Below are 72,089 nucleotides of genomic sequence, written 5' to 3'. Positions count from 1 at the left end.
GGTGCGTGACGATCATCTGCGCAGTCGCGGAGGCATCATCAACAGGCAGTTGTTGATACACCTGCGCTAAATCTAATTTGGCAAAAATCTTACCCTTGCCTAGGGCATGTAAAACATGTTGGACTACAGGCACCAGATAGGGGTGGGCTTGCAGGGCCTTGTTGACGGTGGACTTAAAATCTCCTCAGATCCTAATGGATCCATTGGATTTCAAGGGGACCACAATGGGGGTCTCCCAGGGGGCAAAGTCCACCGGCTCCAGAATGCCCTGCGCCAGAAGCTTATCAAGCTCCGCATCAACCTTAGCCTTCAACGCGAGGGGCAGGCGCCTCGCCTTCAGGTGAATGGGGGCGACCGCTGGGTCTAGGCTCAGAGAGATAGGGGTTCCTATATAGCAGCCTAAAGAGGGGGAGAAAACATCTGCGAATTCAGAAAGGAGAGAGGAGAGGTGAACCCCTAGGGGCGGAGAGAAGCAGGTAGAGTGGACCCCAGCAATAGACAGCCCAAGAGCCTGGAACCAATCCAACCCCAGAAGAGAGGCTAAGGGACTTTTTTCAATAAGGAGGGGAAGGTGGGCCTGGAAATCGCCATAGGAAACCAGGAAATGGCCGCAGCCTAATAATGAAATTGGGTTCCCTTGGTAGTCACGTAAACGGCAGTTAGTGGGAACCAGCTGGCGCTTCTTGTAGTGGGGCAAAAGAGAGCGTAGGGAGTCCCAGGACGTAACGGACCTAGCAGAACCAGTGTCCAACTCCATAGAACAGGGCCGGCCTTCCAGTAGGAGGCGGAGATGGAGCTTACCCTGACCCCCCCAGAGAGGAGGAAGAGGCTGAATCAACCAGCCACTCGGGGTACGCGTCGGCCGTGTCCCCGCCGGAGAGACAATTTTGGCGGCGGGCAGTAGGAGGGGCCGGAGGGTGATAGGCAGCAGCAGGCAGGCTTGACTGGCATTGATCAGGCAGGGTGGACTTGCAGATGGATGCTAAGTGTTCCTTCTTGCTGCACTTTCGGCAGATGGAGGCGCGGAAGCGGCAAGTAGATTGGGCATGCCGTAGCTGAGGCAGGAACAGCCATCTTTAGGCGAGAGAGACTGCAGGCTGTCAATAGCCAGGTCCAGCTTGGACTGGAACACGTCTGAGGCCTGCTGGCGGTAGGTAGAGGAGGCAGGAACCTGAGGAGCAGCAGGTTGAGGGAAATGGCGGAGATCGGGAGTGGACCGGTCAGCCATTGCGTAGGCACAGGCATTGTCAACAGCTATCTTAAGTGTCAACTCAGAGCGGGAGAGAATCCGGCGATGCAAATGGACGTCCCTGAGGCTGTAAATAAACTGTTATAGGAGGGCCTCGTCCAGGTCAGCGAATTCATAGTTAATGGCCGTAGCCCGTAAGGTAGCCATGTATTGGCTGATAGATTGCCCTTCTTTCTGCACACAGCAGCGGAAGAAAGGCGCGGGCTCATAGTGGGTGTTCATTCTTGAAAGGAGCAGGTCCGATGACACAGAGTAGACCGGAGTGGGAGCAGAGAGAGCTCGAGGTGTAGCGAACATCTCCGGTCCACAGTAATGGAAGAAAATGCCGTGCTTTCTGTCAATAGACAGATCGGTTAAGTCATGGGCCAGGAGGAAGCATTCAAAGCGTTCCATGAACGCGTCCCATGCCTCAGACTCCGTCTGGAACGGCGAAAAAACAGTAGCGGCAGCCATGGGAGGACCACAGTAAGGATCCGGTTCTCCAGCCCTCGTCGCCAGTTTTACGTTCTGAGGGACACAGACTGAGGAGACCAGTTAACTGTAACAGGAACCTTTTATTCAACACTAGAACAGGCAAGACCAGAAAACCCCCGTCTGACAGCTATTTATACCAGGAGCTGTCAGACGGGGAACCAATGAAAAACCCCGGTTTCTCCCGCCAGCTGGCAGGCGCGTCCTGGCCAATCAGAGGCGCTTTGCACAGCGCCATCTGCTGGCCAGGACACAACACCAAGGATTTCCACACTGTCTTTTTTGTGGAGAAGAAGGAGCCCAACAGTGCACCTTCTCTATGGAGATTCTCAGTCATCTAGGTCATGGTTGTCCCAAGGTGCTTTTTCAAAAGGCAAGTGGATTTTTGTTGTTTCTCCTTGAAGATGTTTTGCTTCTCATCCAAGGAGCTTCTTTACTTCTGAGAACTGAAGATGCTGTTGGAAGAGAAGCGCAACCTCTTCAAGGAAAAACAAAGTCCAGTTGCCTTTTTGAAAAAAAAACACCTTGGGGCTTTTTCAAGGGCTATCTTCAATCTTTTGGAACACTTTCCTTCCGAGAAGGGAATGTCCCCAACTTCTTAGTCTTCACAGAAACACTGAAGAGATTATATTTGTCCAGAGATGTGGACACTGATGTTTTTCAGAGATCTTGGGGGAAGTTGAGAGCAAGATGATCTCGGAAATAGCAATTCAGGCCAGGTACTGAGAAATCTGGGGGGAAAGCACTTCAAAGAGACTAGTTGATCCACTAATTGAAATTTCACCAAATGAGATCTACAAATATCATATGCTTTTGATGATCTTGTAAAAGAACGCTGAAATCCTGCAGAATTGCAGATAATTTTCGACTATTTATTTTAGTGTTGTTTGTGATTATGGAAAGGGTCCATAAGGGCCTGGTCCAGAAAATGTCTGTCAGTGCCTGCCTAGGGAAGGTTATTTTCTGAAGATTTAATTCAGTTTTAATTTGGGCTTTTACTTTATGTAAGTCAGATAAATTTGAAGATTAATTTTGGGTTTAAAAATTTATAAACTTCTCAGAACCACTGGGCTCTGTGAGTTGATCCAGAGGTTGCCCAGTTCCTGAGACTCTTAAAATGACAGCTTGCCACCTTTGGAGGTATATACAGTAGCTTTCATATCCAGGACTTGAATGGAAAAATTGATAGGAAATAGTCCCTCATCAACTGATTCTATTGATTCTTCCCACCCAGCAGTAGCTACATACTAGAGTGCAAACTCTGGGTGTAGACCATGGACATTTCTGAAACTCTTGCCAACCTGTAGTACTTTAATGTGGCAGAAGGGTGGAGTTATGATATACAACAGGAAAATAATCATTTTAGCTGTATCTTAATTAGAGGAAAACAAATCAAATTAAGCTAATATCCAAGCCCCACCTGCTATTTTTCAGAGTGCATATCTTAGCACACTTCTAAAAGGTACTTCTGCCCAGAAAATGTACAAATTCTAAATAGAATCTCTGTTTAGAGGTCAATGTCAGGTTGGACGTTTGAAATCTTTTGCATGCAGTAACTTATCATTTTGGATTTTCACCTTGCCTCTTTGCCCTCTGGAATTCAACACCTCCCTCTTGAGAATCCCAACTACACACACACACACACACACACACACACACACACACACACACACACCTTGTATGAAATGTTTTACCATACCCAGTAAGTGTGAAAATAATCAGATGATCAGGTCTTTTATTCAAGTCTATCCAGAGCTGCCCAAACAGCATTGGTTACCTGCCATTGTCAGGGTATGTCTGTGTCATTTGAAAGGATGCAAATGCATGTAGATAGATAGGTACCACTTTGGTGGGATGGTAACAGTGCTCTGTAATGTTATGCTGGCACATGACTGAGAATTATTCTGTGGGCACATCTGGAATACCTGCAATAAATCAGGGTTCCCTGGTCTTTCCTAAGGAGATAGTCAAGGGGCAAAGGTTTTCACTGGAATGGTGCCTCAAGAACATGGGTTTTGAAGTCCTAGCTGCCTGCATCCAGCTGGTTACAGTGGCAATGAAGGTGTTTATTCAGCACTTTTGCCAAAATGGCTAAAGCAGTGTTGTACATTGCAGTGCAAGCTCCACCCTGTTTCTACCAAGGTTGAATGAAACGTAATTCCTCCATCTCATAATTTTAAATAGGGATAGTTTAATTAATGCAATGGGATGCAATGAGTGTTGGTGTTGTGACCTGTATTTACTTTGCTATCTAATCACCACTGTTTGCTATGCACTTCTGACAACAATGGATAAACTTCTTTTTAAAAGAATTTACTGAAAGATCCCTATTTAAACTAACGTTGAAAATGTGAGGGCATTGCTGTTCTTCTAGGCAACACTTACATTATTTGTAACAGTAGGAACAACAAACATTCCTTAGTAGGCCAGCTACTAATACCCTTTCGTGATCTTAGCATGTATGTTAAAGTCTTCCCTTGGAAAGTTTGGCTGCCATCCTTTTCTGGCTAACACACAAGGTAAAGAGTGAAAAGTGGGCTAGCTGGATGTATTAACTATTTTTCTGTTATGCTAACATGCATACAATAAAAAAGGTCAGCTAGTGAGTTACTATTATTTCCATTGTGCTTAAAATTGGCAGCCCAGCATATTTTTTGTCCTCAAATGTGTTCACATCAACTCTAGACCTTAATTAATTGCCAGAGGCCTATGGTTCCCCATAGAGAGCAATGTTGGAATTATGATAAGAAACATGGCTCTCCCTGGTTTAGCCAGGATATGCAAGGCTGTGAAAGATGTTTATTCTATGAACATTAAATAAGCAGATTCACTTTATAAAACCAGCAGAGTCACTTAGTGATTCCTTCTATCTTGTGTACACTAAAATTGAGCAAAACTCTCTTTAAATGCTCTTTGTATAAGCCATCATAAAGAAAATAAATGCATCTCTACTATTTCACTACCATTATTATTTTTTCTATCTGTAAGGATCTTGACAATGTGTAGAGAGGCAAGTATTCAAGATCCAATTCTTCTTCCCATATCTTACATTCCTGATGTTGTGTAGTTCAAGAGATTGGATGGAAAAAGAGATACATATTGGGCATAATATCTGTGCTAACATAAATAAAATTAAATTAAAGAAAAGAAAACTTCTTTCAAATGAGGACTATAAATGCATATTTTATAAAAAATAATTCCAAACAGGTCAGTGTTAAAATTTTAGTTCAGAAGTTGAAATTCTATCTCCTGATATTTTGAATAAAATTCAGATATAATTTAAAATAAGTCTGAGAGTGTTTCATGCTGGGGGTAAACCTTAAATCTTCAAATTATATTATCACTGTATTTCAGAAACCTGCAATGATTCATTTCAGCATCAGCTTCTTCGACTTAGCTGAAACGATAGTTTTACTTCTTTTGACCATGAAATTGTGTGTCCTGCACCCCTTATTGATTAGCCAACAGTATTTTAGGAGGAACTTCCATTGTGAGGTGGCTACCTTCAGATGTCTTGGAAGTATATGGAATTATATGTTATTATAATATCAGTATCATTTCAAGCAAACTTCTAGAAATATTTAAAGAGCTGAAACGGGACTGATTATGGGCAGCCTCTCCCCATTTTGGATCCACTAGAAGTGTTTCGGATACAATTCCCAAATTCCTATGTAGGAAATCCACCTAATAACATGTGTATCAACAGGTGATAGTACTATACTGAGCTTGTCTGAACTAAAAAGTAAGCAGAATTATTGGTTATTATTAAGAAAGATTATGGCAGTGTTCTATATTGGAGATCAAAACAATGTTCTAGAACTCACTGCCAAACCATTTCTATTAATGCTGGCACAAAAATTATATGGATATGTCCAGTGGTGTGAGTCATTTTTTTTTTACTACTGGTTCTGTGGGCGTGGCAGGGGAGGCATATTGTAAAATCTCCATTCCCACCCCACTCCAGGGAAAGGTTACTGAAAAATCCCCATTTCCTGATCAGCTGGGACTTGGGAGGCAGAGAATAGATGGGGGTGGGGCCAGTCAGAGGTGGTATTTCCCAGTTCTCCCAACTACTCAAAATTTCTGCTACTGGTTCTCCAGAACTGGTCAGAACCTGCTGAATGCCACCTCTGGATATATCCCCCAAGTCATCAGCAAAGAGCCCAGTTTAATTTAAAGGAGGGGACAGACGCAGCCCTCATTGTTAAACAAGCTTCTAATAAAGAAGACATTCTTTTTATTTCTTGGTATACTTCAACTGGGCAAAGAAATCAATCTGTCATAAACAAAATACAGAGTATTTATTGATAGAAGGAGGGTGCCAGGCTCCAAAAACCAAGAAAGACATGTAGTGATTCTTACAAGAAAATTTCTTTATTGTTCCACACTTATACACAGAATCTTGCCAAACTGAAGCATATTAGTATCTATATGAACCATATGAAGGTATGTTGGGTATATTTGCCACCTTATTTGTAAAAATAATAATGGCGGGATACAAAAAAACATTCAGTGAACTATTAGGGAGGAACAGACTTCACCTCTTTCTCTCACACAAATTATCAGAACTAAGCTGTCTCTTACTCCTCTGGAAGACAGAACCTCTCCCTCCCAGGAATCTGGCCCACAACAATGAATTGCAGAAGACTTGTTAAAGAGAATAAATCTTCCAATCATGTTGCATGCCCAATCAAGGAATTTTGCTAAATCTTGAACTTTGTCGTACATATTTGATAATATTAAAGCAATGAAATAAAATCTGGAAAGATCCTTGGACTCGATAGGATTCCTACCAAGGGATAAAAAATCAACAAAGTAAGGAAAGCCTAGCTCCGGTAAAGATACATAACAAATCTTTTGAAAAAAGCTATTTCTCTTATCATATTCTGAGCTTTACATAATAGTGGCTTTCGAAAGGAAAAGGACTCCACAAATTATGCATGTTATAATCTGATAGCTTTGATAAATGCAGTTGCCAAGATTTTGACAGCTTCTTTGGCATGGAGCTTATCACAATATGGCTTTCCATAATTTAGCCAGCACAGTCTGGTTTTAATTAAAGGATATGAAGCTTCTGACAGGATTACATTATTGGTAAACATGTTGGCAGAATATTCTGGTAGTAATGAAACAACTCGAACTGCTTTGTTAGATGTCCTTGATGTGGGGCCAATTAAGTTTTTAGAACAATCTATGAAAAAAGGAACTTTGAATCTCCATCACATTTTCTTTCATGGATAAACATTTATTATGCTACTCCTGCTTGCATAAATACTGGTGGAAATATTTTCATTATAATTAAGATGTGACATGGAACTTGTCAAGGATGTCTTTTATCTTCCTTCAAACTGATCCTGAGAATTTGGAAAGTGAAAACAGTGCTAATGTGGAAATGCCTATAAATAGTAGTAACACTCAATAGTAGTAACTGTGAGAGTGATCTTGGAGTCCTAGTGGACAACGATTTAAATATGAGCCAGCAGTGTGCAGCAGCTGCCAAAAAAGCCAACACAGTTCTAGGCTGCATAAACAAAAGGGCAGAATCAAGATCAAGTAAAGTGTTAATACTTTACAATGCCTTGGTAATTCCACACTTGGAATATTGCTTCCAGTGGTCGTGTCAGCTTCTGCCTTGCTGTTGCTTCAGCTGCCATGAAACGGGGAGGGAGGACTGGTATTTGGGAGGGGTTAATTGATGTGCTGGAGGAGTCTTCTAGGATGTTCGAGATGCTCGGATGGCGCATGCGTGAGAGCTTCCCGCGTAGATTAACGGCCTCGACATTCCATCTTCGTGATGCCTGTTTGAAGTTATCTCACACCTGACACTTGAAGGACTTATGATTGGCCTGGAGCTATGATCCTAAGGGGTGGGGAATGGGCTATTCTATATATCAATCGCTTTCGCGCCTAATTAAGTAGACTTTGCTTCGCAACTGCTTGCTTACCATTTGTAATTAGTAAAAGTACTTTGGATTTCCAATCCATGGAGTCTCTTAGTTTTCTTTCCTAATTATGTAATGGAGTGACGCTGACAGGTCGCCACATTGTAAAAAAGATGTTGAGACTCTGGAAAGAGTGCAGAGAAGAGCAACAAAGATGATTAAGGGACTGGAGGCTAAAACATATGAAGAACAGTTGCCGGAACTGGGTATATGTAGTTTAATGAAAAGAAGGACTTATTTGATAGAAAATACAGAAGCATCTAAAATACATATTTTTTAAAAAGTGATGCTGAAGATTTAATGGGTCGAAACCATTGGATCTTAAAGTTAATGGAGCTGGCAAAGAGCTTAAATTATGGGAAACAAACATATAACTTAAAAGTAACTTCTTTCAAAATGAAATGCCAAAATTTGGAGAGTTTCTAAAGAGATTGAACTAAGATACTAGGAAGATATATTAATCACAATCTTTGCATATCGTTTAAAAGGAAAGTTTCCTGTGTTCAGTGGAATTTGATTCCCTGAAATCAGTCTGCATGAGATTGCAACCTTAACCCAATATTTATTTTTTTCATTAACACCAGTGAGTGTTGCTGAACTATACTAAGGAAATGTTAGCTACACTCTGTCCATTATTTATACACATTTATTACATTGTGTAAGGGTCATGGTGGCTCAGTGGCTAAGATGCTGAGCTTGTCAATCAATAAGGTCAGCAGTTCAGCAGTTCAAATCCCTAGTGCCATGTAACACAGTGAGCTCCCGTTACTTGTCCCAGCTTCTGCCAACCTAGCAGTTCAAAAGCATGTGAAAATGCAAGTAGAAAAATAGGGACCACCTTTGGTGGGAAGGTAACAGTGTTCTGTGCGCCTTTGGCATTTAGTCATGCCGGCCACATGACCACGGAGATGTCTTCGGGCAGTGCTGGCTCTTCAGCTTTGAAACGGAGATGACCCCCCCCCCCCCGTAGAGTTGGGAACGACTAGCACATATGTGTGAGAGGAATCTTTACCTTTACCTATTACATTGTAGGAGTTGAAAATGCCTCACAAAAGTATGCTTGATCTGATTGGGCATTTATAGTTTCATCAGGAAGACAAGAAACTTAATCTTGAAAGAATGATGCTTGTTCAGAGAACCTTGAGTTATTTATAAAAAAATAATAAAAGTGGGATAAAAATAAAATACATTTTTGTTCATCAAGGAAAGTATAAAGAATTTAGTACAAAGTTTTCCTGGGGCTACTTTTGTAATATGTATTTTACGTATAATTTATAATATTTTATGGTATTTCATATATATTGGCTGCTACTGATCACAGTTCAAAAAGCAAAAGCCGTTTAGGAAGAACAACTAGGTGAAGTAATTGGAGTCCCTCTTGACTTTTCCTCAAAGAAACACTCAGGAGGTTTCCCAGAACAAGATTGCAGATCAAGCTCTCTTTATCAGCAGGAGTAAAAGTAGGAGGATGGCTTGCTTACAAACAAACAGTTTCCTTTCAGCTGCAATCCCAAGATGCCATTCCAAAATATTCTGGCTCTCTTCCACTAGCCCCGGAAATAAGGGGTCTTTTTCAATTGCATGCTTTGCATGTCCAACTCTGAGCTATCTGTCTTGGTCTGGAAAAAAGGAAGAACTTTCTCCCCTCCAGAATTTAGAAGCAAATCCATTCCAGCTTTTGATGGGAAACATTGTCATGTATTACTCCACAACTGTATTCCCATTCTTAGCCTTTCCTATAAGACTCAGTGAACAAGGAGACGATAATGTTTAAGCTCACATATGATAGGTTTGTCATCATAGGTACGTGCAGGTCCATCCAAAATTAATTCATTGGTAAAGCTTAAGCTTCCTCAAAGGAAGAGGACATATAATGCCTTCCAAATTATAGGGAACACTTGGAAGGTGATTAATGCAAAGGAGTTTTGCAATGGAAGAATAAGAGCAATGCTCATCAGGAATACTATCCGAGAATGAAATACAGATGTTTGGCTAAGCTAACTGAGGCAGATTTAAAGGGAATGTATGAAGTTCCAAAAACTAAAAAACAAGCTGTGTGTTATGTAACAGATGATTTTAAGTGAATAATGCAGTTTATCCAGCATTAGTTGGTAAGGCTCAGAATTCAGCACATGTATGAAACTGGCTGTTTTTTCTTCCTAAAAAATAAATTATCTTTTCTACTGAATGTGCTTTTTAAACAGACCCCTTTGCAAAAAACAACAACAAAAAACCTTAATGTATTAGAACAAAAATAAGTGACAATATTCAATAATATTATTTCTAATTGCTTGCTATATTTCTTTCTTGTTGGAGCTCACTCCTAATTGTTTTATCTATTAATTGCTCCTTTTTAATGACTACCATATCCACAACAGATTATAATGTTGGAGGATTTAGAAGTTTTACTGTAATGTTGGAAAATTTAGGAGTGTTACTGAATGATTAGAAGTCCGACTTCAAATTAATAGTAGCGGATGTGACAAAACAGCTGTGCTTTATTTCTGCTCACTTATCTCCTGCAGTTTATGAACATTTATAAAATTCCACCTTAGGCATGAAACCAGCTGAGTGATTTGGGGCTATTTTCTCTCAGCCCTAAACAGAAGGCAATGGCAAACCACACTTCCAAAAAACGTATCCAGAAAAATGTCTAATAGTAATAATAATAATAATAATAATAATAATAATAATAATAATAATAACAACAACAACAACAACAACAACAACAGTATGCATCTACTTCAGGAGTCTCAAACTCACGATAGTCACAATCGCTATATAAACATTATTTTATTTAATTATGGGTGGCAATGCTGAAGTCTTTTCTAACATTGGAAAAGTCTCTAGTAAGTCAAAAATTAAGAAAATGAAGAATGTCCTAATACACCTTTATATCACAGTATTTTACCCTTATCAGAAAACAAATTTGTTTCTTTACTGGGGTAGATTTTTCCCAACCAAAATCAGCAACTTACAAAATACTGTCAAAGGCTGTAGAAAAGTTTAGTTTAGAGCAGTGGTGGTGAACCGATGACATGTGTGTCAAAGATGACATGCCACGATCTGGAATTCAAAATATATTGGAAGTATTTGGGAGATTTGAGAAGAAGTTGGATAGACTATTGTTTCTCATAGCAAAAGATGATGGGGTTGGAGCCCCAAAAATTAAAGAAGAGAATGAAAATATAGAAGATAAAGACAAGACAATAGATGAACTTATTAATGGAGCAAACATGGGCGAAAGTGGAAAGAAGGGAAGATGGAAAAGTGAATTTGACAATTTGGAGCTTTATCCCAGATTTCAAGATACAGGAGAAAAATAAAGGTGATAATGATGGAGAGAAGTTTATAAAAACTTTATAGAGTTAAAAAGAGAATTGACGCAACAACTGGCAAGAGAGATAAGACTGTTTTGCCACTGGAAAGATACAGGTTGATAATAAAAGTTGATGATTAATAAGTAGGATTTTTAGTATTTTGTAGATTGTTTTAGATTGTTATTAAATGTTTATTCATTAACATATAATTAACTATGATAACAATAATGAAATGATAACCTTAACTAGTAAAAGTAACAGATATAAATTGTAAATTGGGACTTGGGGAAAAGACCTATACATTTTATTAATACATTTTTGTTTAGATCTTATTATAAAGATGTAATTTCTTTTGGGTCTGATGAGAGGAGATGTGATATAAATAGTAAATAATTTTTAACTAACTACAATAATAACGAGGAAATGTTAATAGATAATGTTTAATGATATATACATGTGTTGTATTGGTAAAAGCAAATTGGATATAAGTTTTAAATAGTGAGTTGGAGGGGGGAGGGGGGGAATGCTTAGATATCTTATCAATTGATTTTTTTCCAGAATATGTTATAAAGGTGTAATGTTATTGGAGGTTTATTGAAATTGTGAATGCCAGTAGCTGGTTGTGTCTTTAAATTCAAATGATTTCAGATAAAAGCACGTTTAAATAATTGTAGTTAAATGAGAATTGTGGTACATTGATAGTAAAATACATAAAGATTTTTGTTTTAAAACGTACAATTCAATATGAATGAAGTATAAGTAATGATTGTGGAAGAAACGCATGAAATATATTTGTAACCAATCGACACACTTTCTACAAGATGTAATGAAGGATGATTCTTTTTTTGTGTTTTTATTCAATTAAAACAATAAAAAAACTTTTCAAAAAAAAAAGAAAGATGACATGCCACGATGTTTGGGATAACATGCCAGCAGTTCACCAACACCTGGCGACAACTATTCTTGAAAGTGTTCTCTGGTCTCCTGAGAATTGTGCGAGAACAGGATGTATTTTTCCAGATTTCAGAAGCCACAGAAGCACATACTCAGAAGCTGCTTCAAGAATGAGAGTCTTGTGTGACCTACCTGCAGCAGGTAGGCCACAGGGCCTGTTGGGGAACATCGCCTGCAGGTAAGAGAGCTGTGGTACCACCAGGCTGTGAGGCAATGGCACCATTCTTCAAGACTTGTACACCTTGGGGAACCACACAAAACTGCCTTTTTAAGTGGCAGCAGTTGAGACCTTCAGGCCACAGTGGCCTGAATTGGGAGGAGGGAATTGCTTCTCTTTTGTTGAGGGTTTACAGCCCAGCGGAGTCCATTTTCTGAATTTTTGACAAAGGCTTTGCCATCACTGTTCTAATGGTTAAAGGCAACCAGGCTAGCCACATCTAACATCGACTCACCACTGCATTCTGTTTTAGAATGGTACAAGTAATGATAAATTATATAAAATGATGACAGTAACAGTTCCAAAGTGAGCTGAAAAAATACCTGCAGGTGCTTCAGGGGTCTATGTGGTGAAGCAGGATCTCCCTCACTTTGTCACATCAGTCGTAACCCAGACTGTCAGCTGCTTCTCAGGCTGGCTGATAGAAGCGGGCAGGTCAACCTGTTTCTCCTGCTACAGGCCCTCCCTCACTGCCTCTCCAGCATCAATCTTGGCAGCCTGTGAAGAATATCAGGAGACTCTACAGCGGGAGTGTCCAACATTTGGCAACTTTAAGACTTGTGGACTTCAATTCCCAGAATTCACCAGACGGACAGACTTTTTTCCCCACAGGTCTTAAAAGTTGCCAAGTATGGACACCTCAAATTTATAGGGTGGCTGGGGGCTTCCCAACCCCTACTTAAATAGGGAGCATCTCCTGTTCAGCTGATGAGCCCTATCTATCCCACAAGCAAGAAGCATGGGGCCCTTCCAGGTAAGCCAGGAAATGCACTTTCCACCTGCCATATAATAACTTTGGGAAAATAGAGGAAAAATTTCCTAGTAGTTTGAATCTTGATTCTTTCAATATATATTAAAAAGCCTATGTACAAGAAGCAATCTTTCAGCCATGACTTACTAACTTGCCGGCAGTATTTTCTGAAAGATCTTTCAATGTGAGTCTGGTTTATATAGCAAGATGGATGCCAGTAAATATATGGATTCCTTCCTAGGAAAGGAAAGATCAGATTTTGCACATGCAAGTTTCCAAAGTTATCAGCTCCAAAGTAAAAATAAAAATAAAAATCAACGGATGCTGCCAAACACTTACCTGTTATGGGTTCCAGTCTGTATGAAGATGCCATGTCCTCATACCTGAAATTCTACTGTTTTTAGGTAGCAAATTCAATAGCCACAAAAATTGAATGGACTCAATATGTTAATCGATACTGCAGGAACCAATTGATATATTATGGAAACTGGGATATCAAGTCACCTTATCAAGCATGAACATTAAAGTGCATTTAAATAATTGCATTTTCAATATGAAACAGCCTTCTGCTTTTGTGGAGTAAAAATGGGTAAGGTAAACATGGGATGTATATTATTTAGAAACAAGAATGACACTTTTATTTTGTAGATACATGTCATCAGGAACCTTGCACCATAATTACAATAAATACTATCAGTGATCTATTGCCACAACATATGTGAGATCCCACATCATGCATTTTTATTTTGAAGGCATAGATATCGCAATATGCAAACTGTAGTACTCAGGATATGCTTCACCCTAGTAAAGAATTTCATTCACTAAATGTAATCAAATTGATGAGTTGATTTTTCTTTTTAAACCCACTCACCGATCAATGGGAAATAAATTTCCATGTGAGTATTTTTCAGCATCCCAACTGACCGCATTTCCTTTTAAAGAAGTGCTTTGAAAGGTGGAAATTATGAACCATTGCTTTCATGTTTCCCTTGGGTGAACTTTTATTTTAGCTTGTCAAGCAACCGCTCACATTAGGATTGCATTTCATTCTTCAATTAGAACCAGTCGGAATCTTATCAAGCCAAAGAACAAAGGGATATATGGGAATTCCAGCTAAAGAGAATGCAGCCCCTTCTGCTTCCCAGGCTGAAACGCTTTCTACTGGCTGGATGTTATTTCAAGAGCTGTGCATCCCACCCATAGGCTTCTGTGAATCCAGAAGCTGATGGGCTCTGACGCCTTGCAAGCATCAAACTTATTCATGTTCAGGAATGGGAGGGTCAGGGCCATTGACACACACCAGTATCCTGCTGCCTATTATTTCCTGCCAATTCTGGCAGCTTTCCAAGCTCTGACATGACAGGTGGATGAAGTTCACAAGGAAATCATGTCATGAGCCAGTTTTCCAGGAAAGCTGTTAATTCAATTCACAAAGTGAGCTCTTGAGACAGAATGGGAATCTAAGTGGGAATGCTCATCTCTGATTTTTTTTTAGGAGAAGAGAGGAAATCTTTCTGATAACCCAGCTTTATCCAATGCAGGGAGATTCTATTTTAGAATATTTGATTCCTGAATGGAAGTATGGTGGACTTTTCTTCATAGTATATGGCTCTGTCCATTTTGTGAATCATGTACTGGACCAGAGAGAACCTAGTGGAATTGATATGAAAACAAGTTAATATCATTTGGTATACATGGAGACCAGACATGAAATTTTTGCTACCGATTCATTCCTTCGCTCACAAGCAGCGCTTCTGCATATGCACAGAGCGTCCATGACAACGTTTGGGTGGGTGGGCGGAGCCTCTCGCCACCTCCACTACCGGTTCATCCGAATTGGGGCGAACCAGCAGAATACCACCTCTGATGGAGATGTAGACATACAAATTAATAATTGAGCAAGGATGAATAATGAGCATAATTTGGGGATACATTTACAAGATTATTGGTGTTATTCCCTCTTCCAGCTTGTTTTGAGAGCACTCCTGTGATAGCCACATTGAGATGGGTAGTTAGAATATTTGCAGACTGACAGCTCTAGTTCAATCAATTAAAAGACATATCATGTAGTTATTTTTGCCCTTTCCTGATTAAAACATTATGTTTCCATCAAGTTAAAATCAAAAGATATGATAGAGGATAAAATAGTTAAATTGGAAGGTGCCATTATTTGGACTCCCTTTAAATCTGTGAATCAGGCAGGGCCATTATTAGATGTAAATATGACTGAGGAGCATCTTGAGCTGGGGAAATTTCAGAGGGCAACTGAAGGGGACTAGGTAATACCTTTGGGTGTATTATTTCTTTCAATGGGGCCAACAAAGAAGGGAACATGCACAAAGAATTAAAGAACATATGAAAAAGAAATCCCCTCCCATTTGCTCTTCCTGAGAAAGCCCACCAGTGCATAGGAAGCTATTTCATTTCCAGCAATCATCCCTCCCTAATTCATTTTTGCCAGAATTATGCTTTTTACACTCATTTTGCCTAAATAAATGGTCAATAAGACATCATTTTGCTTAAGATCATTAAAAATATTAGGGGATGTCCTCTTGCAATATAAAGTTGTGGCACAGAGCAACAATTAGAAAAGCATACATGTTGCAAAAGAGCTACTGTCCGTCACACATATCTGCTTAAGGGTTCTTGTTAAATCACCTCTGACCCACCATGACATTCAGGAGTTTGAAACCTGATCCAAACCTGAAAAGGCTTGAATGATATTGAGCTGAATGTTTGGGTTAAAAAAAAGGCTCATTCTCTCATATCATCCTTGGGAGAAGTATTTCTGTTTTCTATACTCACGTGCCATTCAAATGGTTGGCTGGTGGTTTCAGTGCACCTGAATTTTACAATACACACAGTCAAACTGCTGGGCTAAACAAAATTCCAGCAGGGGAAAAAAAGCATATTACAGCCAGAACATGCTATCTTTATTTCTCTAGTTGAAGCTTGATCAGGATTATTGCTTTAGTATGGGAGTGACCCCCTTTGCCTTGCAGATGATAACCACTGCCCTTATTCTGAATTAGAGTGGGTTTTTAAATCCTCTGTCCACTGATTTAGCAATGCTGTATGTCCTGCTAATTGTCACTCTGTGCCACAGCTTTATATTGTAAGAGAACACCCCCTAATATTTTTAATGACCTTAAGCAAAGTGATTGACATAAGATACCCGTGTCAGATGTTCTAGTGACGCAATATGTTCCCCCAGTAGCAGGAAAGCTTCCTGCCGTGATTAAGTTCGAGCTATGAAAAGTGCTAAAATGTGTGGTCAGCTTTCCTCTGATGCAAGTGATTTTATTATAGTGTCTGGTAACTGTGGAGTGTAGCAACACAAATACGGAGTCTAAACATCCCCTCCCATATGTATAGCTACTGCTCTATTTAAATCACAGCTTGCACTTTAGAAGGCTAGGGTCTCAGTTGTGAGCACTGTTTCCATGTGCACATTTTTAACAAAAGGGTTGGGGTTATTCATGCAATGATGTTATCTCCACCGTTCCTTCATTAGGAGAAAACCAGTAGCAGTCTGAGAGGAAATTTATGGGGTTTGATTTTACATCTCTCTAGACACAGACCATTACAGTACTTGCAATTTAAAAGTTGCAATCCTATTCACATTTACTTACAAGCAAATTCTATTGGACAAAAAATAGGACATTTCAGTTGTATGCACAACTGAGCCACAGGTTTACATCCATAGGAGAGAAGATTCTTAATCAACCATATAGCTCTATCTTTAAACTGTAGGACTACAATGGCCAATTTCACAAACACCTTGAATCTTTTTTCTATTACATTCTTACAGTGCAGGATGTCATGACCCAAGTCACATCCTTTAGTTTGGAAACTTTCAGTCTATTCCCAGATGAATCTTACACACTGAGGAAGGAATGACACTTTGAACATGATCGGATAGACTCTGTTGTTACTACTTAACATGCTAACATGCCACAGAACTGAGTCTTAACACTGGAAATAGGCTGAGATGCTTTTGCTCAAGTCCTGGACATACCCCAAATTACAGCTTCTTTGGCATGTAGAGAGATAGAAGAAACAGAATTCCGAGACCAATTTTGTCTCCCTCTTCAAGTGTTGTTTTGGAGTACAAGAACTTATATGTATCTGAGGTTCATGCTTTTTTTTTTGAAGGGGGGGATATTTTTTTTGACCAAGAAACACATCTCTGCAAGCATAGTCTGGTTGGGAGTCAGATTACATCAGTGAAGTTCAATGGCAAAGCAACAGTGAGTGAAGCAGGGCCATCAAGTTTCTGGCATCATTTTCAGTCTCTCTATTGCCCTTTTGCTCTTTTACTCCTAGAAGGGAGGCTGCCGGGGAAAATTGAAATCACTTACCCAAAGTCTGAATTTTGTTCCTGCAAGAGGCTGTTGAAGGTGTACACAATTAGGCAAATTCACTAGTCACCTCCAGCCAACAGCTTCTCCTATGCCAACTGATAGCCAAATTTTAAGGCATTTCCTGAAGGCCAGGAGAGGGGGGATAGATCTCACCTCCAGTGGCAAGATGTTCCAAAAGGCAGGGACAGAAAAGACTTTTCTCCTGTACCCCCTAGCTGCAATTCCTTGCCTGATGGGGTCCGCAATAGGATATTTTTACTAGCCTGTGGAGAATGGCCCAATCCCATTGAGGAAATATGGCTCCTCAGATATCATGGACCTACGCCATAAAGGGTTTTAAAGTTAGTTAATTCAACACCTTGAATGAGCTGAAAGCAGATCAGCAGCCAGTGCCATGTGATGTCACATGTGCTACCCTAAGAGCCTCAAAACTGTCCATACTGTTGCATTCTAGAACAATTGTAGCTTCCAAATACTCTTCAAGGGTAGCTCCATGTAGCGTGCATGATCCAAATGGCAGATGACCAGAACATGAGTCACTGAGCACATGGCCTCACAGTCCAGACAAGGGTACAGTTGGCACACAATCCCAAATTGTGGAAAGGTTCTTCTAAACATGACTGCCACCTGTTCTTTGAGCAGGAGTCACGAGTCTAGGAAAATCCCCAAGTTGCACGTCTATCTGGAGTAGAGCCACTCCATCCAGAACTAACGATAATAAACCTCTGGATCCAAAGATTCCACAATTACTCCATCTTACCAGAGTTCAATAACAGCCTATTGTCCCCCACCCAGACCCCTACAGCATCTAGGTGCTGTGAAAGCAGACAACATCATTTGGCTTACAAGTGAAAAATGGCTAGCATCCACTTTGAATTAAATTCAGTGATCTGCTAGAATAATTTTATTTGCATTTAAGGCATTTAATGTTACTATTTCAATTTGTGTTTGATTTCAGCTTTCTGAAATGTTACTGCTTTAGGCTTGGTTCATAGGATCTTTTATTGTATTTTCAGTTTTAACATAGATTTTGCATATACTGCCCCATACATTTCTTAAATAAAGATGCAGAAGAGAAAGCTCAACATTAGCAGAATTTTAGAGATTCAACTGCACTTAATAAACCACAATTGTAAAAGCTTTCAGGGACTGGATCAAAGTTCCATCTGCAAAGTTAAATGTTCTTCCTCTCTAGTTTCACATGTTCCTTAGAATTTCAGTAGGGCAGGGATGAACAAAATACATTGAAGCCATCTCTGGCTGTGCATTTGTATATCCATATTGGTCTTCTGGGATGGATCAGTACAGGTAGTCCTCAACTTACAACAGTTTATTTAGAGACCATTTGAAGTTAACGGCACTGAAAAAGTGACTTATGACCATTTTTCATACTTATGACCACTGCAGCATCCCCATGGTCATGTGATTGATATTTGGATGTTTGACATTTGACTCACATTTATGATGGTTGCAGGATCCCAGGTCACGTAATCACATTTTGCAACCTTCTGACAAGCAAAGTCAATGGGACAACCATATTCACTTAACAATTTGGGTTACTAATTTAACAACTATAGTGATTCAGTTAACAAATGTGTCAAGAAAAATCATAGCATGGGGCAAAACTCCCTTAAAAAATTTCTCACTTAGTAACATAAATTTTGTGATCAATTATGGTTGTAAACTGAGGATTACCTGTACCAGATCAGAATGGAAATAACTAAACTTTGTGAAGCTCTAGCAGCAGAAATTCTTTATTATTTTTAAAATGAAGGGTTCATTAGAAAAATATCAAAACCACCCCAAAGTGCTAAGTATGAGAGCTTTATAATAATAAAATTTATAGAAAAAATCACTTTTAGCTATACAGATATTTTGTTTACTTTGGGCTAATAGGCATCGAGATTAACTTATGTGTAAGTATTAATCCCCCGCCCATGAGTACCCAAAATTTTTGAAAAAGTACCATAAATTTCTTAGGAACAAAACAAGAGCAGAGAAGTGATCTGAGAATTCACTAATGCAGTTACTGTAGGCCTTAAAAAAATAAGTTGATGAAATATGTATATGAACTTTTCATCTATTGAAAACCTAATGCCACAAAATTGGAGGAGATAGCCGTGAGCAGGCTTTTGGCATTTTTAGGTGTTTTCTGATCGCCTTCTCAATTTTCTTGACATTTCCTGTTTCTAACATTATCCAAGCATTCAGAATACAGGTGAAACTCAAAAAATTAGAATATCATTCAAAAGTTCATTTATTTCAGTAATTCAACTTAAAAGGTGAAACTAATATATGAGATAGACTCATTACATGCAAAGCAAGATAGTTCAAGCTGTCATTTGTCATAATTGTGATGATTATGGCTTACAGCTCATGAAAACCCCAAATCCACAATCTCAGAAAATTAGAATATTGTGAAAATATTCTAGGCTCAAAGTGTCCCACTCTAATCAGCTAATTAAGCCATAACACCTGCAAAGGGTTCCTGAGTCTTTAAATGGTCTCTCAGTCTGGTTCAGTAGGAATCACAATCATGGGAAAGACTGCTGACCTGACAGTTGTGCAGAAAACCATCATTGACACTCTCCATAAGGAGGGAAAGCCTCAAAAGGTAATTGCAAAAGAAGTTGGATATTCCCAAAGTACTGTATCAAAGCACTTTAATAGAAAGTTATGTGGAAGGGAAAAGTGTGGAAGAAAAAGGTGCACAAGCAGCAGGGATGGCTGCAGCCTGGAGAGGATTGAAAGGAAAAGGCCATTCAAAAGTGTTGGGGACTTTCACAAGGAGTGGACTGAGGCTGGAGTCAGTGCATCAAGAGCCACCACACACAGATGGATCCTGGACATGGGCTTCAAATGTTGTATTTCTCTTGTCAAGCCGCTCCTGAACAACAAACAATGTCAGAAGCGTCTTACCTGGGCTAAAGAAAAACAGACCTGTTCTGTTGCTCAGTGGTCCAAAGTCCTTTTTTCTGATGAGAGCAACTTTTGCATCTCATTTGGAAACCAAGGACCCAGAGTATGGAGGAAGAATGGAGAGGCACACACTGCAAGATGTTTGAAGTCCAGTGTGAAGTTTCCACAGTCTGTGTTGATTTGGGGAGCCATGTCATCTGCTGGTGTTGGTCCACTATGCTTCATTAAGTCTAGGGTCAACACAGCCATTTACCAGGAGATTTTGGAGCACTTCATGCTTCCTTCTGCAGATGAGCTTTATGGGGATGCTGACTTCATTTTCCAGCAGGACATGGCACCTGCCTACACTGCCAAAAGCACCAAAACCTTGTTCAATGACCGTGGGATTACTGTGCTTGATTGGCCAGCAAACTTGCCTGACCTAAACCCCATAATCTATGGGGCATTGCCAAGAGAAAGATGAGAGACATGAGACCGAACAATGCAGAAGAGCTGAAGGCCGCTAATGAAGCATCTTGGTTTTCCATAACACCTCATCAGTGCCACAGGCTGATAGCTTCCTTCCCACGCTGCATTGAGGCAGTAATTGCTGCAAAAGGGGCCCAAACCAAGTACTGAGTACATATGCATGCTTATACTTTTCAGAGATCCGATATTGTTCTATGTACAATCCTTGTTTTATTGATTGCATGTAATATTCTAATTTTCTGAGATTGTGGATTTGGGATTTTCATGAGCTGTAAACCATAATCATCACAATTATGACAAATCACAGCTTGAACTATCTTGCTTTGCATGTAATAAGTCTTATCTCATATATTAGTTTCACCTTTTAAGTTGCATTAATGAAATAAATGAATTTTTGCATGATATTTTAATTTTTCGAGTTTCACCTGTAGCTTGGACAACAAAAATCTTTGGTGCAGAAGACAGAGTTGAGGAGGAGGGCAATAAGCAGAGGCAATGCATAAGGACGGGGAAGCAAATAACATTCAAGATGGGTTTGCCAAATGGTTGTAGAAATAAAAAGGGAATTGCTTTATTTGCAGCCCTTTGTAAACCAAGCAAACATGCTAATCGATGAAGCATGCAATGAAAATGCTATTTTCATTTGGGGGATTGTACTGAGGCAGGCTCTATTTGTTCCATACAAAGGTAAACAACAGGTAGAAGCAGATTTTTTTCAAGGGAAATCTGGAGTAGAAAAACAGCTAAAGTTTAGGTGCTTCCCTGCCTTTCGTAGAACAGAAAAATATAGAATTATTTACCACTATAGTGACACAGATTTATTTGCAACTATTAGTCATAATAGAATTGTTCACAGGCTCCTCTTCCCAATCGCTTTCAAAAGTTGCTTCTCAGAAAAGTAATTCAAGGTAAGCTCTTGTTACATATATATATATACTTGAAACAAATAATTCTATGAAAAGTGATAGCTGTTAACAAAGAATTACCTTGTTCTTATGGGCATATATACATTATCAATTGCTTACTGCTATCTTTGACTATAATAGGTTTTTTTCACCTTAGCTAGCTTGTCTTGCTTTTAAGTTTATAATATAAATGGAGAGAAGGGTAAATGCCGATAGGAGACTAAATGGAAGGAAGAAACTACTAAGCCTAATTCACCTTGAAATATGTTTATGATAAAATGGATTCCAATTATTCCTGATTTTGCAAGAACTGTTTACTTAACATTGATAAATCCAAACAGTTATTAATAAAAGACATCCTGTAGCCCAAATGAAAATAAATAGATGTGCATTCTGTGACCGATTGCATTCTCTCTGTCTTTTTTAAAGTGTTTTTTAAGTGTAGTTCTTAAGCAAACAGGTTCCTCTGGTTAGCCACTAGAACTGTCTGGCTTTCACGCCTCTTGGTCTTCTTGTGGTGCTGGCGGATTTTCCAGCATAATGCACTTGACACCAGCAAAAAGAGTCCAGATGACAAGAGAACCAAACCAAGCACGGAGATGATGGATCCATGGGAGTTGAAGCTATATGCCACCGCAGTGACCACCACCCCAGCAATGAGAATCACCACCCCAAATGGGATTGTACAGCGGTAGCAGGAGAGTTCAGCTCCCCCTGTAGCAGCCGTCAGTTGGCATTCACTCACCAAAGGGACAGCTATTACCCTGTAGTCATTGTTGTTGCTTTTCTCCTGTGTTGCACACTGAGGACACTTGGAGCTTCCCAAGATCTCTTTAATAGGCTCGTCTGTCATCTTGCAATGTTTGACTAGCTTCTCTTGCATCAATGCTGAGGCTTGGGTGTTGTTTGAAAGGTTTCAGCTGTGAAAAGGAAATGGATTTGAATGCATGAATATTTCTGGACTATCTCTAGAAACAGGATGGACAATCTGCAGCCCCACATCTCTTTAACTCCCAGAGTCCTTTCTAACCCAGAGTCCATGGAATTTTGAATTGAGAAAGCAAATTGCATTATAAAAGTCTTAAAATAACATGAAACTACTTGCAGCATCCCAACAAATCCAAGAATAACCTGGACTCATTTATTTGCTACAACTCTTCCTATGGTACCCCTTATTCTTTCCTGGATAATGTTAAGACCATAGTCTACTTCAGGGGTGAAATTTAGCAGGGTCTGACAGGTTCTAGAGAACCGGTAGCGGAAATTTTGAGTAGATCGGAAAACCGGCAAATTCCACCTCTGGCTGGCCCCAGAGTGGGGAGGGAATGGAGATTTTGCAGTATCCTTCCCCTGCCATGCCCACAAAGGCATGACCACAGAACCGGTAGTAAAAAAAAAATTGAATTTCACCACTGGTCCACTTCCAGATCACCATTGGGAGACAAAAATATTTCCCCCCCCCCACAGCTATTATTCCTAACCTTGGAGTAATTGGCAAATCCTGTCATTTGTTTTGTTGAAAGCTAGGAGGAAATTAATCTTTCAAATGCAATTCGGAGCCATCTTCTGTGTTTTTACATTTCTAACTTAAAACTCAGACATTTCTCTACTACAATTTTGTAGTGATTCATTTGTTGTAATTTAATAATTGTGAGTTAGAATATAGATTGAGTAGTAAAAACGGCATAAGGAAATATTTTTGAAGTGTTAACAGGACAATCATTGGAATTGTTCAACATAAGTGCAACTGGTGTTCATCCAAATATTATGGCATAAATGGTATCATAATATTGAAAGATACAAAAAAAAAAAAGTATCAAGACCAGCAATTTCTTCTACATCTCCTGTACAGGTAAGGAATAGTTCCAGCTTTCTCCATAGCACATCTATATAATTTTGCATGCACAGTGAGAACATACAAACTCTGGTGTCTCTAGTTACACAATGTATCAACAGCAGGTGAAGGGAAGGTCCTCTGCTGAAGATCTTTTTTTCTCCATGAACAGTGGTAGATCACTTCTTCTGATGGCCATTGCACTTCTTTTTATAACTTATACTATATATTATGTAGGACTGTTGGGAAGGGCTTGGTTAGCTGTGGTGATCCAAATATAGAATGTTATTTGGCTACAAAATTTCACTGGCTTCAATTCTGATTGATGTATTTTTGGTTATTTATACATTTTTGGATTTTTAATAGGACACACTAGGAACATAATAGCATTGTGTTCTTTTGTAGTGATTGGTGTGGAACTGTTTAATTGATCCTGAAGTTTCTGATTCAGTTTGGGTTTGAAATAGTTAAAGAAATATGGGTTGATCTCTGATAATCATATAAAATTTGTTTTTGTTTTTACTGATGCCACTGAAATCAAGGAGAAAAAGAGAAAGTTGATGTAGAACTGTCAAGTTTTAACTTATTCAGGTCAGTGCCTCAATAGAACTAACTACCATATACTTTGCGGGTATCTTTTACTTATTGAAAACATTTACTCTGAGCGTTTCCAAACCTTAAGGCAGTTTCCAACAATACAACAATGAAAATAAAAAAATATTTGAGATTTTTTCAGGCTACTAGACTGCACAGCTCACACAAGGCAAACTGATCCCCTACTGTTTGTATGTGCAGCCTTCTCCCAGTCATTTGCAAACAGTCATTTCCTTCCAGATAGAAGAAAAGCAGGGAGCATGAATGTTTACAACATCTGCTAATTATGGCTTTTACAAAAGCACTGACACTTTCCCTGGCCAGTCTGAAAAACTCAGTGGAAAAGAGGTAAGAAGAGGGAGAAAAATATTTCCAATTTAAGATAGCAGAATCAAATACCATGTTAGACCAACACTCCTATTTATACCCTAATTAGGAATAATCTCAGCATAAAAATATTTTAATGAAATATTCATTTCCGTTTTTGGAGAGCAACCAAACATGAATTATTCTAGCACAGCGGGACTGGAGTGATACTACTGTAGTGCTATACACTGCTGAATGTGTATTTTGCTACTATTCTTAGATTTTTATCCCATCTTTATATTTAGTTAACTTAAGGCAGCAAACATATCTATTCTCCAAATTCCTATTTTCTCCACAACAACTCTGTGATATGGATTGGGTCAAGAGAAGAACTGGCCCAAAGTTACCAGGCTAGCTTTCATGTTAAAAGGAGGCCTAGAGCTCACACTCTTCTGATTTCTAGGCCAGCACCTTTATCCTCACATCAGATTGGCTCTCCATTTCCCCATTGGAAGTCACCATTTGTAAAGTAAAAGTCAAATAACAAGGTTTGTTGGTTTTTATTTAATATTATGGTAGACATTTTAGTTTAGAATAGGTGGTCTCTTATGAATGAACTAGCTTACTGTACTTACACACACACATATGCCCCACCATGGCCATCAAAAATTGAATACTGATTTTTAATTTACTTTATAATCATGATTATGTTTCATTCTATTTAAAAGAACAATTATTTTCTCAGTCATAACAAAACAATAAGAATGCTAACAAAATGTTTAAATCATAATTGTCCAAGTATCTCAAAAGGATACACCCAATGTTCCTAACATGTTAATATATTATATAAGTATATAACCAAGGGCGTATTGATAAAATCCACCTCGCAGTCTCTTAATTAATAAGGTAAAGACACTTTGCATTTTATATTCATGCTATGGCGATAATCAACTGAGCCCTACTAATGCAGTTGTTTAAATATTACATGGCATGGACTTGTGGAAATGTGTTTCAACAGCACAGAAACAAATAAGGATTTAGATAGAATAACTTTAATATTCAAGGACCAGCCAAAACATCTTATGAAAAGAAGTTCATAGCAAGAGAGGCTCACTAATGATATCCATTCCAACTTAAGGTGCTTTTGAAAAGTCATGATTTAATGGCCTTCTCAAAACTAACAGAATGGAGGACAACCTAATTTTGGGAATCTGCTGCTTCAAAATGAAATCTGGGATTGAGAAGGTTCATTCCTGCAGCATCTAAAATGACAATCTTTAAAAGAGAGAGCTCACCCTACCAGGCAAAAAGCTATGGAGGACTTTAAAGATGACATTGAATAACATCTAGAAAAGAACAAGCACCCCATACAGCTCTTGAAATAGAAGTGTTACTTGGGAGAAACGTAAGGCTTCCTCCACTCTTCAAGCCAATGCAGTCAATGCATTCTGAATCAATCTAAGCTTCTGGATGCTCTTCAAGGGAAACCTCACATATATTGCAGTAATTCGGTAACAAGCGGCTAAGGTACAAGTGATCCAGAATAATGTTTGCCAGTCTTCAGATCATTTAACATACCAGATGTAATCTGGTGACATTTGCCACTGGTTCTTTGTCAGAAGTTGGAAGTCCAGAGGGACCGCCAGATTATGAACCAGTTCTAAAAAAGGAAGTAAAACCAAAGATGGAATGTCTCTGGTACTGGAAATTCTCCATGTTCATTGCTACTTTGTTTTGTCAGGATTGAGCTTTCTTCATCAGATCCTAATTAACCTTCAAAGACTAGGACTGTGATGGCGAACCTATGCCACGTGGGCTACAGGTTGCACACGGAGCCATTTGTTAGGGCACGTGAGGTGTTGCCCTGTCAGCTCCAGCGCGCATAACTTCAGCCTTCTTTTGAGACCATTTTTCACCCTCCTTGAAGCTTCCGGAGGGCAAAAACCAGCCCTACGAGCAAACCGGAAGTCTATTCCCGAACTTCTGGGTTCCCCGTAGGTCCATTTTTCGTCCTCCGGAGGCTTCAGGGAAGCTCCTGAAGCTTCTGAAGAGCCTCCAGGGGTGTCGGGGGTGCTGTTTTCACCCTCCCCAGGCTCCTAGAAAGTCTCTGGAGCCTGGGGAGGGAGAAAAAATGTGCCCAAAGCAGGGGGGATGTGTGCACATAGCATTATGGGTGTGGCATGCCCACACATGACCTCCCTGCACTCCCCCCACTTTTGGCACGGGAGCCAAAAAAGGTTAGCCATCACTGGACTAGGACAAGGCTTCTTGTTCAGCCCAATGTCAAGATGAGCATTATCAGCATACTGATGATATGTGACTCCATGCCAATGAATATCCTCCCTAGCAGCTTCATATAGATATTAAATAGGAAGGGTAAAGTATCAAGTATTACTACTGACTGAAAACTCCCCTTTAGGAAGGAGGAAAACCACAATAAAATAATGTCCCCTACACCTAACTCTTGAAGTCGGGCTACAATAAACAGAGGTCTCAAATGCCGTATAAAGGTACAGCAAGACCGTGAGAGTCACACTTCCACTATCCCTGGCTCATTTACAGACCTGAAATAAGACTGAAAAAGCATGTAGACAATCTATTTCCTACAGTGTTCTTCAACCTTATCAATATCCTTCCCTAAAAAGAGAATGTTAGAGACTGGACAACAGTTATCTAATATAGCTAGATTAAGTGATAGCTTCTTAAGAAGAAGGTACACTACTACCTTTCTAAAGACAGGAGGTACTACTGCCTCTCTCAAGCGTGCATTAACCACTACCCTGGCACAGTCACCTGCTAGCTCATTGGAGACTTTCATCAAACAGAAAGACAGGCATCCAAACCACAAGCAGCAGAGCCAATACTGTGAAGAACATTGTCCCCTTCCTCAGAACCGAAAGAATCAAACTCTCCTGATTAAACTTGCAAGGAACACTCTTAGTAACCTCAATAGGATCTGCCTACTTAGCACTCAGTTCCAAATAGCTATGTGTGATTTTATTTTTCTCATCTTTATTTAATATGGTAAGGGTAACTTTAAATAGGCCACTGAATAGTAAACTATGGATCAGTAACATGTATTTTAGCGCTCATATTAGTATACGTAAGCTCAAGCTACACTCTTATAAGATCCAGAAATACTTGCTCTTTGTCTTTTCCTGATGTTGCTTTAGGTGTCTCTTCTGCTGTTTCACTTCCTGGAGCTCCTCAGTAATCCAAATTCTCATGAACTGGTGTTTAGGAAGAGGCCACCTAGGTGCAATTCTGTGCAAAGCTGAAGCAGTCCAAGTATTCCCAGATGGAGAGTAACACTTCAGCACAGAGACCCACCAGTGTTTAGAAATCCCCCCCCCCAAGTATTCTTTGGAAACCAAGTGGATCCATTATGTTCTTGGTTCAGGCCAATTAAAGGAGTCTACCTTCCTGTTTGGTAGTGCTGGTAAGATTCATAGCAATTAGAGAGTTATCTGAGCACATTAAAGGGCAGATGTTAACATTTATATATCACATTTGTTCCAAGCAATCATCAAAACTAACACGTGAACCCCTACGTGAGTTGGGACTGTGACTCATAGATTATCCATCTATCCAGGTTTATCCATCTATTCTGGTAGTAGCTCTTCAATATCTTTGGCAAATAAGTTTCTTATTTAAAAAGAAAATAAAAATGAATAACATTTTGCTTTCTAAAGAAGAAAAAAGAAAACTAGTCAACTCTCAAAGTGAGCAATACAGGCCATGAGGTTAACCTAAAAACAAACCTAGAGATTATAGGCTTGGTTGTCAATTGGATAATCTCTTGGATATCCTTTTATGACTGATCTGGTTTAATTACAGTGGAAGTGTCATATGTCTGTTGCAAACCACAATAAAAAAACTTGAGTTAAGCTATTATACCATATCATCTTTACTAACCATAACAATACTGCTGTCACTTTTTCAGTTGAGAAAACTAAAAGTATCCTTAAACACAGAGGCCTCAATATTTTTATTAACTTATTATCCATTCAGCATCATCAATGTATGTCATGTTCTGCAAAGTTTTCTAAGCAAAAGTTATTTCTCCCCAGAAAGATTACTGTTTAACAAGTGATAGTGAGAAAATCAAGATGAAACACACATTGGAGTGTCACTGTTTCATTCTTTAAATATGACTTATAATGCATTCTTCCTTTCTCTTTTTTTGCAAATGCATGGTTCTATATTTTTCCTCTTCCATGGGGCAAATGTGAACACCCTCCTAATATCAACATTTCTTCAAATCCAAAGAATGACAAAAAAATTCCTTATGATAGAATTCAAATCAAACATTGTAAATGTACAAATCAAACATTGTACTATAACATAAATGGATAAGAAATATAGGGCAGAGATTGTTCATCTTAACAAACTTGTTTAAAAAGCCTATTGAATGATACATTTGTATTTATTTCTTCAGTTATACTGATGCACATTCATTTCTCATCTAAGACCATGATGATTTATTATTGTTCATGCACACAAGCAAGAGCCAGCTTCCACCTACCTCTTCTGTAAAACATTTATCATGGCTTGTTTTGGCAAGCAACAGTGAAGGTTTATTCCAAAAATCAGACTTTTATTCTCCAAATCAGTCGATGAATAGCAAAAATTAAGGGCGTTTGTATTGTTGTTTTCTTGTGAAAACCAGACACTATATAGTGAGACCTAGAGAAAAGAAATTGGATAGAATGATATTTGCAAAAGGATGAAGTTAACATAAATGATAGAAATATTCAATGTAAGAAACAGCATAAGCTTTATTATATATATATATATATATATATATATATATATATATATATATATATATATATATATATATATATATATATATATATATATATATATATATATATATATATATATATATATATATATATATATATATATATATACTACTTCCATTCTCTGTCCTTCGGCTCGTCACAAGAGACCATCCAGACAGAACCCAATTTTTTTTTATTGTTGCCTTTTTGTTACATTTGTTATATTTGTGCTGATAAGGCTCGATTCCCAATAAGGGTATGGCTAGCTGATGAGAGCTAAATAGCTTGAAATAGATCTATACTAGTCTCCCTTTATTTATTTATCAGCACAAATACAACATATATATATATATATATATATTTGTGTGTGTGTGTATGTATGTATGTATATATATATACATACATACATACACATACACATAGTATTCAGGATTTCTGTTTATTAAATAAAGTACGCAGTGCAAAATGTATTAGTCAGACTATAGCTAACAGTTCTTAGGGTAATATATGACAAACGAGCACATACAGCACAATTCCTCAATCAGTTTTGAGGAATTTTTGTTAATTAAATCCTGCTGTTAAAAGATTTAAAAAAAAACCAGGAAGTAAACACTACTAGTTATTTCCCTTTTGGGGGGAATTACCTTTCTTTGGAAGAGTTCAACATCATTCAGCCCACCAGATTAGAATTCCATAGAATAGACACCAGAGCTCTACAAGCTCCATTATTTATGCCATTTGATCTGGTAACTTCATCCTTGTTTGTTCCTCATCAACTGCTCCAAAGAATTTTTTCAGCCTGGCTCATCTGACCAGAGAAGCCTCGAATATGACAGCGATCCAGAGGGAACAGGAAACACAAATCACTTGAGCAGCTTCTCTTCATACAGCATTCCAAATAAAACACTTGCATTTCTCTCTGTGAAGAAGACCCTACCTATATACAGCCCTGTCCTTAAGGAAAATGAATAACTACTTCAGGTGAGAGAAGCCGAGGAGCAGGATGCCAATTTCTCAGCCTGTCATCCTGTTCTTCCATGCTATCTTAGGTTATGGTGAGGTTAGAAAGATCTGTGTCATTCATTGTTTATTCTTAACTTGCTAAATCAGCTTGTTGCTTCAGGTATGGAGATAAATGGTTGTCCTGCTCATTCTTGAAAGCAGGATCTTGTCAGTTTCAGTTGTAGAAGAGAAAAAAAGGACAACCTTGCTCTCTGCTATCTTTCAAGCTGATCCCTTTTAAAATGACATACTTTCTTGAACACCTGCATTTCTAACAGCTACATCCCAGATTGACACTTTCCATGATTTCCCTAAGCAAGGAAGAGCCAAAGCAGCGTCAGCTAGAGCAACAGCTGTGAAACCACAAGGCAGTCAGGTTAACCTTCTGAACCTGCAAAAGATCTGCTACTAAGCTTACTCAACATTCCTTTCCTCTGCCTGAAAGGCTCTAGAGGACACTTTGGCCAGTATAGCACTGCAGGCCAAGGCTTCAGATCAGGGCTAGCAAGAAATGTGAGGAACAGATAGAGGGATAACTGCCTACATACTACTTGCATTGGATCAAAATACCATGCTGGGCTGATCCTGTTTTCTGATGACAGATATCCTCACTGTAATTGTCAATGATGTATTCAAAAACACAGCCTTGAATAGTAACATTGAAATATTTTCTTTTGCAACATGGCTTATAAGAGTACAAGGCTGAACTTTCAAAAACAATGTGACTCCAGTTGGTATTTTCAGATGCATCGGAGTATAACTCTCATAATTTGCAGCTAGGGTAGTCCCTGGTTTATAGTGATGGGAAATATAGGGCACACATCTGGACAACGCTTGCCCGTGGATGGTTGCTATATGGAAGTAGGGTATCTGCAATAGCAGTAGAGAAAAGGAAATGCACATGTTATTTTGAAGACTGTAATTCATGGGCAGTGGGGGTGGTCCTCATCCTAAAATTTGCTTTATGTTTAGGGGTTATTAAACAGTTAAAGGTTCTCATGTGCGCTCTCTCTTGCTCTCTTGCTCTTTCCCCCTCTCATTTTCTCTTTCTCACACACAAAATTCACATTCAGTTTAGTAGAAGGAGATTCAGATTTACAAAACCTTTTAGAGATCTTGAGGAAAAGGTCTGAATGCATAGATTGCAGCTTTGCACAGTAATAATCTATCCTAACTTCTCTTCCATATTTCAAGGATTAGGCAAGAAGTTATATGAAAGATCTCTATTTGCAAAACCTTTCAGAACTTTCTAAAAAAACCAATCCTGAGTTAAACAGACAGATTATCTGACCTGACATAAAGTTCTTATATTTCACAGAATTGAAAGATGGATGAAATTTAGAACTAGACATGTTCAATGAATTCCAATATCAGTGTGTGTTCTGCCAAAGCAAAGATTAGCTTTTCCACAGGTTAGATTTAAAAATACATTTATGCTTCTGAAAGGCAGATAAAATCACAGCTCCCCAAAAGATAATCTCTTTCCCTCTTTTGAAGGATCAACTCTTTTCGGGTATCAGTTATGACAGTTCATATTTGTAATGTCCCTGCTAGCTAGCTGACTGGATCAGTCAAATGAGGAAGATGTATATTTCCTACTTGAGGGGTGCTCTTATCTGAGAAGATTGCTAAGTGTGGCTGTATGGCAACTGCTATAAGGGGAATGTAGATCTAATGCCAGACTTTTTGAATTGTCTAAGTGTTGCTATATGAATTATTACTTACATTATTTTCTATCTATATATCACATTTTATGAGATATATTCCAACATTGTGCCAAATATTCTAATTAAACAAATTGATTTTATGGTCTTGCCATTCCAATTAAAACAATCTCTTAATATTATAACAACCTAAAAGTATCACCACAGACAAACTTGACTCAAACAAAAGCACAGAATGGGATATGATAACTAAGGATGCACAGTTTTCTGTCCCTTCACATTTATACATGGCTTTTACCACTTCTGAGATGAGCTACATCCAGCAGAGGTCTAAGGGAGGACTGAAATATCCACAGCTTATTTCAAGACAACTTATTAGAAACTGATTCTCAAGTATAAAGGATACATTATCAGAGGTCTTAGTAGCCGAGATGCATTTGTGTACATATAATTACAATGTACCCATAGAATGTGGAAATAGCTGAGCTCCTGAACAGCTTCTGGACAGTCAACCAGACAGTCATTCAGCCAATACTCAGTTGGCTACAAAGCTCCTTGAATACTGTACTTTTGGGCCAGTCAATTGATGATGAGGGCAAAGAAAAGCAGATTTGCCCTGTCCTGTGATGTCTGATTTAGCACTACTGCAGTATATAAACTCCATCAGTATATAGAGGACATTGGAGGGAAAGCCAGATAGATCTATAATGTACTGAAGTACACACCCACAACTACCATGGAACGTGCAGAAGGTTGGGCCAAATATTGAATTATTTGGTAGCTTTTAACATATTCTGAAAACTAAAGAGAAGGAGGGCTATTATTCTGTGGTAGAGCACATAGTTTGAATGACCAAAACACTGAGTTTAATTCATAGCATCACTAAGTGGAATTTTGTATGAGTCTGACCCAAACTATGAGCCTGACCCAGTGTCTGCATGAAATATTCAAAAATAATCAAAATCATACAAGCAAAAAATGTAAACCATCTAATCAACCCAGTATCATTTTTTTAAAAACAGTCATTAATTCTGATCAAAAGGAGAATAAATAGATATACTTGTGGTTCTGTACCTGTATGTCCTATTCTATCCTAACTGTATCAGTTCACAAATCCATATGCTTGTATGCATTTATAAAGATCACATTTTATATAGAGCAATCTTAAAGCTAATAATTATTCTGAAGTAAACTCTTACTGCTATGAACCAAAGAAACGTGGACAGGATCACACTAGGATATTATCTTTTGATCTTTTTCCTCATCCCTCCTGCCATGAGTTCCTCATTTCAATATTTCCTAACGTTTTCTGTTTTTCTTAAAAGACATATTTTTCTGCCTAAGGATAGAAAGAGATGACATCAGGATTGTCACAATCTTGAAAGAGGTGTGATTCTCCATATTCTAATAGTACTGTTAATGTTCTTCCCATCTTTGGTTGAACAAGGCTTGCAACTTTTGAAACATGAGAGAGTTTAGGAACAGAGCCTGTACTGGGGAATTATCTTCTTGCAAAAACAACTTTCTCCTTTGATCTTTCATGCCAGAGAAAACTATTCCAGTCTGTTTTTGTAAACCTTTCTCTACTCATTCCTTTGCTGCCTCCAATATTTTCTCTATCCCAACTTATCTTTACTTAGCTAAATTGCAAATCTTTCAGGCACTTCTACATCCTGACTAGTATCAATCCATTTGCCATCTTTACTGAGGTTTGGCAGAAGTTGTTATAGCAGGTGAGGCAGGGAAGAGCTGTTTATACAATATTTTACCAGATCCTAATCCCAGATGAAATATAGCCCAAGATTATTTGAAGAATTGAAAAAAAAGTAAAATAACTGTTAAGTATTAACTTTGGCATTTTGTGGAAAGAAGATTAAAAAGAAAATTATGGCTTCCAGGAATGTTCAAAGCTGGAACATTATTTACTTTAAAGTAAATAAAACACAGTAAAATTAATGATGGATCAGGATTGAAAAATCTGAATATAGCATTTATTAGTAGCTATAAGGGGTTGCTATATATTCTTACTCAGAAATAAACTCTCTTCCATTGAGAGTTTTACTTCCAAAATATTATGTACTGCACAACCTTGATGGCATAAATATTATGAGAATAGAAATCAAATTTTAATAACTTCATCTTGTGTAGACATACAATTCAATTTGTGTGCTAAGACCCATTGCTCCATTCCCCAATCCGCATGAATTCAACATTCATGTAGGTGCATCTTCCATTAATTCCCCCCCCCCCACACTACAGTTGACCTAGCTGATTTACAGAATAACACACCACCTCCAACAGTCCAGACATCAGTTTCAGGATGGTCAAGTAACATTCAACTGCAAATTAGACCACTAAGTCCAGTTGCATTTCAGATGGTTATAGAAACCCGAATCTTCAAGAAAAAAAAAAAATCCACAGGAAAACAACATTTCGCATATTACTATTCCTGCCCTTCCCTAGGTATTCGGGTTGGTAGGGAGGGGGGAGATCTGTGTAATCTAGTTTTAGTTCTCGCTGCACGTTGAAATACTATAAGCATGATTCCAAATATTAGTTCCGGTTGTGCGGTCCAAACTTTTACGTGCCTGTCTTTAAGCCCCATTGTAAAAATTAAGATCCTATAATGTGAGGCAACGCGGCTTGGAAAGCTAGCAGCGAGGAAAGTGGGGCCAGAGTGGTAAATCAAACCCCTTCGCTCATCGTCCGCAGTCAAACAGACGAATAAATGCATGAGTAAAATATATTGCGGGCCATTTATTTCAATATTAAGATTGAAAGAAAGCAACGCAGTTGCAGGAGAGTTTCGATTACTACACTACAGTGTCATATCTCTAAAAGTCGAGGAAAGATAGCCTAGAGAGTTTGGAGAGAAAGGTAAAAATATCTGGAAGCACTTATCCTTTTTAAAGATATTTTTTTAAAGAACTGCCTATAGCTATTGACAAACAAAAGGAAAAAAACACACATCAAAAATCCTGATTGCATTTAATATCCTCCCCTGAAGTTCCCCAGTGTTCTACGGTGATTTTTCGAGGTCCCCCCCCTCTCTAGTTCCCACTCATAACCGAGAACCGGAGTTACTGTTAAAAGATCAGCTTATTTAGGAAGGGAAGGGAAAAGCTAATGCCCGGAAAAGTTTCCACCAGTTCTCCTTTTAAATCCAACCCGGGAGCCAAAAACGAGCCGTGTGAGCAGCTTACCTCCGCTCGATCAGCGAAGAACTGAACATACACTTGCCCAGAGCGCTCCGAAGAGGGGGAAGCTAGGGACTGTAAACAAACGGCTGAACCAGAGGTTTAAAAAAAACAAAAAACCACCAAGGGACCGGAGTCAATTTCACAAGATTAAATGAAAAGCGTTCTTGGAGGGAACAAGCTGCTGGGGGATAAACTTCATTCATTCTGGGTGGTCTCAGCGAAATCACCACCAAGGGGCGTCTAGGGAAGCAGACTCATTTTTTGCTAATGACAGAATGCAACAGCAGGGAAGCTGAGAATTGTTAGTTTGGAGAAAGGTTCCAGGAGACTTTGTAATGGGCAAAAGTATGTCTTTATAGAAACAAGGACAAGTCCCCTTCTGCAATCAATCGTTACAGGATATCTGAGTAATTATGTACCTTTGAGCAAAAAACAGCTGTTCAGAAATTAATTCAATAATTTGCTTTTATTTTATAAGGTCGTTTATGATTATTTACACACAGGCTTTATAAAAATTCTCAGGTGTTATATTGTATCTATTGATATCCCTCGCCTATGTGAGCTTCGTAGCTATAAAGGAAAAAAATAAACTGGTTGGCTGACAGAGATTATTGGGAGCTTAATGTATATTTCCTTCTATGCCAGTGATGGCGAACCTTTTAGATATTGAGTGTCCAAACTGCGCATATGTGCATGCATGCATGTGCACACATGCACAGCAGAGACCCGAAGACCAGTTGGCTGGTGGGAGGTGGGGCATCTCAAGAGTGCAGCAATCCGGCAGCGCAGCAAGAGGTAACATCTTTTTCTTTTGTGAACTTCTGTTTCGGTGTTTGCAGGGAAACAGAAGCTCATAAAAGAAACACCACGGAGATCTGACCTGGAGTGACAGTGCGCATGCCAGAAGAGAGGGTTCTGTGTGCCACCACTGGCACGGTTGCCATAGGTTTACCATCACTGTTCTAGGCCATAGGTGTCACTTACAGCCACAATTACATCAAAGTGGTGACATTTATATATGTTACTATGTAAATGTTTCTATTATAAAATTTGCATCAATCACATCATATATGTTGCCTGGATATTCCATTACTTGTCATCTATTGTCCATTCTGCTAACATCTATATCTTGAGTCACCCTTCACTTATTGTATAGCTTTGCACCAGTCATTATTTGCAGAATTACCACCCTCAAAAGGGTGCTATTAAAAAAAAAAGTAAGGGGGCAGAAAATCAACATGTCTCCAACTCTTTGGAAGAAAAGGAAGGTGCACATAGGAAGAATATGTAATTTTAATATGGCACTGATCAAAATGTGTTGGGTTCCTTAATGCCCAACAAATGTGCATATGTCACACTGACTCATGGACTATTTAACTATATTGTAGCTTAGCATATTGTACAAATTCCATTCCATTCATGTAAGTGAGAGCTCAATATGATGTGCAAGTTGTGGAATTGGGTTAAATGAATAAACATGAAGTAATAATGGCTAAGTATTCATGAGAGATAGCTAGTCTGGTGTAGTGGTTAAGACATTTGGCTAGAAACCAGGAAACAATGTATTCTAGTACTGCCTCAGGCAGAAAGCCAGTTGCGTGACTTTGGCCACTCCACCCCTTTCAGCTCTAGAAGAAGGCAAGGGCAAACCACTTCTGAAAATCTTACCAGTAAAAGAGCAGGAACCAGTCCAGGCAATTGCCATGAGTTCATACTGAGTCAAAGATACCAAGAAAAAAGTAACAAAGCCAGTAAGGCTGTGAAACAGCTTTTGTGGGTTTTCTGTGAACACATGACTTTCTCAATATCTACAAAATGTTGGCTATCTACTGAAAAAGACAAAATATTCTCCAAATTGGGAATATAGCCAAGGATGGAATAATAAAACAGCCTTCTGAAAAAGAAATGGCTGAGCAGTACCTAAACAGAAAAAACACCAGTGGTGGGTTTCAAAATTTTTTAGAACCTCTTCTGTAGGTGTGGCCTGCTTTGTGGGAGTGGCTTTCTGGTCATGTGACTGGTGGGAGTGGCTTGTCGGCCATGTGACTGGATGGGCATGGCCAATTTGTAAAATGTGGTGAAACTCACTTAACAACGCTCTTGCTTAGCAACCAAAATGTTGGCTCAGAAACTCTGGCATTTGAAGCACGCAAGTCTTAAAGCTGCCAAGTTACAAGACCCTTGCATCCTAACCCTTTAGAAAAAAAGCCCCAGGGGTATTGAAACTTCACAACTTTAAGACTTGTGGACTTCAACTCCCAGAATTTCTCCTCTTGCTCTTCATCTTGATGATGTGTGGACAGGCGGGGGGAGGGAGCTGGAACCGGTTCTAAACGGCACTGTAGATTTGTAGAACTTCTTCTATAGAAGAGGTTAGAACTGGCAGGAACCCACCCCTGAAACACACCATAGGTCTGTTAGGCATTCCATGCAGCCTTCTGTACATAAACCATAGAATTTTACATGATCATTTATTATGTTAATGAATAGTGACACTCTTAGAACAACAGGCTTTTCACTAAATATTTATCTAGCAATTTTCAGGCTAAAGCAATGAATCCAAAAAAGACTAATCCAACAACTTGCAAGAGTTAGACTGAAACATGAGCAAAAAGGATCATTGTCACTTTGGTCTGCTTGGCAATTTCAACATTGCAAAAGAATTGGAGAGAAAGATGTTTATTCTTCAGTAAGTACCATAGGATGTTCAGAGTGGGATACTCCCAGCAGGGGCCAGAAGGCAGAATGAAAAGGTCTGAATGTGAACATAAAGGAGCAAATCTTCTATTTCTTAAGACACCATTTGCCAGATGCAATAAAACTGGTGCCTCCTTCTTATTAAGAAAACAAGGGCTCTTTTCCTGGAGAATGAACAATTCTGAGAGGGTGTAACTGTTCATAATTATGATGTGCTTTGTAAGAATGTCAACAAAAGAAAAGACCTTTTGAAGATCCAATGTTTTTGAAATATGTCAGTGTAGAGATTTGTGTTTTTGAAAGGATGTTTAATTAAAACTTTAAAAAATATGTAGCCTTTACTCCACAACAGAGGTTAGCAAAAAGTTGTACAAAGTATCCCAAAGTGTGATTCAAAACACATCTTGTTGTTAAAATAGAGAATTTTTGAGTTAAAAAGGCTACCTACCACTCCTTTTGCCAGCAGAAAAATAAACTGACATAAAAATCTGCCTCTACACTGGTAATCCATATATTGTCATAGGTACAATGCAGCAAATTATTCTGTCCTTATAGAGTAGAGGTTATGATATAGCCAACAATTGTTTATCACCCTTCCCTACCCTTGCTCTAATTCATTCATTCATTCATTCATTCATTCATTCATTCATTCATTCATTCATTCATTCATTCATTCTCTATAACCAACCATCTCAGCCAAGTGACACTACTGTAGGTAGCTTGTAATTCTAAAACTATAAAACACCCGCCCTTTTTTTTTACAAATCTCTAATCCCTTAATTTGGGGTAGAGCCTGGGCAACTGAAGGGAGCTGAGTGTTTATTACTTAGATTCCCTGCCTGACTCCTATGTGGAATTCCGAGAAAGAAACATCTGCTGCTATCTACTGGTAGGGTTGAACTCTTTACCTTCTGAGTAAGAGGCAAGCATCTTCAACATTATGCCACCATGCTGTTTGAAACCTCTTTGCAAGACATAGCTGCCACTACCTCCATTGATTCTGTTTTAAAATTGGAATCCAATGTAGAATTATCATGAGCAACTTTGAATATACTTTGTGCAGTATATACCTCACAATGACCCTTTAGGTGAGCTCTGCCAACTAGCAAGCAGTTGGTGGGGAAGTGGCTGTCTCTCATTTACTCTGCACGCACTATCACCACTGCTAATCCACCATGATAGGTGTGGGTGTGGGAGCAGGCTGCATGATGAAGCATGAAAGAAAGCCAGGACTCTCCTGCATAACTGTCCTTGTACTTGTATGTGTACCTGGTGGCCTTTGGGGATAGTCTGGTCTGAAAGAAGTCAAGTCTTCTACTACACAGAAGAGAATAATTGTGGAATACAATAGAGACCAGGAGGGAAGGAGTAATATGTATCCTAATTTAAGTTTCAGATCAGATTACGCAACTCCATAAGGATAAGTAAGTAAGGGAGGGAGGGAGGAAGGGAGGAAGGAAGGAAGGAACCAAGCTATGTCAGTATTAGTTAGATGCAAGTTAGGAAAGTCTTATGAATATATGGAAAATAGAAATGTGCAATTCTGACTTGTTATTTCAAATTAACATTCTGAATATGTCCTTGTTATATTCCTTTCACATTTCCTATGCCATTGGCTCAGTGAAGTAAAAAAATGGAAGCTACTTTGTGTTCTGCCTAACTGTATACAGTCAAATCCTTTAAAAAGATTTTATCCAAAGATTCTGTTTTAATCTTATGCTATATTTACTAATTTGCTTAGATGCTAGTTTCTTATTATCTGCATGTAACTGTTTAAATACAATTTCTGCCCCTTATGAAATGGATTTTCCCCCAAAACTTGCTCTTTAGAGCTATATTAAGTGTACCTTAATATTTCCTTTTTGAATGCAGAAAATGGTATATACCCAATTACAGCCAAAATAATGAAGGTGTTTAATTATAGGGTTAAGCTTTAATTACTGGGTTAAGCAGATTCACAATCTGTCAAGTTGTGTCTTTTGAAGCAAATGAAATTTCCCACTTCACTTTGCACTTTTCATTTTTCCCCTGCAATTGTTGCTTTATGTTTTTAACCAATTACCATATACCTTCCTCCTCCTGTTTTCCACACAATAACCTGTGAGGTGAGTTGGGCTGAGGGAGAGTGACCAGCCCAAGGTCACCAGCTTGCATACATGACTAAGGTGGGACTAGAACTCACAGTCTCCTAATTTTTAGCTTGGTGCATTAACCACTAGACCAAACTGGTGCTTTGGGGGCCAATTCAGTCAATATTTAATATTTGATCAATTCAAGTGGGGGCTGTATTATGGAAGCTGGCAAGCTTTCCTCAAATAATGAAACCCATTAATGATTTTATTGAAATTATTAACTTTTTACTTTTATAGTTAATGTAGAAATATAGCTCTGTATGTTTTGGTTACTCTTATGGATTCTGGTGTGTTTTAATTTTGTTGGTTATGTTTTTACTTAACCTTCATATTGATTATTATACTCTGTTATGGTTGAAACAATAAACAGAACAAACTCGCTTAGACCTCCACACTGTTCTAATTAACTCTAAGCAGATTAAAAATTTTCCTCACAGCAATGAACTTATCTATATAAACCCTAACAATATAATTGGTAAAATGAGCTCTTTAAACAAAAATTCTCATTACAAGAATCCACATTATCACATTAATAATAAAATTTCCTGGTGTTTCTTCCATCTCAGGAATGGATAATCAGAGTCTCTTTCTATCCATGTGGAAAATCCAAGTCCTTACAGTCGTCCTCTTGGGGTTAGCTCCTCCATAGGAAAAGACATAAATGTACGAGATATTCACATTCCTTCAAAATTTCAGTATCTTCAAAGTTTTACCTGAGATTCGGTGGCTCAATGGCTAAGATGCTGAGCTTATTGATAAGAATGGTGGGCAGTTTGGCAATTCAAATCCCTAGCACTGCATAACAGAGTGAGCTCCCATTACTTTTCCCAGCTTCTGCCAACCTAGCAGTTTGAAAACATGTAAAAATGCAAGTAGAAAAATAGGGACCACCTTTGGTGGGAAGGTAACAGCATTCCGTGCGACTTCGGCATTTAGTCATGCTGGCCACATGACCACGGAGATGTCTTTGGACAGCGCTGGCTCGGAGATGAGCACTACCGCCTAGAGTCGGGAAAGACTAGTAAATATGTGCGAGGGGAACCTTTACTTTTAAAGCTTTGGCTGCTGTGGCCTAAAAGTCTGCTCAGTTTTGGGGTTATATTTTCTTTGGATTCAGCAGCTGTTAAGCATTTCTTGGACTTCTAAAAACCCCTCTGAAAACCCTTATTGCCCTTCCCTGACACAACAGCCCGAAATATCAACAAGCCAATCACATTTTTGCCTTGTCACTTATGGAAACTCAAGCCATGTGGTTCGTTTATGGTTACATATGTCATACAGACTCAGAATTGAAGCAACCGAGAGGGAGAGTGTGTCATGGGAAAAGAAGAGTCCAGTCAAAAGTGATTCTTAGGCAAAGTGTCTGACTGAAGTACATGACCCGTTTGGCAATTATTCTTGGATGAAAGGAGCTACTTAGATCTGTTCTTGTGTTGGCTTTTAGCCCAGTTTACAGGCCATGCAAGAGTAATCCTGGTTGACAATTCTTTTAAGCCCCTCAGAGGCCTTTGCTTCTAACAACCGTTAACTTTTTCTAGGTCGTCTGACAGGAGCCGTCCGAAGAAAAATGACCGGGGGTGGGGGGGGGGAGAGGACTCATGTCATCGGTAGGGATTTGCCCCAGAAAACCCTTCCCCAGATCAGCGAGGGGGCAGACTCTGGGGCTCTCCCGCCTCCAGGGAGCTCGTCTTTCTTCTCTCCCCCCCTCCGGCTCATCGCCCCGAGACATTTCTTCGCTCATCGCGTCAGCGGGGATTCGAACCCAGGTCGTCTCAGGCGCGCGCGCCCCTCCGTGCAGCCGTTACGCCGCGCCGGTCCCGGCCGAGCTGAGCGCGCCAGGAGCTCCGCTGGCGATGCTGCTTGGGCCCGGGCCATGTGCCCACCGGAGATCTTTAGCAACCTGGTCCGGAGGCTCCCCTGTGGCCTGGGGAAGGCGGCGGCGGCGGCCAAGGACGAGCTAAAGGGAGACGAGCTCTGCGCCTGTCCTTTCCCGGTGGGGATGTCCCGAAGCAGCAACACAGCTTCCTCCTCGGCTGCCCACCTCCGCAGGCAGGAGCAGTCGCGCCCGGCCTTTTCCGAGGACCAGTTCCTGGCCGTTTCCAAGGAGCTGGTCAGCCATAGCGCGCGTCCCGACACCTGGCAGCTCCTCACCAACACCCAGGGTCTCTGCATCTACCGGCTGCACGACGAGGTGCGAGGCATCGCACCAAGGTCCCCCCTCCCCGAGTCTGCTGCCCAGGGGAGACCGGCGGGAGAGGGCGAGGGCCTTATTCATTTATGTACTTATTCAGTTCAGTTATGCTACACTACGGCATTACCATTAATATTACCACAGAAACTGAAATGTTCTGGTGAGGGCCCGGAGCCCAGAATTTTATTAGAATATTGCCCAGCTAGTGGATCTTAGTGGACCTTGGCTCATTTTTTTTTTAAAAAGGAAAACAAATGAGGCAGAGAAGCCAGAATAGATGCAATCCATGTAATAATCTCCATTAATCAAGCTAATTTTACAAAAGATATTTATTTTGCCTTTACTTTTAAGTATGTTTAACCTCACCTCTTTCCGCCAAGGTGTTCAGGAGGCCTGCAGGGTGGCTTCCCACCTGTTCACAGCACACTCATAGCAACCCTGAAGGAAGTTCAGTGAAAAAAGGCAGACTATGAACCTCCCAGATCTTCCTGTCAAACATTTGGGGTGATTGCAGAGGTTTGAACCTTGGACCTCCCTTGTCAGTCTCCCACATTTTAACAATTTTAACCATTTTAACCATGAGCAGAATCGTAGAGAGTCAGGCATATTCCATCACATATGGTGCAATTTTTTTTAATCTGAAAGTTTCAGTCTGTCAATATTTTTGCCATGTTTTTTTTTTAGGAAGAAGAAATAATTGTAAAATATCTGGGCATATACAAAAAATATCTTCATCATAAACTATGAAGATTGGCAAAATTAAAGATTATTCAAGTCCAGTACTGTTTCCAATAGTCACTAGCCGCACCCTTCAAGAATTCTTGCACACAATTGTGATCAGTTGCCCTAATTTCCTTGCTGCCATCCAGATTTTTGCAGCCTAGATAAGGCCTTAGCATTTAAAAGTATACTTTTAAGGTGAAGGACCAGTTGTGCCAAGTAATAATCATTGATAGATTTGTCCTATTAAGGGAAGAAACATAGAAAATAGGAAGATGAATAAAAACAATAGGCTCATGATTATTTTTATAGGTTGAGGAACTAAGACTAAATGGCATTTATTTTTTAAAGTTTATTAGCAAGTGCCCAAAAAGACATCTTCATTTTTCATGAATATTCTGCTTCTTTCATCCTATCCTTCAACTTCTATTTTCTTTCATTCTTCTGTTTCCCATACTTGAGATGAAATGAAAGTGAGGGCTAACAGCTTGAATTTATCATACAATCATGGGTATATTCAACAATATTTTGTTTTCCTAACTCCTTTTCACTTAGGGTTGTTTACTATAAGACAAAATTAGAGACGCTTGTAGGATACAGATCTAGCTCTTATTACAAGTCTGGCTTTTCTGCAGCATTATTTAGCTGGTCAGGGAGGCGAGTAGGATGTCTGGAGTATAGACAGAAGCAGAATTTTCTCCTACCTTCCCTCCTATGCATTTTTTATCTTTGGAAATAAAGATTTTGCTCTCCTTTTCATATTCTATAGAGTTTGCTGAAGGAATACAAAGAATAATTCGGGTTTGGTAATTAAAAATAATTATTTCTCCAAAGCCCAATTATTCTCTTACATTTTAGAAATGTTATTCTTATTGAATTTTTTTTTTAAAGAAAAAATCCCCTATATAATATGTTTATTACAATTACTGTCAACTCCTGAGATCTGAAAGGCCAAGATAGGGTTTTAAACTATTTCTTCCAATATATTATCAAATAAAATTGAGTGTCACCCTAGATGTTTTTTTTTAAATTAAATCATTATTTTTTCTTTGTTAGATATACCCAAGGAATGCTCCTACTTTTATTTAGGAATAAGAACGCCAAATTTCTAACTCCCTGTTCTGATTCCCTCAGCTTAAGAAGGTTTTCGATAGTGCTTTGATACAGTGTAGTCCTTACCTAGACCAGACTTATGACTGGTTGCTCAGCGATTGCTCAGAGTTATGATATACTCTGAAAAAGCTACTTACGACCTGGTTTCAAAGTTTAAATGTTGGCCCCTTCCACCCTGTGGTCACCTGACTATATTTTAAGCGCTCAGCAACTGGCCCACATTTATAGATGTTTGCAGCAGTCATGTGATCATCATTTATGATGGTTTTGCTGGAAGCCATTGTTTACTTCCCATTTCTGTTAAAAAAAACACCACAAAGCAAACCATGGATTTCCATTACATTTTACACTGTAAAAAACATAAAATCAGGTGCTGTCATGTCGGGACCTGCATTATGCCTCAATTACAATTGTAAATTGAGGACTACCTATATAAAATAATTCTAAGAAATAACGGGGTCAGGAGCTCAGTATGTTTCATGTAAACGCTTCTTGCCCTTCCTGAAAATATTAGAGGCTCATTCTCTTCCCCTAAGACTCTAATTAGGACACTATTTCCTAGGAATCTTAATGATTGCAAAGTGTGAAACTCGGCCATTAACTTCTGGGTTATGTATATTTGTGAAAGAGGTAGGAAAAGGGGGAATAATTACAGGTATTTGTGGCCTTACAACTGTAATTGAGCTCAGAATTATGGTCGTAAGTTGTGCTGGTTGTTAAGCAGGGTTAGACCTTCCTTGTAGCAGTCATTAAGCAAATGCCACAGTCAAATGAACATGGTGGTCATTAAGTGAACATGATGCTTGTTAAATTAACCCATTTTATCCAATGGGCAGTTTTTGCCAAGTTTTAAAATATTATTTCTTGTTAATTCACTTTACTGATTTCAATAAAAGCTTTTTTGCTAAGGGAATATATTTTGTATTTGTTAATGGAATTTATTTTTATTTATTTTATTTATATTTCATGCTTCTTAACTGCCTCCCTCCCTCCCCCAGAGAGAGGCTCTGTATAATCATGTCAGAAATATATAAATTTACAATCCTGATTATAACTACGGTTTTAAATGATACAATATAACTTATAACATTATATAAATATATAATCTTATGTATAAGTTATACAATAAGTAAGAAACCCACTATATGTATAGTTTATTGAATCAAAGGCCATGGTCTGATGATCATATTTAGAATTTCAAGGTTTGGGTATTTGCAATTCTTAATTAAATGCATTTTCAATTGCTGTTCCATCTGACTGCAGCTGTATTCATTAGATTAAGCCAGTATGCTTAGATCAGGTTACGTATTCAAGAACTTGGTTAATCTCTTGATGTTAGTGAAAAACATTCTTTCTTTTGTATTTGCTATATTTTTTCCAGTCAAGCTGCTGGTTCTAAATGTTTTATTCAGTGAGTCTCATCTACTGACTGTACCCAACCTTGGAGTAGGCTGATAAAATTGTGCCATTTTAATATATCGAATTTTATTGACATTTAATTATTGAAAGATTGTCTCTCAAGCAGTGGGAAAGCTTTAAGATGTTTTCAAAGCAACAAAATAATTTTTGTTATAATTTTTTATAATATAAACATTACATTTTCATTTAAAGCTAGAGTAGCTATAATTGTTTACCTCTGCAGGAGCAGCTAGACTAGACTAGAGCCCATTAATGCTTTTGATATATAAAAGTTCTCTTAATTGTGCTTGCAAAGACCAATGTTGGCAAAAGGAATTTTTGGATTCAAGTAAGGGTTGGAAAGAAATTTAGAGAAGTTTTCCAGTTTTGCCTTCCAGCTCAAATGATAAGAATAGTGAATGGTGAAACTGGTGTGTTTTTATTCAGTGATCCATTGGTAGTCCGGGGATATGTTCATTGCGACCAAGCAAATCTCTCCCTAAAAATGAGATTGAATTAGATGTCTAAGCATCCTTCCAGCGGAATGATTCATTGAGTGTCGATGTTTGCCAATGAAAACCATAAGTCTTCAAAGATCTGCCCACATAAAAAAGGGAATTAGTGTTTGTTTTCTCACTGCTGGAGGAAGAGGTAAAGTAAAGAAGTAGGTGAATGCACCAACTAGAGGTCATGGTTAGTGCTGTCTGAACAGAACATCTGGCTTGGATCATTGTCAAAGCTTGAAAACTAGACAGGTTTCATATCTAGCCAGTATCAGCATGGGAGATAAACACCTTAAGGCTGCCATGCAGAATTATCAGTAACAGTGGTTACTATATGAAGAAATCTATTTTAACAGGATGAAAGTTTTAGTTTGAATCTAATAGTACTTCCACAAATGGAATAGATAATTAGATGCCATTCATTGAGTTCAATTTCTGGTGAATTCCTAGATAAATGCCTTCTCAACCAGTCTTCCATAATATAATACAGCTTTTCCAAGGACGTTCCGGCAATGTTTTCCCTCCTGTCCATTCATTTATTCTGTTCCTTTTTTTACTTTTTACTTTCAGTCTAGCCAACCAAAGTCATTCTCTCTTGTACTCAGGGTGGTTAAAAAAAATCAATGATTAAAAATATATATCAAAAAATGGATTTTTAAACATTTAAATCAGATATTTTAAAATTTAAATTAAATTTTATGATTTTTATGAAATTTATTTTAATAAAATCCTTTTGGAATAAAAATCTATCTAAAGATAGTTTTCTATTTAAGATACATTAATAATGTAGTTTATTCAGCATGAAATAGAGCTTAGTTATGTAGCATGAGGCTGCATATTGTACAATATTGGGACTGTTGGGGAGTCAACAGCAGGTCAGAGGAGGAGCCGCTGTGGGACAGAGATGACAGTTGCTCTTTAAAAATTATGATTTAAATCGAGTTGATTTAAATCAAGCCTTTTTACTAGTGATTTAAATCATGATTTAAATTGTGATTTAAATCGACTTGATTTAAATCAAATCCATCCTGCTTGCACTATATCTTTTTGCACCACTTCAAAGCAGATTGTGGGGGGGACTGTTATTGCAGAAAGAGGGAAGGAATGGTAGGCATCATTGCATGAGTGAATGGAAATCTGCTGGCACAATATTGTATTTCGTTTTTTGAAAGCGACCGCTTAGGCCTTTCACCAAAGGGTCAGTAGTATTTGTCCTTTAAGACAACTATTCTATTTGAGATGCTATTGTAAATTTATTTTATGAAAGTAGATTGGGGTCAAAGTAACCTTCCTTAATATGGTGCCCTTCAATTATAAACACTATATTCTGATTCTTAGCAGTAGTTTTGCTGAGGGATACTGGGTAGAAAAAGATTGATACAAAGTAATAACTTAGACAGAAACGGTACTACAAATAAGATGTTACTTTTTAATCTGACTGATTTTTAATTTCTATTTCCAGAAATCGGGGCTGTATGAATATAAAATCTATAGCATACTTACTGATTGTTCCCCAGAGCTATGTGCTGATGTTTATATGGACTTAAGCTACAGAACAAAATGGGACCAATATGTTAAAAGTTAGTAAATAATTATAATGTTTCTTTTATATTCCTATCATTTCTAAGATTCTTTCATTTCACTATTTTAAATTCAAAGATGATTAATTCGGTGAGCTTTTCTTTCTTAAAATACAAATGCTGTTTAAAATGCTCTTCTAATGTTTATAAAATGACCTTGAAAATATGGATGTTTATTTGAGAAACTAATAAAAACATATCCCAGTTTCTAGATAGCCATTTATTTCAGTCAAACATCTTTGATCCTTCAGTGATATTCTTATTTAGGTCTATTGGTATTAAATCTTCAGTGTGAGGAAATCATCTAACAAAATTTTATTCTGCCTATATATTCTGCCTATGTCTGTGTGTATTCTATAAATCACAGATGTATAATGAAAATTAACAAATTAATACATGGAAATATAGTGCAACACAGACAATATTAGTATATTACTTTTGCATTTTCTGCTTCTGTTATCATGTACTGTGCTGTTCTTTCCTTTTGCATGCCCTTTGTTGACTACCTTTATATGTAGATAGTAAGGCTGTAGGTGTAATTGGAGAAATATATGAATATCATTTAATTATGATATTGATTTAAGTATTGTATGAAGGCCTTATAATTGAAAGAAGGCCACTAAGGGTCCCTTGCACAGAGGGTAACATAGCCTAGGGAGAATTTAATTATAGAAAAGATGGAAAGCTGATTGGCAGAATTGTTACTAAAAGAATATTAGAAGTAAAAATGAATTATAATGTGGAAAGGATGATGCAGTTTTATGCCATATAAGGGTTATATGGAGATGATTTTTACTCTTCAGGAATTGTGAATTGTATGAAAGCGAAAAGAAAATTAATTCTACATTTGTTGATTTAAAGAAAGTATGCAGTAAAGCTGAGTAGGCTTATTTTGTAGAAATATGGTGTTGAAGAATGATTTCTTAATTTTGTAAGAATGATATACAATAAAAACAAAGCATGCATAAGAATAGAGAACTGAAAAAAATGTTTTAATATTAAGCAGAAAATAAGAAGTAGAAATGTGCTGTTCCATTGATGGTTTAATATATTTATGGATAGATGTGTAAAATTAGAGATGTCCTGTCTGGGGAGTATGTGTATACATTTATCTGGTATCAAATTAATACGGCAGTGACCTCTGGTGGAAAATGTGATATTCATGTGACTTACTGCTTTTTGGGAATTATAATCTATTCCATTAGAAAGTTGGCATTGAATATGAAATACTGTGAAAATAAAGATATTTCAGAGTTACAACATGTGATTAAGCCTTCCATATGTTTGTGACAAAGTCTTAAGAATTTAAAAGAATTCTCATTCTGATATGAGCGTTTGTAGTAGTCACTTCTTCACACACACACCCGACCATTAGCAGTATTAGTTGAAAAGAACAAAATGGCCTTTTTGACTTTAAGATGAAAATGATATTATTGTTCACAATGCATTTCATTTAGTTGTCTAAAAACACAGCATGCATTCAAGAGCATCTTCTAGTATCCCCATAAACTGCATCTATTAGGTACATGAGAGTTCTTATTTGTCAAGCAGTTCCAACGGGAGCTTGAGAGTGGGTAAGACCAACAGTGGCACAGCAATTTTGGAACATTTTTCAAAAATTAAACTTAGGGAGAAACATATCATTTGTTAAAACACGAAAAAGTTTCAGTTGTATGGTTTTTTCCCCCCCACTACAGGCTATTTTAGGGAGAAGTCTACTTAAGATGTATTTGACAGTTTTGAAATGTTTAAAAAGAAATTAATGAATTATTCTAAAAAGCAATAAAATATTTTAATTTGTGAATGGAAAAGTAGTTAACTTTAACTAACTGATAATTTTAAGAACTAGGTTACAGAAGATGGCTTGAGAAACTAAAAAAATATATTGAGACTTTAGAAGTATAGATCAAATAATTTATGAAATATATCTACATAAATTATCTATGGATTTTGACAATAGAAAGGAAAAACTATATTGGTTTAGTGATATTTTGGGATTGAGTTCTATTTTGCTGACAGATAGAGATGATAGATGATAGATAGATAGATAGATAGATAGATAGATAGATAGATAGATAGATAGATAGATAGATAGGGATTGATTTAGTCCCACTGCTTTGCTTCACTGTTAGCCTTCATAATTTCATAAAAGAGCCATTGCTAGAAGAAATAATGAGAAAAAATAGTCTTGTCCTTCTAGAATTGACTTTTTTTCTTTTCCTCACCTTATCCAAGAAGAAGCTTTCTCCATTTTGTATCTTCTAGTACTGTTTGAGATGGGCAGAAGATGATTCATCATAAGGATGAGACAGTCCTAGAGGCTTAAGTTACAAAGCCTTGGATCTTCTTCTGCTACAAAAAGGAGGGCTTTCGACAGATTTGTCTTGACTTACTATTCTTATCTTACATATACTATTTGTCATATTTATAGCCTGCCTTTCCTCATGATAGTGTACATAGCATTCCTTCCCTCATTCCCTCCCACACTTTTACCCTAAAATGTGAAGAAAGAAAGAATGATTAGCTCAAAGGGCTGAGCTGGACTGGAACCTGGGCCTCTCCAGGACTAGCCCAACCCCTTAATCATTCCACCAGAGATACTATGTTTTGTTTGTTTCTTTGTTTGTTTATCTGTCTGTTCTATTCTGTTTCTTGTGGGAAAGGCAATTTATTGTTAGATGTTATGGATCTGATAAGCTAGTCTTTCCCAATCTGGCTGCACTCCAAATGGGTGGATCTTCTGAACTCTCATCAGTGGCCATGCTGGCCGGGAAATTCTAGGGGATGAGATATAATTGGAAGGGACATGACCTACTGTATATTAAAGTCCAGCCTCTGTTAGATCACACTGTGTTGCTTCGAAAATGTTTTTTTTAAATCTGAACTGTATACAGGTATGTATGTATGTATGTATGTATGTATGTATGTATGTATGTATGTATATAGCAATAGCAATAGCAATAGCAGTTAGACTTATATACCGCTTCATAGGGCTTTCAGCCCTCGCTAAGCGGTTTACAAAGTCAGCATATCACCCCCAACAATCTGGGTCCTCATTTTACCCACCTCGGAAGAATGGAAGGCTGAGTCAACCCTGAGCCAGTGAGATTTGAACCGCCGAACTGCAGCTAACAGTCAGCTGAAGTAGCCTGCAGTGCTGCACTCTAACCACTGCGCCACCTTGGCTCTTCATATGTATGTTGAAGATGGGATTTGGGGGGGGGGGGCAACAAGACACTAAAGATACTAGTGATTGGAGAAGTGAAGATGAGGGAAACCTTTGCAAGAAAATGCTGAAGGATTGTATATGAGCCTTGTTTGGGACCCTTTTAGGTCCAAGCAATCTGTAGACAGAGACTTAACATACCTTGATTCTGCATAGTTACTCAGCATGGTTCTCTCCTTTCATAACAAGATATTTTCCCCTAGTGCAATAGTCAGTACACTTTTGTTTTTCTTTCATGAGGCTAAACAAATGGTGATAGATAAATAACTTCTCTTAATATTCTTCTGTAGAGCTTTTCCTTTTCCTGATCAATTCTTTTTAAAAAAAACCAATACTGTTTGGGGGATTCATTTTCCTTAGGCTCTGAGCTTCTCAGGGGTCAATTTTGCGAGCCAAAGCTGCTATCCATTGAGAAGCAGTTAAGATGTAATGATTCCATAATTGCGGCCATGGTTTCTGGCCTTGATCTCATTAACTTGCAATTTATTCTGAATAATAATCTATAAAAATTATCATGTGTTAGTAACAAAAAACTGATGGAACATCTCAGTTGAAAAAATAACCGAGAAGGAATTTTTAAAATATTGTAGGATTTCCAAATACAAACTGATAAAGCCTTGGCTCATAACAAGAAAGTGATTGGTTGAAAAGCAAAAGTGGGAATAATTATGTGGCAATACCAGGGAATTGTAGAAGACAAAGAATTGGAGAAGATCACAAAGTATAAGATCTGCAAATCAAAGTTGAAAGATTATGGCATAAGCCTGCTGTAGTGGTCCTACACAATTATTGACACACTGAGTTCCATACCAAATCTGGGACAGCACTTAGAAAATAGGTGCATTGCAGAAGGCCAAACTGTTTGGATCCACACGTCTACTATGCTGATACATTATGACACCCTAAGTCCCTGGGAAGAACTCAGGGTTCCTTTGGTTTGTGGAATGGGAAGCATATAAATATAATGAACAAATAAAATAAAATAAAATAAAATAAATCTCCTTTGCATGAAGGCCATCAACAACTAAAGAACTGGCAGCTGTGATCTCACATTGTTGCGTATATAATAATGATGATTTATTAAACTTGCATGGGGAATGACTTTAAACAACTCTGAATGATGAGCAACACATCCTATCTCCCACCTAAATCCCTAGAAACTGACAGTCAGAACAAAAGGGACATCTATTGAAGTCTCACACATACCTAGCTTGATTTATGTATAATTTGTAGCATTTTCATTAAATCGTTTCTAATCATTATTTGATTGTTAGTGAAACAAATGTTTCTTATACATTTTACCAACAATTTGTATTGTAGATGTACGTGAGAAAACTCAGGATGGCAAAACAGCTATCTACTGGGAAGTGAAGTTCCCCTTCCCCTTGGCAAACAGAGATGTATCCTTTCAAAGTTTTGACAGTAATTTTATTTTAACTTTAATAGTTACCAACCTTGCTATAATCTCAGTTTTTCTCAGTTTCTGAAAATTTAACGGGTGTACAAATTAATCCTTATCAGGAACTTAAAAAATAGAATCTTTACACATGCTGTAGTTTCATCTCACACCCTTTGAAAAGAAAAATAACCACATAATTTCAAGTCCAAAATGCAATTGAATCTGTGCTCCCTAAATTTGGGAGATGTCTGGACACGTAATGTGTATTAAATGTTAAAATCCTGATTATTTCTTAAACTTCAGCACAGTATGTTTTTGTTCGTGAGCGTCAAGATATGGAGCATGATGGGCAGAAGATCTATGTTATATTGGCTAAAAGTGTGAATACTGTTAAATTCTCAGAAAAGCCTGGGATTGTTAGAGTAAAGAATTTTAGACAAGGCGTGGCCTTTGCAAGTGATGGCAAGAAAGGGTGCAAAGGTAAGAAATCAATATATAATTTTATAGGAATGGTTAATTTGATCAGAAAATTTAAATTCTAATTCAGGACTTTGACAAATATCTATATGCCTTTGCAAACATTAACTCATGTCTTTTGTTAGCAATTTGGATAAACAGATTGCTGAAAGAATGTGTGCATTGTAGTATTGTAGACCTATAGCTAATGATTTGTTTCATAAATTCCAATACAGATAATTCTTTCACACCAGCTAACCAATCTCTGCTATTTAACTTTCATCTTGCTTTTTTCTGTTGCTCTTTGTCTTCTACCTAGGGATTCAAAATATTTATTATACATCCCTCTGTGAACTGAATTTGAATATTTGCTGCTATCAGATGGTTCATGGGATGCTTAGCAACTGTACAATAATTTGGCTAGCAACATTTTGGTGAGGGTCTGTACACACTTTTAAAACTGTGTGGTGGCCAAGGAAATCTCCTCTACCTTTCTTTAACTTTTAAAATGCCTGGTGCACTCACAACAGCACCAGGCTGTATGAAGAGTAGAGGTTTCTCCAGCATTTCTTGGATTGACCATGTGATCATGTGAGAACATTATGTAAAACCAAAGCTTGCTGAAGAAATAACAGATTTTTTGGAAAGGTAATTTCTGCCTCACTGACCCTTTAAAGTTCTTTGAAGGTATTTAGGCTATGAATGGATACAGCTTTTCTTTTCTTTCTTTACTTTCACAAAGTTTACCAGAGGCTCCTGAGTAAACTCACCATTATGGAATTGGAAGATTGGTAATCTATTAAAGAACAGAAAGCAGAAAGAAAAAAAACAAATGGCTTTAAAATAGCAACAGCAAGCAAAAGTTTGTTTCACTATGTTTGAAAATAATTATGGGCAAATTGAAAAGCAACAAGATGGCTATGTTTGCTAATCACATCAAATTACCAGTAGTTAGAATGCTTAAAACAAAAAGGAATCTCAGTTCTCCAAAAAGATCAACATAAATTTACTTCCGTGCAAACAAACCTGAGGAAATGCACATTTCAGAAGAAAAATCCTCAGATCACATATATGCTGATGAAATTTATACTAAAGTGACTAAGCAGGGATGAGGGTTTGGGGCATATTCCATAAATTCTTTTAGAGAGGGCATACAGTTAATGGCAAGCATTGGGATAGGGTGAGGATGTCAGGAACTTTTTTGCTGAATGTATAGTAGACTGTTGATTGAGGTGACAGGTCTTGCTTTTTTTTAACTTTCCTGATTTTATTATTGTGAGCCATCCCGAGTAGTGTCATATAAGGTAGGCAGCCATATAATTCATATTAATTCAGTAATCCGTACAGGTTTGGATAAATGGCGTGGAAGCATTTAATTGAGGTTAGACAAACTGATGAAGGGAAGGATTATCAGTAGCTGGCAGTCATGATGTCAGTCTAGTTTTTGCAATGTCAGAAGCTGTCTATCTCTGAATAGCAGCTGTGGAAGAAAAATTGAATAGGCCTTATGGAACTGACTGGACACTAGGAATAACACATTGGGATTGATAGATTTTTAGTGTTATCCAGTAATTTTTTTGATGATTCCAAGACTAAGATTATGTACACTTAAATTGAAAAAGTACAATAATTTTTCCTTTTCCTTCCCTATCTCTCTTCCAGCCTCCACCCTCAAAAATGATTTGGTAAAAACCAAATTTAGTTTTCATTTACAAAGGATAGGTGAAACAATGTGATTAGGGAAGGGAATGACTGTTTTTTAGATTCATCTGTGTTCTTTACTGCTTTTGTTTCTGGACTGGGTTTATGTACTATAAATTGTTCAGTTGCCTAGAACAGAATCCACAAAAGGAGTACATTATGCAGAAGGGAGGATATTTTGATATCTGGGGAAGGAAAGGAATAAAATGTGCTTACAAATCATGTGGAGTTTCAGCACATGAAATAACACATTAATTCTAAATTACAGTCAGATGAATGAAAAAGATGCCTTTAAAATTTCACTTTGTTTCTTTTCTTTTCTTTTTTTCTTTTCTTTTCTTTTTTCTTTTGGTTAAAAAGTTTTCATGACCTATTTTGATGATCCTGGTGGAAAGCTTCCTTCGTGGGCTGTCAACTGGGCAGCTAAGGTAAGCAGAGTAGTTGAAGCTCAGGAGCATTAATGCTGTAGGTTAAGTCAATACATCATTTTGATTCATGGGTTCTTAGAAATTTGGAATATTGTTTTGTTGTTGCCATTTTCCATATATAACTGTATAATTTGAAAAGTGTGATGGCAGTGTCTGGCTGTCCCTGTAGAAGAGATACCAGTAATTCAATGAGTGTGGCCGCAGAATTAGTACAAATATTATCCCCTGGTGTGATGCCTCTCTGTAAATCAAAGTATAAGATGGGTGACTTAAATCAATGTTTATTCTTTAAGTAGTATCAAAAGAAATGCAAAGAAAATTAGTTGCTACTTAGTGTACCATTAAGCATAGAAAGATAACTGTTTTTCAATTCCTGTTTCAGACTGGAATTCCCAACTTCTTGAAAGACATGCAGAAAGCTTGTCAGAGTTATCGTAAGAGATAAATGGCTCTCTGTATTCAATCTGAAGGACTGATAGATATACTTTCCAAAATTGGTCATTGATGTGGATATAGTCATGAAACATCACTGAATAATAGCTGCCTTTGAGGATGGTAATCATGAGCCATGGAAGCTTCCAGGCATATGATAATGGAACTTATTAAACTTTTCATTTTCCAGTCACGGCTTTCTTTTAATTTTGATGGCTTGAAACACAGTGAAAGTGTTTGTGTCTCTCAACATAACCTAATAATCTTCTTTGAGCTAAACTCTGATGTGACATGTTCCCTTGACATCAGAGGCTGGAGAAATTGAGCCGGTGCTGGAACTAGTGCTGGGTTAGAAAGTTGAGCTTATCCAATGAATTAAACTTGCTGGAACAACTCAGTACTTTGAACTCAAGTCACTGCTTCTTTTTCCAATATCAGCTTCAAATAGAGAAATCAGTTCCATATTTCTTTCACTCAAAAAAGCTGCTGACCCTTAAAGTCAATTTCCTCATGACATGAACATCTTCCAGAGCAACCATGGGATCTAATGCTATCAGTAAAGTAATATAAGTAGTGTGGCACTGATATAATCCAAGCTGCACCCCTTTCTTACTTTTGTGCAACTTCATAACACACTTATAAAAGGTGCAGAGCTTATATAATAACTTTCAATTTTGCTTTTGTTATTGCTTTCATTGACTCCCCTCCCCGCCAGTCTATGTACCTCCAAGAACAGCAGGAATAAATAGAGCACATTTTAACCATTGTCCTCAGCAAAAGCAATATCATATAGATGAGTGTATATTGGAAAGCTATACACACATGCATATATTTGTGAAACCAATCAAACTAATACACAATCTTGGTTCAATTTAGCAAAATCATATACAAAAAAAGTGAATTTAAGGAATAATTGCTTAGTAAAAAGCAAATACTAGGCTAATCACATTAACTAACACACACATGTACATGTCTGTCTGTATGTATGCATGTATATGTCTTTCTGTGTGTATGGTAAAATGAGTATCCAAAATATATCAGGCAATATTTCAGATTTGTCTGGGCATTTTTCCTTTTCATTATCAACTAAGAAATTAAGTGGAAATAATACATCTAACACTGATAATACATGCCATTAATTTGTTCTCTTCATGGGAATTTCATCTGTTTTGAATCTTCCAAGCAATGTGGTTTAATCAGATCCTTTAAAGTTAAACAGATGGGAGTTTTACTTAGATATTTTGTTATATTTAATCATTACAAAAATCTTGTTTCTCTCCACTAAAAATCATATAGACTCATTAAAACTGGAAGTCTTTTTCATTTCAATTAGAGGGGGACATGAAAGGAGCCTCCCCGAAGAATGTGTGCTGTTAAACATATTTGGGCATCCCCTGGACAAGAGTTTATAGCTGCCTAATCCTCTCAATCCAGAAGCATCCAAAGCATAGATGCTCATTTCCACCTATGACACTGTGCATTCCAAAAATCGAAAATCATCAGGTACACAGATGACTATTATTTCAGTAAACATTGAGGTTTTGTCCATCTATAAGGAAGAACTGTTGTGGGACTTGTGCCAAAAGTATAACTACGATGTCTTGTGTAGGCCCACAGAGGCAATCTTCAGAAAAGACCTGAAACACAGAGTGTGTGGCTTGTAGCAGAGAAGCCCCTATGCAGAGCAGCATAGTTTTTGTTAAGGTTGGGATTCAGGTTCTGTTCACAACAATATCAGAAATAATAACTGTAGAACTGAGCAACTATATGGTCACTTCAGTGTATAAACCATCATTAACTTGAGGTCAGGGATTTACTACGTTTAATAAGGATAAAATAAAATTTGTCACTTTAATTGTCTCAGCAGCATCGGGTACAGATGATGACAGAAATGGGGTGACTTATACAGTGGCCAGATTCGAATAACCTGCCTCTTACATGACAAGAAGTTACCAGCTTCATTTAACAGTGAAAGGTGGCGCAGGGGATGTAACCCAAACTTGATATTTGTGAGCGACTGTATAATCCAGCAATGTGTCACAATGTGTCTGCCCATCTATCCCAAATTCCCAGCACCAGCCAATTATGTGTCACGTCAACACTGTAGTTCATCCTCAGTATCCCCTTCAGATGTAGATATAACTTTAAAAAAGCCAACTGGCCTACATGTCAGAGATTTGCACAGTGCTGTTACTCCATTAATACCTAAACTTCACTATTACCACAAATTTGTGGAGGTCGGTAAAAAATGTTCCCAGTTGTCAACCCCACGGGCCTGCAAAACCAACTATATCAAAAGTCTTACAGTAGAAACCAAGGACAAATAGCAGAGCCCCAGGGCAGAGGTGTTCATATGAGATAATCTTTCAATATCTGTCATTAACGTCTTTTTATGTTCTTCAATATCCATAATTATTAAAAATTGGCAAGAGTTAGCTAGTATATTTCAGAAGGTCAGCTGTCTTGGTGCCATCATATGTCTTATATCCCATCCTGTGTAATGTCTCCCAAGGGACACCATGTAAAGCCACTTTTTCACTGAAAGATTTTCCCTGTGGACTGAAAGTAACCCCTGATCATCAGAGGAATTCGCCCTCCTGGGATAAGCATAAATTCTAGCTGGTTATTAAAAAAAACACAATCCAGATTTTGGCCACTGTTTTTGTAATTCCTGGTTCTAATCTTAAAGCGATGAAGGACTTGCATAAGTGCCCTTAAACTTAGACAGCACCTTCTCTACTGGAACTAAGAGTAAAATCATGATTTTATACCATACAGCTGTTGTGCCATTATGTTTGCTTCAAATAGTTTTAAAGCAGCTAGACTGTAATGCTCAGCTTTAGAGAAATAGAAAGACAGAACAGCCATAGCAGTCCAATTGGCCACCTGGGATACACCGGCCAGATGTGAATCTCTGCTTTCAGTTGAATGGAAAGAAGGAGGGAACGTTATAAAATGACAGTCTGATAAGGAAGAGAATTAAACTTCCTTCCTCTATATTTCCTGTAATATAAACCCACCCCTTCAAACACATTGGTAGTGGCATATACTATGCATTTATGCCATTGGGCAATTGGGTTTGGGTTAATCATCTTTAGCTTATATATGGTGGATTTTATGCCCCTTCCAGCAGTGATGTAATACAGTTTGCCAGGTATGAGTTGCCATTTTTGTTCCTTGCTCCCCTCACCCCATTTCTGATACAGACAGCCAAAACAGGAAGCTCCAATAACTGAGTTTCAATGCACACCAAAGAGAACTGATCTGCTGAGTTTGGTCTAATGGATTGCAACTCTAATTTACTGGAAAGAGAGGTTGCATATTGCAGGCATTGGTGAGGCTGAATGGATAGAAATGTGGATGTGGGTGTATAAGGTCATAAATCTACAAATATTATACAAGCTGTTTCTTAATTTAAAATGCATTCTTTTCTAATCATTGTGAGCTCAAAAGGTACAGACTATTAAAAAAAAAACCATTCCATTCTGCCTGGATCTGCTTCATAATTCAGTGTTCAGCTAATACTGAGGCACTGCTTATTTTCAGTCCTTCCATTGGAAATTTGCAATTTGATCTGGAGAAAAGCAATCAGCAAAAATGCACTGATGATGTCACCTAGATTTGGCACTTGTTTTCTCAGCAAGAAAACAATCAAGCTCAGAGAGCACCAAGGACCTTTTAATCAGCACAAAGCCATTTCCAGAACCTATTTGGATGCAGACTGGTATACTGTGTGATGATATTTAGTAGAGAGATGTACCTTTGTCTTCCCACCCTTTTCTGTTCCATTAGCTTTGAAATGGCCAGTGACCTGTGTGAGAATTAAAAGGTTGGCCAGATGTTTCCTGAACAAGGAACAGAGTTCTGTTTCCCCTTTGCATGTCATCTTGCAAGAGATGAAGTTATAATGAGTTCAAATATTATAATTTCACAAAATTGATAGTGAGAATTTGAAAATAAGATTTGTTGGAAATTATGGATAAAAATATATGAAAATAAGTATAGGTCTAAAGAGTTTTTAATTATCAGATTTATAAATAAGAAGGCCAATTGCAAAACAGATGACTTTATTAGTCTCATGTTCACTGTGTTTTGTAATTCAGACAAGTAATAAGAGGAATCTATGTGTAACACATTTCTCCTGCTCTCACTCATCCTATATGGTTGCACTCAGATGAGTTTGCAGTCTTGTTTCTATTTCTGATTTCTTATGAGTTTTTTGACAAGAATCAAGAACTTCAGTCCCCCTGGAAGGAAAGAAAATAGACTTTCTAAGAACACAAGTTTTGTTTCTTCTATTGTTTGAGAAACCGAACTATGAATGTTCTTATATCACTTTTGGCCAGGTAGGGAAGGCTTCTAGCAGTTGTAGTCAGAGGTGGTATTCAGCAGGCTCTTACTAGTTCTGGAGAACCAGTAACGGAAATTTTGAATAGTTCAGAGAACAGCTAAATGTCACCTCTGACTGGCTCCGCCCTATCTATTCTCTGTCTCCTGAGTCCCAGCTGATTGGGAGGGAATGGGGATTTTGCAGGAACCTTCGCCTGCCATGCCCACCAAGACACGCCTACCAAGCCATGCCATGCCCACCAAGCGACACCCACAGAACCAGTAGTAAAACAAGTTTGAATCCCACCACTGGTTGTAGTTCAGCAACATCTTCATCTCTACTTTAGTGCAGTTAAAAATCTCTAATGAAGCACTTTTAGAGACAAAATGCATTAATTTATGAAGTAATTTCTACACGATGGTGAATATATGTGTCCCAGGATAATGTTGCAGGATCCAATTTGGGTCAGTCACCAGGACTAGAAATTTTGTTTCCCAAGCTTTTGGATTCATTCTGGAGCCCATCTTCAGGGAACTTCTCTCTAATTTCTAGAGCAGTGTTTCTCAACCTTGGCAACTTGAAGATGTCTGGACTTCAACTCCCAGAATTCCCCAGCCAATTCTGGGAATTGAAGTCTGGACATCTTCAAGTTGCCAAGATTGAGAAACACTGTTCTAGAGTTTGGACTATATATTGATCTAATGTTTGTTTCTTCTCAGAGCTCTTTACCTGTTCAGGTGGTCACTTCTTCAACTGTGTTCATGGAGATTCTGTTTCCATATGTATATTAAGTGGCAATCCGAACCAGAAGACTCAATAAATCAGATAATTATGCCAATGAAGTTTTGCAAAATTGCAATTAAATATCCTGCATGGGAGATTGAGTTTGACAGATAATAACATTGACTTCTGAAATCGATTTCTGAATGTTCTTTATCCTTGTGTCAATGGTATAGGGATTGAGTTATAATCCTTATGAAGAAAATGTGAGAAATAATGTGCTTCATAATATGTGAAGTTGCTGAACTTTGCCTGTTGTTTGTTTATTCCAGAGTCTGGTGTTTCCATGACTACTAGCCATTTAGCTAAATTCATCCTTAGTGTAACTATCTAAGCCTTTCTAAATCCAGCTAAACAAGTGGTGAACATCAATTATTGTTTAATTTGTGAGTTAACTTCAATGCATTTGATCTTGGCCAAACAATCAGTTTGTTCTGATAATTCTGGATGTATTTGCAATGAACTTCATTAGGCCCACACCCCACCCAACTGCTTTCCCATGCTTTTACCTCTCCCTGGAGCTGGCAGGCTTCTTGAACGTTGCTGTTGTCATCCTGTGTCCCCAGAACAGGTCTGTACCATGCTACTGTTCAAACAGCTACTATGCACAAAGTTCTGTTATTGGTAGTTCCCTTGACTGAAATTCCACACCCAGCCAATATCATCCATCAACTGGTGGATAAAAAGCCTCTTCCAATTGGTATGCACAATGCTCTGTTAGTCCATGAACCCTTTCCTTTTATTCCTTTGCAGTAGTCCAGTTCATAGTAAATAGACAAAAAAAAAAAACCCTTGTAATTATGGATGGACCAGCTATTAGCCATTAAAGAGGGTTGTCATTGTTTGCATTGTTTATCAAATGTATTGGCCGCCCATCTTATCACAGGTTAACTCTTGGCTGGTTTTTAGCAGTCACCCAAACTCAGATATACAGTAGCTGCTGAATAAAATTGTTAAAAGAGCTGAAGTTAGAGAAAGGTGTTTTGCTTCTGGGAGAGGAAAGCTATAAATTACCCCAAGAACAAAATCCAAGAAGAGAAGGCCAACACACACACACACATACACACACACCGCAAACCTTAAAAGATTCCCTGAGAGCAGCAGCCACTGGGAAGGGCATTTTCTGCCATATACACTGCAGAAGTGCAAAAGCCAACTCCTTTTGATTATGCATTCAGTTACATGTGTGAGTTCAGGGATGGACTACTGAATGTCAGGCCTTTATGGTAATCTATTTATTAAAAGTTTCTGTTGCAGCCAAGCCAGAATTGCAGAATAGGTACCAAGCACAGGGACCAAGCCTCATGTCCCACAGCATATCTGCCAGACGGAGCTGAGCAAATTGCCATTCCGATTTAAATCTCCTCTGCCAAATGCCATGGATTGTCTAGATACGGTAGGCAGTCTTGAACAAGGATAATAGGGAAGATGCTGCACCTGGAACAGAGCACCAGGCCACATTTTCACGGAGATCCAGCTGCAGATTGACCTTGAAATACAGGCAGTATTATGAAGGCATGGTTGGAAATGGTGGTGGCAAACGCATTGTGGGAAGAGGAACTCATGTAGATGTGGCTTAGGGAAATTCTACCTTTATGAAAAAGAGAAAAAGATTATCTTTGTTCTTTACCAGCAAATGAAAAGGTGCTCTAATCACTTAGTCATTTTAGTTGTGCTGCATTTCGAAAAATTGCCAAAGAATGTAAAAAATCCTGGAAGCAATTGTGGTCAAATCAAAAATCCAGCCAATTTACTTGAACTTAACGTTGGCATCCCTAGCATCTACTGGTAGAACAAAATCCTTTGCAAAAGATTGCAAAGGCTTTAAAGACCTTTTTTTATTCTTTTCCAACCAGCAAATGTTGGAAAGAAATTACAGAAAGGCATTCACGGTTCTGTCTACATTTCTATCAGCAGGTGATTTTCCAAAAACTGAACAGAGCACAAGCAGATTTGGTGTGGCAGGAGAAAATGGCAAAAGAAAAATTAAGCTTGAAAATAGGGTGACAGGATGGAGGAGGCTACAAAGGAAATGCTCCCTCCAGTACATCCCTATAGGGGAGAATTGGCTTAGGATGCTGCCAGTTCCTCCATTTTAATCACCTTCTTTCCTTCCTCCTAATCATGTGACCCAGAACAAAGTTTATGCAGCTCATCTTGTATTTTTCCACAATCCCCATACATGCAAACATGTACAGATGCAACAAGTTTTATATAGCCCACCCTGATTTTCCCCAAATATATGGTGTGAGTAATAACATTCACATGCAGGTAGGTTTTCAGGGTGACAATGAAAGAAGTACAGAAAGTCTTTCCACAGTTTATTTTAGTTCTTAGTTACAGATAGTCCTCAATTTACAACCATTCATTTAGTGACCATTTGAAGTTACAATAGCACTGAAAAATGACTTATGAACATTTTGCATACATTGCAGGTCACATGATTAAAATTCAGATGCTTGGCAACCAACTAATGTTTATGATGGTTGCAGTGTCCTGAGATCATATGATCAGCTTTTGCGACATTCTGGCAAGCTAGTGGGGAAGTCAGATTCGACAGATGAGCCGTGGAGTGCAGTACTGCAAGCTACTTCTGCTGCCTGCCAGCTGCCAGCAGTTTGGCAGTTCATATCTCACCAAGCTCAAGGTTGACTCAGCCTTCCAACCTTCTGAGGTGGGTAAAATGAGGACCCAGATTGTTGGGGGCAATAGGCTGACTCTTAAACCGCTTAGAGAGGGCTGTAAAGCACTGTGAAGTGGTATATAAATCTAAGTGCTATTGCAATTCACTTATCTCAGGGGCCGCCCCCCCCCCCCCCCCCGGATTGCTGCCCATTCAGAACCAACGGAAGTGGTGGGTGGAGTGTGTGCAAAACCATTCCCTCTCCCAACCCACCCCCACCGCCGCTTCTTCCGCCCGTTCGCTGTGGCAGAAAGGTTGGGAGCTGCTGACTTAACAATCATGCCACTAACTTAAAAACTGCAGAGATTCACTTAACAACTGTAGCAAGAAAGGTTGTAACATTGGGCAGAATACACTTAACAACTGTTGCTTAGCAATGGAAATTTTGGGCTCAATTGTAGTCATAAGTTGAAGACTACCTGTCTATTTATACTTAAATCTTTCAAAAGAAAGGAATATGTACAAGGAATGTGAATTTAAAATGTTCCCATAGTTTATGGGTAATTTGAAGAATGTGTCAGAAGAAAGGAACCCTGCCAGTGATTACTTCTCAAATAAATAGGCCTGATTTCTGCTTCCATAAGATTTTTCCCCTTCCAGTCCTTACTGTGGAAAGACATTGTTCAAGTTATTTTTAAATATGCATTCTTATTAGACTTACAAGGAAGAGTAAACTGAAAATTTGGTCATATATGGCTAGTGATCATAGACACAGGATTTTAGCAACGTTTCTAATATTAAGTGATATTGTAGATGGCTTCATTTGGGCCTGGTACGTTGAAAAATCAAATATGGTTTGCACACCTTGATCTAGGGCTTAATTTAAAATGTGAAAAGCAATGGTAGATTATTCAAGCAAACGTAGTTTGAAATGGTGGCTTAGTTTGATTTGCAAACTTGGTTTCTGATAAAAGATTGGGAATTGTTTATGGTGAATGAGCCTATGACATGATTCCTAATGTATCTGAAGCAGAGGTGGGTTCCTACCAGTTCGGACTGGTTTGGCTGAACCGGTAGTAACTTGGTGGCCTGGGTTATTGAAACTGGTAGCGACCCATGCCTGCAATGCCCCGAACCAGTTCTCCTACGGGGCCGCCATTTTGTTTTTCGGTTCTGTGCATGCGCAGAACAATTTTTAGTAGATTTTTTCAATGTTTAAGGTTTTGCGCATGCGCAGACCTTTTAATTTGCAAATGCTCAGATATATGTAGTGTGCATCTGGTGTGTGTGTGTGTGAGCAAAGCTAGCATGTGCACACAAAATCTTTGAGGCACCGAACCAGCAGTAATGCCGACAGCAACCCACCGCTGATCTGAAGCAAAGGCAATCATAAGAACTGTCATCTACGCTTCCTCCTATCAACAGGCCTAGAGTAATGTGTCACTGAAGCCAGAAAAACTCCAAAAATATACATCTCTGCAACAATGGATCTCTGACACAGATGCTTCTTGAAATGACAACTCTATGTGCTCAAAGCCCCTTCTGCCACAAGGCCATTGCCTTTTCAAGTTGGGGGATTCCCTTGCAAAAGGCCTGTCAGAAGACATAATAATACAAACTTCACTTCCTTTCAAAATGAGGCCCGAATTGAAAAGGCCCATGAATGAGTCTGCTGGGGAGCTTTGGCTGGTTGTCTTTGAGTTTGAACCAGTGGTGGGTTTCAACATTTTAAGAACCTCTTCTGTAAGTGTGGCCTGCTTTGTGGGAGTGGCTTGCCAGCCATGTGACAGTGGGAGTGGCTTGCCGGCCATGTGACTGGGTGGGCATGGCCAACTTGTAAAATGTGGTGAAACTCATTTAACAATGCTCTTGCTTAGCAACCAAAATGTTGGCTCAGAAACTCTGGCATTTGAAGCACGCAGGTCTTAACGCTGTCAAGTTATAAGACCCTTGCACCCCTAACCCTTTAGAGAAAAAAACCCCAGGGGTGTTCAAACCTGACAGCTGTAAGACTTGTGGATTTCAACTCCCAGAATTCCTCCTCCAGTCATGTTGGCTCAGGAACTCTGGCATTGAAGTGTGCAAGTCTTAAAGCTGTCAAGTTACAAGACCCTTGCACCCCTAACCCTTTAGAAAAAAAAACCCAGGGGTGTTCAAACTTGACAGCTTTAAGACTTTAAGGTTTAAATAGGACTCTTAGAGCGGGCGGAGTGATTGGTGAGCCAGCCAATCAGTGAGCGGCGGGCCGGGCAAGCGTGGTGCAGACGGGCGTGGGGAGGGAGCTGGAACTGGTTCTAAACGGCATGGTAGATTTGTGGAACCTCTTCTATAGAAGAGGTTAGAACTGGCAAGAACCTGGTTTGAACCTCCTCCACCTAACCCCACACCAGGTTGAAATATACTGCTGTTGCTTACTTAAACTGCATGTTGGAAAGAAAGTGCCTGCAACTAAGTAAAGGGAAACAATATTGGGGCAATGTCACCGCAGTGATGAGGAATGTCTAGAGGAAGCTGCTGGATACTGAAATTGAGGAAGCCAGGAAAGAGGATCAAAGCATTAGGAAAGAGACATTTGGAAGTAGAGGGTAGGATCCCAGGGCACCATCGTTCACTCACCCCTGTCTGACTGAAATGGCAAGCCACTGGGGAAACGAAAGTGGTGTGTGCACAATACACAGCTTTTATCTAAGCAGTCCCGTCAGCGTTTGGTTTCCTTTTTCCTGATATTATTCTTGGGATGGAAGAAGCCCAGCCAATTCTCTCCCCCCCCCCCTTCTTTAAAGGCAGATGATCTAGTTGAAAATTAAGTTGCAGCATTTCTGCTAACTCATTCTACGGACAGAGAAAATGACAATTGGCAAGAGGAAATGTGAGGCAATTACTCTGATGGATAACTTCAGACAGTTCACTCCTGGGGCTGAAAGGCATCACGAGGAAAGGGGGAAAAAAGAGCCCACTTATAGTTCAGAGGGATAGGAGCCGCCATAAACACATGATGACCTCATGGCAAGTGAGGAAAAGGAAGCAACTTAAAACAAAACTTAATCAGGCAGCAATTGGGGCCGGAGATTTTCACAGGCTACTGTTCTGATTGTTGGTTCATTGGGAATTCTGTAACTGTCCCGGATATCCATTCGCTTGTATCAAGAAATGTACAATGCAGTAGTTAGAACAAGATTGCATAGGCCAGGGGTGTCAAACTCGATTTCATTGAGGGCTACCTCAGGATTGTGTTTGACTTTGGGGGGGGGGTATGGCCAGCTGAACAGACAAGTAGCAGACTCATTGCGGGCCAGTCCTTCTCTGTTTCCAGGATGGCTCTGCAGGCGAGATCTAAGTACCCTGTGGGCTGGATATGCCCCCCAGGCCTTGAGTTTGACACCACTGGCATAGAGGTAGTGGCCTAGGGTGTTATTTGTGTATGAAGCAGGGATTCTGGAATCATGATCACTTGTTTGGTTATAATCATTATGAATCATTAATTCATTGATCATTGCTATTGTTAAGAAACCCCCCCCCCCCTTCATCCAGGCCTTTGGTGAGGGAGAACGACACCCCTCACTTCATCACGCATGCCAACTTTTAACTTTATTAATTGCACTGTAATTTCTGTCTTTCATTGCTATGAGCTGCTCAGAGTGGCTGAGAATCAGGCAGCATACAAGTTTCATGCATTTTATTAAAGGTTTTCACATAAGCAAAAAGTAACCATGAAATTATATAGAGTGAAATTAAGGAAAAGAGAGACAGGAAAGATGAAAAAAATAAAGTAGAACCGTAATGAACAAATTCATTTCTGTATATGTTGCCTGTCCAAATTATGTGTAGAGACATATATGCAGTTAAGTAAATCTACCTTCAAGTAAATTAATAAAAATCACTGGCAGGAATTGGAGGATGAAATGTCCTCCAATGCCTGCCAAACAGGCATTACCAAACAGACTTTATCAAGACATTGTTGTTGTTGTTAGTTGTGAAGTCGTTCCCAACCCATCGCGACCCGATGGACAACGTTCCTCCAGGTCTTCCTGTCCTCTACCATCCCCCGGAGTCCATTGAAGCTCACGCCTACTGCTTTGGTGACTCCATCCAGCCACCTCATTCTCTGTCGTCTCCTTCTTCTTTTGCCCTCAATCATTCCCAGCATTAGGCTCTTCTCCAGTGAGTCCTTCCTTCTCATTAGGTGGCCAAAGTATTTGAGTTTCATCTTCAAGATCTGGTCTTCTAAGGAGCAGTCAGGGTTCATCTCCTGTAGGACTGACTGGTTTTATCGCTTTGTGGTCCAAGGGACTCGCAGGAGTCTTCTCCAGCACCATAGTTCAATGGCCTCAATTCTTTGGTGCTCAGCCTTTCTTATGGTCCAACTTTCACAGCCATACATACATGCCAAGACATGGAGGGCAGCAATTAATGCAATCCAATCCATATGTTGCAGGAACAGGATGTAATTATCAGCTCATCTTTAAGATCGGTAAGAAATTACTTCCAGAAAGATTGCCTAGTTCAGGGGTGTCAAAATGGCAGCCCCCGGGCTGGATGCATCATGCTCAGGCCACACCTACCCAGCTCCACAAATGGGATGCCGCAGGTTTGACCCCTGTGGCCTAGTCTGTCTTTTGCAACCAAAGCAAACAGTCTTGGGCTACATTAAGGACTAATATATTAATTACGGCTAAAAATTTTCATAAGAAATGCCCCAACTCCCTTTCTAATAGTACTCAAATGAATCTACCATTAGGGTTTAGAGCAGTGGTTCCCAACCTTTTTTGGCCACGCCCCACCAAAGTATCTCTAAAATCCTGATGCCCCCCGTGACATATAATTCTTACTTTACTCAAAAAGTGAATTCACCGACTTGGAAGACGGTGTTGTGGATTGCATCAAGGGAGTTTAGTTAGTAGAGACAAGGTTTTCTGTTAGTAGAGCCAGTTTTCTGTTTCTCTTCTCCTTGTTTTTTGTTTTTAACTTTTATATATGGTACCGGTTTTATATTATAGTTGTCAGCCACCTAGAACTGGTTTTAAGATATGTGGGCATACAAGAATTAAAAATCCCATATGGGCTAGATATGTCTCAGATTAAACATGTATATTGTGAACAAAATGCATTCTATGTTTGCTTGATGGAGTGGAATAGCATAGAAGGCACTCATATAAACATGAATTATGTCATTAAAATCTGAAATTGACTCCATGATCCAAAACCATATACCCTCCTCTTTGCCCTCCTCTTTGCTGGAGAGAGAGGGAGAGAGAGAGAGAGAACAAGAGAGATAATGAGAGAGAGAAAATGAGAGAGAGAATGAGAGAGAACGAGAGGGAACAAGAGAAAGAGAGAGCGAGAAAGAGAGAGAGAGAGAGATATGGGATCTGAAAGTCAGTAACTGCAATTATATCTCCCAGTTGTATTGGCAGGATTAAAGTGTCAGAAGCATCTGTAGACTGCCATTTGTGTGGGTTGCAGATGGCAGGCAATAAACCTGATGTCATAAAAGAATCCTCTCCTATTTTAATGTCTTACAAGACATTTGGGCTGGCTGCTGAAGGCCATTGATAAAGTACGACAATACAGTGAGGATTTTGAGAAATGTGAATCTCATCTGTCTGACATTTTGGAGTTGCTTTGGGAGTTCTTTGCAGTGGGCATGGGAGGAAGTTGTAAAAATTATAGTCCCCTAAAGGACAATTAAAACCAGAACTACCAATGGCTTGTTTTTAGTACTCATTGTTTTCCATAGTTGCAATAAAAAAGACAGTAATATCTGGAGGCAGGTCAGACTCAAAAAAAAATTCTATTGCCAATTAGCGATCAGACACTCTGAAGCATCCTTCCCCAACCTGGTGGTCTTCAAATCCTTAGGATAGTAACTCACAAACACTTGGCAAGTGTTCCTGAGAACTCTAAAGTGTTCAGGGAGCCTGTGGGAAACATGGAACTGAAGACGTATGTCCATTTGTTATCAAAGGTATCAGCTCACCAATTACTACCCATCCCCCAAGAATAATCTTGGAATGCCTTGGGTAATCAATGCATAGGAGATTTCTGTTAATGATCACTAGACTCCTTCCTTCTGAATTGTAATATCCTGGAAACATGAAATAACTCCGTATCCATCATGCACAATGATGGGCAATACAGGACCAGATATTTGAAGAGGTAGATGTTCATTTCCAATTCAACTATTATTCAGTCTTCCCCATTTTGTACAAGGGGTACTCATTGTTTTCTGGAAACTGAAGAAAGAATGTTCTTAATGGAGGTTCCCAAATGTTGATATTCCTTGTAGAAACCTTAAACCACATTTCTCTTTGTTAATCGTCTTTCACCTGTTCCAAGGCTGAAACATTTTTGCACACCTTTTGAATTAGGTTTTAATTTGTTATATATAATCTATTTTTTTTCCACAGTTAAATTCAGTTGCATGTTACAATAGAAGCTTGGAATAAATCAGTGCAAGCTTTCACGATCAGTGTCACAGTTGCTTGGTAAGGTGTCAGGATACCAGAGAATTCGATCCCAGCTTATTAGCCCAGAAGCTCACCTTCATGGTTTGGAAGATTGTATTTCAATGCCTTTATGGAGGAGGAGTGTATAATGCCATGATGGCAAACCTATGGCACGTGTGCCACAGGTGGCATGCAGAGCCATATTTGCGGGCATGGCAGCCCTCGGCAGTCCTCAACTCCAGCACACATGCGCACGCCGGCCAGCTGCTTTTTGGCCTTCCATAGGCTGTTTTCGCCCTCCTGAAGCTTCAGGAAAGCCTCCAGAGCCCAGAGAGGGTGAAAATTCCCTGCCACATGGGGGTCGCTCACACATGCGCAGTGGGGGGAGGGTCGCTTGTGCATGTGCATGTGGGGTTGTTTGTGCATGCGTGGGTTAGCCATCGCTGGAAGAGTGCTATGGTTCTCCAACTGCGAAGCCTGGAGCCTTGAAATACTGCAGCAAACTCAGAGGTACTGTTGGCTTTTTTACTACTTAGTAAACGGTACTAGTGGGTTCACTGTAGCCTCTCAGGAAGCTGTGGCATACCATTTGGAACTGCCAGAGGGACTGTGGAAAAATTACTCAGACATCAAGATCACCACAAACTGAAAATTTAGGCACTTCTAGTGTGGAGGAAAAAAGAGGAATACAATTCACTGAGTAAATGCACTGCCTCTTACGCATCAAGGAATTGGACCAGAAGTGTGAAATGCAAGCTCTGGTGCTAAATACTAGAATGAGTGTTTAAAGGCAGCATTCCACAACCTCACAGGTAACAAGCTATGCAGAGATTTCATTCTCTATATCCAAATGCAACAACTTAATTATTGAGGAGCAGGATATTTAAGTAGTGCTGATAGAAGAAGAAATGTCAGAATTCAATACAGAATTCAGTACTAGGCTAAGTAGTTCCAACATAAAAAGCAGGGCTCTTGTTGAGGAAGCCAAGATCACCTACGGTCACCATTAGAAAAATACAGCAGGACAATTAGATAAGCTGATGTGTGATTCGCCTGGCAAGCAGGCACGTCCCAGCCTGATTCACACTCGGTTTGCACACATATTTAGCTAAGCCAGAGCGAGGGCTGCATCAAAAGTTTTATGGAGATGGAGAAACTGCCTCTATCACCATGCTCCAAGCAGTGGTGGGATCCTGCCGGTTTAACAACCGGTTTGGTGACTGCGTGCTTTGCACGTGCACACGCCTGACGGATGCTCTCTGGGCATCAGTAGTTTTAACAAAACTTATCTTCCACATTACTTCTGGGGAATAACAGTTGAAGCATGGTAATCCACTCTGCGAATCAGCTGAGAGGATATAGGTAAGTAAAGCACAGGAGCGGGTGGGCAGGCCAACCTGATCGTCGGAGCGAACCGGTTCGCTGCCCAGCTGATAGTTGGAGCTACAGGTTTGCCCGAACGGGTCCGAACCGGCTGAATCCCACCCCTGGCCCCAAGCCATTTAACAGTCACTATGAGAACAAACAGCAGTAACACCCTGAAGAGGACTGTAGTCCCTTTTTATTTTACTGATTATTTTGTATACCTGTGAATTCAAGGCATGCGAGGGTCGAACCTCAGCCTGTGGTCTGGGCTACATTAAGCTGGGAGATCGGCTTAAAACCACTAAACTCTAGTGGAGCATAAGCTCGAACCTGGATCTTCAGCTATCTCTGTATCTGTGAGATGAGATCAGGCTTCTTATGACCCTAATGACTGGATTTGATTATGTGCCAATCAAATTGGTATTAACTGTTAGTGACCATATAGATGGACTTTCTGTAGGGGGGGATCTATTCCCCAACCTGGTCCTTCAGATCTTCCAATAGCCTAGCCATCATCCTAGTAATTGGGTCCATCCACTATGCTACTGGCCCTTCTCTTTGATATCCTGATAATTTGTTTTATATGGACCTTTCTGAAAATTTGAATGATGCTGTATAAATTCTGTGGTGGTGGTGGTGGTGGGGATAGTGATAAAAATAGGGTTTCTGTTACCTTATTATGTTTTTTTTTTTGTCAGGGAAATTTCATCATAAAGGCCCACTGTCCTTAAATGTAGAAAAGCACAGAGATGTCCTTGGAAAAGACATGCAGAGACTATTAGCAGAACATGCGCTCAGTCCAGACAAAAAGAAAAAACAAACCAGAGAAAAAATAATCAAGATTGCCCGACCTTGACTCTCTTTGGCATAAGATGGAGGGGGAGGAGAAATGCTGTCAGGCTATCACAGTTTTATATGAAATGCAGTTTGCCTTTATGGTAAAGACCTTGAAAACCTTTTCTTTGTATTCATTAAGTATATTGATTGAAGTAATGAAATAAGCAGAGCAGGAGGAAGATAAAATAATATTGATCCTCAAAGTTGCAGTTGATTTACATGTGGACTTTGACTAGATGGTTAAGTTTTCATTAATTTTACTCCCCAAGACTCATTTTTAAAAACGTTCAAGGCCATGTGAATTATACAACAATGAAGTGAAAACTAGGAAAACAGATGTGGATATTTATATACATTTAAAGTGTAAAGAAAGGATTCCTACTTTCTATTAATTATTATTGCCCAAACAGCTTACTTTTTCCTCTGTATATTTATGCATATATACAGTTTGTGGTGGAAATCCTAAACGGAGGATCCTTTATAAATCTGGATGACATATAACCAATGAATAAGATTTAATTTGTACAGAGGGAGGGCTTCCTTTTTCTTTCATTGATCAGAACTATAAGCAATTCATGCATTTTCTCATAATAAGCTACGGTTACCTTGTTTCTCCCCCAAAAAGAATTCATTTCTCTTTTCCTTGCCCTAAAAGAGGTTTGAAAGAAGCATGACAAATATATCATTTTCAGACAATAATTGCACAATGCCTTTCAGAATCTTAAAAAATGGTAAGTGATTATGAATTTTATAGTGATGGGCTAACAGCCTGATGTAGGCTGTAA

General features: G+C 38.8%; 2 protein-coding genes across 2 annotated transcripts; one reads left to right on the top strand and one right to left on the bottom strand.

The window, feature by feature from the left end:
• Nucleotides 1–21,859: 21,859 nt before the first annotated feature.
• On the bottom strand, nt 21,860–34,987 carry TMEM100 (transmembrane protein 100). The gene is made up of 4 exons (XM_087710331.1): nt 34,951–34,987; nt 29,726–29,903; nt 28,820–28,980; nt 21,860–22,480 (listed from the first exon to the last, which is right to left on the bottom strand). The coding sequence occupies exon 4, from the start codon at nt 22,441–22,443 to the stop codon at nt 22,009–22,011; it is 435 nt and encodes a 144-aa protein (XP_087566457.1). The 5' UTR covers nt 22,444–22,480; nt 28,820–28,980; nt 29,726–29,903; nt 34,951–34,987; the 3' UTR covers nt 21,860–22,008.
• Nucleotides 34,988–41,649: 6,662 nt separating this feature from the next.
• PCTP (phosphatidylcholine transfer protein) lies at nt 41,650–55,116 on the top strand. Its single transcript, XM_014068727.2, has 6 exons — nt 41,650–41,967; nt 47,164–47,281; nt 51,828–51,907; nt 52,215–52,386; nt 54,424–54,491; nt 54,874–55,116. Exons 1-6 carry the CDS (start codon nt 41,650–41,652, stop codon nt 54,934–54,936), a joined length of 819 nt encoding a protein of 272 aa, XP_013924202.2. The 3' UTR covers nt 54,937–55,116.
• The last annotated feature ends 16,973 nt before the right edge of the window (nt 55,117–72,089 follow it).

The sequence above is a fragment of the Thamnophis sirtalis genome, unplaced genomic scaffold (assembly GCF_051295495.1).
Source record: "Thamnophis sirtalis isolate CommonGarterSnake01/CBP01778 unplaced genomic scaffold, rThaSir2_p1.2 scaffold_3, whole genome shotgun sequence".
Taxonomy (NCBI): Eukaryota; Metazoa; Chordata; class Lepidosauria; order Squamata; family Natricidae; genus Thamnophis; species Thamnophis sirtalis.
Note: the sequence above shows the minus strand (reverse complement) of the source record. Positions and strands in the feature narration are given on the sequence as shown.

What these genes read in the sequence shown, in the direction of transcription:
- TMEM100 (XM_087710331.1), bottom strand. Translation starts at nt 22,443, where the DNA reads ATGCAAGAGAAGCTAGTCAAACATTGCAAGATGACAGACGAGCCTATT.
- PCTP (XM_014068727.2), top strand. Translation starts at nt 41,650, where the DNA reads ATGTGCCCACCGGAGATCTTTAGCAACCTGGTCCGGAGGCTCCCCTGT. An exon ending in TCTACCGGCTGCACGACGAG is followed by an intron (nt 41,968 to 47,163) that starts GTGCGAGGCATC and finishes TTCTATTTCCAG; the next exon opens with AAATCGGGGCTGTATGAATA. An exon ending in CTGTCAACTGGGCAGCTAAG is followed by an intron (nt 54,492 to 54,873) that starts GTAAGCAGAGTA and finishes TTCCTGTTTCAG; the next exon opens with ACTGGAATTCCCAACTTCTT.